Here is a 72,089-nt window from a genome sequence, read left to right on the forward strand (position 1 = left end):
ACACCATCTCCGTACAATCGAAGAAATTGCGCCTTTCGGCGTTTGCGAAAGGCGGGAGCGCAAAGCACAGGAAACAGTTGCGCAACGATATACAGCCGGTGAATGGCTTTCCAGGCGTAACAGTTTTAGGCGATGTCGGTTTCGCTGCGAACATCTATAGGCGGCTGCAGAACGCTCAGCTGTTAATTTCTTCATCCCACGCGGAATGCGAATACTGGTCAACGTTGCCGATAACGAAGGCTTGTCGCATTGCCACAGGCGGAAGTACCATTCGTTGAAGTATAGGGATCTATGCTACTTTAGAAGAGCCTATGCAACATATGATCGGTGAGGGGGATCATTAGGTTTGATCGTCGCTCTCTGTAGTTTAATTAAAATAATACTGATTCATACTACATCGTGGCACTCTGTTTGGTCGTCTTTGACAACTCCGCGCATGCTTGATTTTCGGAGCATATGCTACTTCTTTTTATACTACTTACATTTATTACCGCCATGTGAAAAGCACTAGTCACCGCTACACCAACGGTACTCGATCTCCTTGGGAACGAATGTGTTCTTCGTCGTAGGTCAGCCACCTTCTCTAATTATCCAATCGCATGATTGGCTGAAATTCGCCCTTGTATACGAAGTGCTCTTACGTAAGATATTTTCGCGAATACGTACTCTTATTTCGGGATATGTCCTTTGCATTATCCTCCTGCCCCTCCCCCCCTCACTTCTAATTTCTGTTGAATAGACACATAGTTCAACTCCTCGTCCCTTGAAATATGAGAGTGGGGTGCTCCAGCTAAACGCGAAGGTTCAATAAAAAAAAAAAAAAAACAAAGAGACGAGGAACACTCGAGAATCAAACACATGGCCCGCGGCTCTGCACAGAATAAAAATTTTTGACTTTGCTTAATATTAATAGCTTTATTTTCTCGCATATTGCAATTAACAGAGTATTGCTCGTGTAAGCGACACCGATGGGACGACTAAACTCAAGCAATTTTTTTTTTTAGTGAGGTACCCCATGCGGTCACTGTGAGTTGAAACATCACTGTGGAATGAAAACTATATTTTAAAATCAGCGTACAGATTTTATCCGTTGCGGCAATCAGTATTAATATGAAACGGAAAATTTACAACCATCCGTTTGTAGCACGAAGCCATAAGGAAACGCGTACGGAGTACTGATAAAGAAAAATTTCTAGTGGCCGAAGAATTCGTGCTGGTCCAGGGTTAGAATCCGGCACCAACGCCTATCCGGAGTGGTCGCTCTACTAAGTGAGCTAACCAGGAAGCTATAAATCGGCAGCGCGAGGGCGAATTCATCGACAACATGAAGCACATGGACATAAGTAATTCAAATGAATTCTTCGGAAACCCGCAACTTGGCGGAAGGGTTAAAAAAGAGAAAATGGACAACCACCCGTTTGTTGCACGAAACCACAAGGAAATCTGTATACAGATTTCGCAGAAAGAAAATCTTCTTAGTTGCTGAAAAATTCGTCCTCCATGGTCAGGGGTCGATATGTTTTTTTTTTTTGAAACCTCACATCTTCTCCCCTTCTGACCAAAATATGAGATATAGGAAAGGCGTTCTTTCAAATGGCAAAGAAATCCCCCCCTCCCCCTCGCTCTCACTATCTTCAGAGTCCCGGTCTTTGTGGGACTAAATTTTGTGACTGCAGTCCGCTATAGTTGAGGTGACTTTGAGACACCTGTCATGAACATTTTCTTTAGTATAGATAGTGCAGGCTATACCAATCACAACGTATTGTTTATGCTCAAATTTTTTAGAACACATTTTGTGGTGCTTCAAGTTTTACCAGTGTGGACTTATTCTAGATGATCGAAAATGTGATTGAGACCACATCAGTGGCATTTTATTGGTGACGAAAGGGACTTCACACGCAAGTGTCGTGTCTCTCTTCTCCACTTTATTACAGTCAAAAGTGCGCTACCTCCCCTATATTGTATGAGAATGAGAAAAATAATTTTTCTGGCAAATAAAATGAGTATAGATCCTCTCATCAGCTTTTCAGAAGTCACAACTGTGTTGCGTTAGTTGTTTGGATATTCATTCTAAGAAGCGCAGCTCTCGAAAAGATGCGCACACTCCTCCAGACGTAAACACGAAGTTGTTTTTCACCGCAGCGTCTCGATAGTGCGGTCACACTCATATCGTTGTCGACTTCGGTCACGAATCTCGCTCCGTTCGGCCGCACACAAAAGTCAGGAGTGATTCCTACACGTTTTTCGAGAAGGCTCTGCACGCGAGCTTGTCAGACAAAACTTGCTGACAGTTCACCGAACACGTAGATGTCAATCAGATGTTCACCAATCGCCCCCTCGAAGAAAGTTTGGCGATATGGATGCAATGATGAAACGTTCGCATACTGCAATCAAACACATGTCTGTTTGTTTCGCAGATCGCGGTGATGCTCGTACCGTTGTGAAACAATGCTCTTGACTCAAGCAAGCAGCGGTCAACTCACGCAGAATTTTATTCTTCAGAACAGCCATATTCACCGAACGTGCCAGGTGTGTTTTGACGTTTTGTTGTCCGAAACAGAGAACGTGCAGTCCTTCCACATTTCATGACACTGCGTTTTACCGTTTTAAAAGCAATTTCTACCATTTGCAGCTAGTGAGTGAGTTACCATTTAGTTAATGGTAATTTTCAAGGTTTGGCGGGCCAAGACAATGATATGATCATGAGGCACGGATCAGTAGGGATAATCTGGGAATCTTGAATAACGCGCAACTAAATGTGGGTGCACGGGTGTCCTTGCATTTCGTCCCCATCGGAATGCTCCCACCGAGCCCCGAATCGAGAAACCGGCATATGCTTACAGGCTTTAGTAGAAAACAGTGAAATAGCGTTGCACACATGGTGGTGTGAGTGTTGAGTTGCTTTGGCGCCACTGAAAGCAGCGTCATGTATAAACATGCAGTATAATCACAGCCATTGCCGTAGTAAAACCCTATATATATATATATATATATATATATATATATATATATATATATATATATATATATATATATATATATATATATATGATATTTAACACACAATAATGCCTACGAAAGTATAGGGGAAGTAATTAGACCGAATTGTAAAGTAAATATGAAGAAAGAATAGTGGGTGAAAAGATAACTTACCGGGGGCAGGAACCGAACCAGCGAACTTCGATAAACGCGTTCGATGCTCTACCACTGAGCTACCATGGCAGCTATCCTCGCAGCCACTTTATTTGGTATATAAGTTCCTGCCCATGGCAAGTTATCTTTTCACCCATTTTTTTTTTGTTCACATTTACATTACAATTCGGTCTAATAACTTCCCTTATACTTTTCTTGGCATTATTGTCTGTCAGATCTCATTAATATTGTGTCAAAACACGGAAAAACAAGCCCTTAATTATACACTTCTTTCCGTTATTCATTAACGAGGGTATCGTGCTGGCAGAATTGGTACCGTTAGGTTTTATACGAGGGACTATTGGTCAGCTACCAATTCATAATAAGTTCACGTGCTACGTGACACCTCACAGGCTCATAAAGAGTGTGCCACACTCGCCGCCATGGCTACAGATAGCACTGACTGACACTCCCACGTTTAAATTGCCTTATATACCAAATAAAGTGCCTAGGGGGATAGCCGCGGTGGTAGATCAGTGGTAGAGCATCGAACGCGTTATTCGAAGGTCGCAGGTTCGGTTTTTGCTCATGGCAAGTTTTCTTTTCACCCACTTTTCTTTCTTCATATTTACTTTACAATTCGGTCTAATAACTTCCCCTATACTTTCCTTGGCATTATTGTCTGTTAGATCTCATTATTATTGTGTCAAAACACGAAAAAACGAGCCCTTAAATATACACTTCTTTCCCATATATATATATATATATATATATATATATATATATATATATATATATATATATATATATATATATATGCAGAACAGTGGGCTAACCGGGCAACCTTGACGCACTGCGCGCTCAACGCTCAATTTTAATGGGGGCCCCAATGTCTTGTTCATTGTTAGTTTTCTACTACCATTCCGATATGTTACTGCATGCAACTGTTTTGTGTGTGTGTGTGTGTGTGTGTGTGTGTGTGTGTGTGTGTGTGTGTGTGTGTGTGTGTGCGCGTGCGTGTGTGTGTGTGTGCGTGTGTGTGTGTGTGTGTGTGTGTGCGTGTGTGTGCGTGTGTGTGTGTGTGTGCGCGTGTGTGTGTGTGTGTGTAAAGTAGATTGGCGTATACGTTGATTGGCTTTCTAGTCACGTGCATGACGTGTATTTCCTATTTACACATAACCCGTAACATATATAGGAGTGTATTATGACCGAGCAAAAATTGCCAGTTTTCATCTAGCCAACTCCTTCTCTCTCTCGTTAATACGATTCGTACTCGGAAGAGCCTTTTCCCTCTGTGCACCACGTGCGACAGAGCCTATGTATAGACCATACTATTTAGAGTCCATCGGCACGACCCGTAACTAGTGGGACTCGCTGCATCCACGATAACCGCGCGCAAGAGATGCGGCAGTGCACTTTGGTTACTTTAATTCTCGCAGATACTCGAACTGATGAGTGCAGTGATACACCCGCGGTGTCCCCTTTCTTTTTCCGCGTTGCGCAGAACAAGTTCTTGCTGATTGCAAAGGGACGGAGCTATCGAAGAGAACATGTTACAAGAGCAGTCGCTTTAGCGCGGACCAACGAGCCGTACTAGCTGAAGAAAAGGCGCCGACAAGAGCATCCGCTCGGCACAGGAGGAAGCAAGGCGCATGCATCATCGCCCGTTGTCGTGCCGCCGCGTTTACGGTGCACGGCGAGAGATTGTGTAACCTTCGAATGATGACGTGCTGGACGCACCGCTTCTTCCTTTTCTCTTGGCAAGGGTGGACTCCGCTTGCATGCATTAACCCAAGGGGATGCTGCGCTGAGAAAAGGGTATCAGCGGCGGTCTCGTTTTAGAACGGATGCGCGCTTCGCGACATCGAGTGTACGCATTTGTCCTGCAACTGTCAGCACGGAGACGAGGAAACGAGCGGAGGGCCACCCGAAGCGGTGCGCGCGGGAAGCGATTGAGCCATGCCGCGTCAGTGTCCTCCTGTCGCGACAACTGCGTGTCCTACACTGCGTCTCATCGGGGCGCATGTTTCGATCGTGCACCGTGTTTTCAAGCAGGGCCCGATATGTTCCATACCAGCAGAAGCAAATTAGTGGCTTCCTGGGGCAAGTCAGTGTTTAATATAGGCGGCCAAATGCGGTCTGGACGAGGAAGTCGGTGACACGTGCGAGACGGACTATACAGTTGGTGAAATGCGCGGGAGGCTATATACTATCAGTGTCGGAGCGCTGCCGCTCCATGTGCGTGTGTGTCCTTTCGTGTCCGAACCGTTAATAGGGCAGTGTTTATGGCTTTACGGCCCCGCGTAACGCGCCGTTGAAACTCCATGCATTGGAACTCACGCGTTTTCTGCGAGTGCATACCAAGAATTCTGCCATAGCGCTTCCTGAAGTGGTGTGGCCCCCCGTGGGGTTAAGAAAGCCCCTCTCCACCATAGGGTCAGACCGGAGCCACCTGGCAAGGTAGTTAGCTTCGAGGCACCAACTGGGACGGATCGCGAGGCAGCAGCGGAACGACATGTTACCTTTCATTTTAATAGAAATTGCTTCAACATCTTAAACTTGGATTCTTTCTTTCATTATTCCTCTGACGTAGCGCAGTCGGCTAACTAAAGTCTGTTAAATTAACGGCATTCTGCAATTACGTCATCTGCTGTTGCAATCACTTTTGCCGAAGCCACCGGAAACCCAGTCCAAGCTTAATCAACGATCGCGACGGAGGGCTTGCTTTTGTCCAAAGACAGACAAGCCCTCAGCGAACTCCACTTACCGACGAACTCAAGCAGCGCCGCATTCCTCACACAGGCAGAAAGCCCGATCGTGTCACGAGACTCATCGAGGACAACGAACTTTGACGAACCAGCGGTACGCAGGAGCCTACAACGATGCAACCACCTACCAGCGGCGACGAGCTGGCAAGCATTCGGAGCCTCTCTTGTGCCAGCGCAAAGCTGCACGCCGAAATCGAAGAGCTCAAAAGTCAAGTAAAACTTCTGGCTACTACGAACGACCAACGATACAGCCAACGCGACGGCAGCCATCACGAAAACGACGAGACGTGTGAGTCACGATCAAGTTGATCCGATCATGCACACAATCAAGATGGAAATTCACGACTATTGGAATCAAACGATCTCACTCGATTACCCTCAATCATGGCCGCATCACGAGGACAATTGACAGAGTGTGTTGTCGAAGCCCGAGAACTCATTCAAGTTCATTTGACCAACGACACGTCAGCAGTAATACCATTTTATTACGGTTCAGTTCAATGCGACGTAGACACTGGGATAGCCGAGACCGAAAGAATAACGTCACTGGCTCACCGGTCACCGTCGCTGACACTTGTGAACGCCATCACTCGCTTACGAGGTACTGCATGCGACTGGCGCTTAAGCTATGGAAAACTAATCGCAAATCGGGAATTGTGGAAGCGAGAAATTTCTCAGCGCTTCAAATGAAAAATCACAATGCAAGAATTTCTGGAACTTCAAGCAATATGCACGCTACAGCGGCAAGAATCTATCACTATACAGGAAAAAAATTCAGTATTCGGGGGGTAGTTCTGCATACACTACAATAATCGTCATCTGTCTTGCTTGCGCTTATTTTCTTGAAAACCCGGCGCTGGCCACTTTCCTGTCGGGAATGCTATGTCACACTGATAACGCGCGCGCCGTTCGCGACCGTGAACTACCGGAACCGTTGTGATAGCGCGAGAAAAGTACTCGAAGTAGATGACGAATATTGTTGTGTAGCAAAAACGCTCCCCAAATACTCCATTTTTTAGAGAGTGAGTAAATTTACTCGAAAAACACAATACTGGAAAAGGCGCCATATTACATGGGGACCGAATAACATTTCTCCCTTATATTGGCAGGCATTAAAGAAGATAAATGGGTAAATTCGCTAGCATCTTAGTGTTGCGACTCTGTTCTCGAGCTCATTGACAAAGCTCCAATTCTCGACTGCCAACGATCAATGGCAATGGCGGACGAGACGGAGCCGAGGCACACCGACTTCCAAGCGAAGAAATCGGAACGCAAAATGTGAGGTGCTGCAACGTCTTTCCCATTCAAGAAGCCATCTATGCAGCGATGCCTCAACAATAACGAAAACAGACTCATATCAAGAGATTGTCCGAAGCCGAAAACTAGAGCAACGCAGTGAGCGGAGAAAAAAAGCCGAGAACAATCGAGGAGCTGGGACAACACGACCGAGACTTTCGTCAAGCAGGTGAACTGTTTTATGGAGTCTACTGGTGGAACATTACCTGTTGTCAACGCGCGGCTTCCTCAACGCGTCTTCTCCTGTCAAAGCCTGCATTGAGGCAGGCGCGAACGTCTCGCTAATCTTTCTGCAAGCCCTTCCACCGAAAGCTACACTTACTGCATGGACATCAGGCAACCACATTGAAATTCTGTACCACACGATAAATCCGCAAATGTCCGCCGAAATTGGCATAATGATTGGGACTTTACGAACCAAATGTTGTGGTATGTCCCCTACCGGAACCTATTGATGTCATTCTTGGATCTGACCAGCGAGGAAAAGTAAACGTTCAAGTCATATTCCGCCCTACGAATGACGTAACATTGGTGAACGTGACTAAAGAGGACAGTACCCAAATGCCATCCCTCACTGTACGTGATCAGACGTCAAGCTCAATTGTCAATGGGAAGACTGCTGATATTTTTAATGCCTCGTTCTGCCGTCAGCAACAAAACGACACAACCAAATTTGTGCGTATTCAGCCCACCGGACCCAAACTTGATGCGATTTTGCTAAAGAGGTCGAAAAGTCAGTTTACTCAATGACATCAGACGTGAGCTGCCCGGAAGAGCAAAATATGCTGTGCACGTTATTGCTCAAGAACTGCTTCATATTTGCAACGAAGTCTGACATGCTTGGACTGTGCCCACACGTTGAGCATTCGATTGAGCTCCGAGACAGCATACCTGTCGCCTCACAGCCATAAAGATGCTCGCCTTCCGACCACCAATTCATCAAACGTCAAGTTGATAAGTATACCTGGTGAAGGCCATCGTTCGACCGAATGACAGTGAGTACGCTGAGCCAACAATTGTGATTGACCAGCTGAACCACCCGACAATGCCTCGACGAATGGTGCACGATTAACGAAACTCATCGCAAAGGCGGTAAACTCATCATACCCGATGCTAATCATAGAAGACGTGATATCGAACATCACAAGACACGAGTCGAAGTACTTTACCGTCATGGAGGTCAAGACCACTTTCTTAACAATACGAGTGCAGGAATGCGACATTCATAAAACCGCATTTGTCACGCCAGACAGGAAATACTAATACCTGAGAACGTCCTTCGGTTTTTGCAAAGCGCCACTAACGATGCAAGTGATGCGCCATACATTCGATGGCTTGCCACTAACCGCTACATACATGGACAATGCCGGCCAAGGATCGAGCATCAACAGCTACAGAATCGCTGAGGGTTTTGGAAGAAGCTTTACACAGAGTCAAGCTTAACGGCTTATAATGGACATTTGAAAGTGCCAGTTCATTCGTGACAAGGTGACTTTCCTCGGATACGTGATCACAAATGAAAGTCGAACACCAGATGGCTCACGCATCGCAGCCATCAACAAGCTCGAGCCACAGGACAACCCTAAAAAAAGTTGTACTCATTCTTGCAATTTGTGAATCACTATCGCAAGTTTGTCGCAAACTTCCCGAAAATAACACGTTCATTGAGAGACTTAGTGTCTCAAAAGACGAAAGTTTTAGTGGCCATCAGAACGCCAAGCTATCGCTTACGATCTCAAAAGTATGCCGAAGTCTCCACCTGTTCTGGCAACCTTTCGACCCGAATCCCCAACGCAAGTCGTGGACGCCTGTCAAACCGGACTAGGAGCCGTACTTACGCAAAGACAAGACGGCAAAGAAAAGTTAGGGGATCGAATATGCAAGCCGATCACTCAACGAGCACGACTCAAAGCTTCACTCCAACGTCTTCAATTGCATGGCACTGCACTGGGCAATAATTGAGAAATTTGCTTTCTACCTGTGAGGAGGACTGCGATTCACCATATTCATAGACAACGTTGATTGATATGTGGGGTTTAACGTCCCAAAACCACCATATCATTATGAGAGACGCCGTAGTGAAGGGCTCTGGAGATGTATACCACCTGGGGTTCTTTAACGTGCACCCAGATCTGAGCACACGGGCCTACAATATTTTCGCCTCCATTGAAAATGCAGTCGCCGCAGCCGGGATTCGATCCCGCGACCTGCGGGTCAGCAGCCGAGTACCTTAACCACTAGACCACCATGGCGGAACTTTACAGACAACGTTATCCTAACATATCTCGTGCAGAAGAGAGCGACCAACCACCGCTTTACCCGCAGGACGCTCAACCTCAGCGAGTACACATTTGATGTGCTGCATCGCCCCGGTCAGCTCAACGTAGCAGCAGACGCCCTTTCACGACTGGAAGAGAACGTTAGGAGACGTCCTCAAAATGGAGGATGCGGGTGGGCATGTGCTTCTGCATACAATGACTGTTCGCAATCACGAGAGGCTGAAGCAATTTCAAGCTATGGACGCAGAATGAATGTGCAAGGTTGATGAATGAAAGAACGAAAGACGACAGGTGCTCAGATTTGGGTGCACGTGAAATAACCACAGGTGGTCAAAATTTCCGGAGCCCTCCCCTACGGCGTCTCTCATAATCATATGCTGGTTTTGGGACGTCAAACCCCACATATCAATCAATCAACGAAAGATGACAGCGTCTACTCGACAGACGACGGCCTTCTAGCCACACAGATGACTGAGAAAGGCCGCACAGTTAAGAGAATTGTCGTGCTGGGAGCGCTAAAGACACTTTCATCAAAATATTTCACGACAGCAATGGACACCTTTGCGCTACCAAAACGAAGGAGTTCATCACGCGAAGGTATCGGTGGCGATCAATATCCAAGGATATTAAATCTTACGTTCAGTCATGTCATAATTCACCGGCAATCAATGCTCGCACGAAATGGAGTGAAGGCTGTTTGAATCCCCGAGATGTGCCGTACGAACCCAGCATTGTTATATCATTGGATCACATTGGCCCACTCAACAAAACGGAGATTGAGGGCAATGTGTTGGTCTGTATTGACCACGCCACACGATACATGGATGCTGTCATCGTACCACAGCACCGACGTACTTGAACCGATGAATACCCCGATTCGTTGTTCCCAAGCGATCATTATGGATCAGGCGAGAGTCTTCATGAACAAGAGGGCTTCGCTCCACAGAAGACTTGGAATCGAACACTTGAAAACGCCACCGGCTTGTCCTCAGGCAAATGGTCTCGTATAGCGCATGGTCGCTGCGTTGAAGCAAGTACTGAGAAAGCTACTCAGCCAGCCTCAAAACTGGGAGCACATACTTGCTGATGCCGTCCTCGCCAACACTGTGGCAAAGTATGAGCTAACCACGTATAGCGCATTTTGGCTAATGCACGACTACTAACCGAAGTTGCCGGGTTAACTCAAGCTTGGAGCGATCCACTATGATATCGAAGAGTCCGAACGATAGCGTGGACTGGCAGTAGCGCGGAAAGAAGCAAAGGAAAAGTTGACAACAAGCCAGCGTTACTCGACTTTCCGCTGCGATGCGAGGCATGACGTTCCACGATTAAAAAATGGCGACAAGGTGCTGCGCGCCATCAGGGCTTACCGCTGGACTCTGGACCCCCCTTCGAGGGACCGTATGTGAATGTCGGGTTTCGGGGAGAAGAACATCGTCCTCATTCGACGAACTGCACTGTCAAGGAGCGACGCTGACAGGGCCGTCGACATCGAACAGCTGCGGTTGTACCACAAACTAGCGGACGCCACCGCTTAACTTGCAGACACCAGTATCGGCCTTCAATTGGGCGTTGAGCTGAGGACAGCCCCCGCGGAAACCGAGATTGTGTCAGTGTCGGAGTACTGCCGCTGCACGTGCGTGTGTGTCCTTTTGTGTTCGAACCGTCCGTATGTTTATGGCTTTACGGTCCCGTGCAACGCACTGTCGAAACTCGATACATTCGAAAGCACGCGTTTTCTTCTAGTGCATACCAAGAATTCTGCTATAGCTCTTCCGGCACTGGTTCCCCCCCCCCCCCCTGTGGGGTGAACATACCCCCTCTACACCGTAGGGTCAGACCGGAGCCACCTGGCAAGGTAGTTAGCTTCGTGGCACCAACTGGTATGGATTGCGAGGCAGCAGAAGAACGATATGTTACGTTTCTTTTTAATAGAGCTTGCTTCAACATCTTAAACTTGGATTCTTTTTTTCATGATTCCCCTGGTACTGTGAAAAAGCCAGCTTTCGTTTTGAGCGCGTAAGTTCGTTAGTGTGATTAGCGCGTGCTTCCGTTGTGCACGTTATCTACAATAGTCACAACAAGACGAAGAGAACATTAGCGAAGAATTCATGCAATATGGGCGTTTGTTACTCTCCCCTGTCGAGCCTGGAAATGCGCCACTGGCCGAGGAATGCGCAATCTGAAAAGTTTGGCGGTTTGCCCGTTACAGTTACCATAATAAGCTTAATTTTCAAAGCTGTCGAAGCGAACATTTTCGCTGATAAAAAACGAAGCAAAAGGAAACAAAAACAAACCGCCAAACGAGTAGTGTTTGAAATGTACTATAGCCTTGTGTATATACTTTAACGTGCTGCTCACGTATTCTACGGAACATGCGAGTTCTTCGAGCAAGCAATTTTTTTTCGCGCTGCGTTAGAGCTAATATATTTCCTTTATATATATGCGAGAACGTTTGTCCGTGTCTCTCTCTATCGCAATTGTTATCTCTTTCCGGCGAAGAGTCTAGGACGCGGTATTTCTTTAAGCTTATACTTAAACATGCATGCGCCCGCTGTAATTACAACTCCGACTAGAAGAACGTGAATGGATGTACACGAGCAATTTAGGTTGTAAGCGCACCGTCAACGTACGGGGAATAGCATTCGACTTCAGTCAATAGCTACGTGACTCGAATAAAATGAAAATAGAGCTTAAGGCCTTCCACTATTAACACAGTGCTTCCAGCCGTTCCTGTGGCTCGTAAAGCGGGCGGGCGCTAGAGAAGTGAGAGAGCTCGTCATGTTTGTAGGCTAACCCCGTAACGAAAGTGACTGTTTCTCTGGAGCGTCGTAAAAAAAAAAAAATATGTTCCTAGCGGTATACGGTTTTCACCAGTATATATACTCGTGCGGGCTGTGAATGCTGCAACCGGGCATGTGTGCGCGTGTGCTCCTGCCTCCTCAAAAAGCGCAAGCAGCTCCGCTTAACAATCGCAGTATTTTTTGTTGTTGTTGTTGTTGGCTTGCTGTTCACGGTATCACGTTCACTAAACTCAGAAGTGGGCGGGTCGCGCCAAGCTCAACGCGATGACAAGTCGCCCGGAAGACCGTCCGAGGGCGGGCAGCACCAAAAAACAAAAATAAGAATGCACGTTTCGCGTGGTCCTCGGCAATAAATGGCCGCTGTGAAAATGTGGAGCGCGCATTGTTATCATCTAAGCGCAACGAGCGTACAGTGCGACGTGCTCGAGATGCCGCCAGGAAGTCGTTGGACGGCGTGCTTACGCGAATGAATCAGCTGAAATGTCACCTGTAAATATGTGCTTCGTTAGTTTTGCCAACCGCTCGAGGGCTTGTCTAGCCGTTCCGCCGTTGACCGCCGTCGAGCGGGTCTGGGCGGGGTAACGAAGGGGACACGCTTTGCACCGGTGGCAGCTCAGCCGTCGACTTTGCACCAATTCTCCCTTCATAATCTCACGTAGCGAGGGAGCCATGCGACGAACTTTTGACGCCCCCCCCCCCTCCGAATCAGAACCTGGCCCACACCTACGCGTATCGCTACAAGCAGTTCGTATTTCCTTTTCCTCGCTCTTTCTCCTACCCTTCGCATGCAGGGCCATGAGAGAAATGCACTCCCCATCAGTCACCTCGTTCCCACGCGACAAGCGATGCCTGCGTGGTTGGCGACTTCCACGGCTTCCTCGCTTCGAGGCATCGTCAGTTGTCGGCTCTCCATTGTGTACAAGCCGAGGAACTAGAAAAGAGGTCTATAGAAGTGGAATAAAGGTATAAACACAGACAAATTATATAAGAGCAGGTTATCAGGCCTCAATGAAAGGCTGCATGAATGAGCGAGGAATGGACGATCCACCCTAGCGAGTATACGCTATTCTTGGCAAAATAATTTAACTGATGTCGTGTTCAAACCAGTTCGTTAGAAAAAGAAAAATATTTTCTCATTGTAACACTTTTGCAGGCGGGTTCTTTAAAAATTTTTTGGTCGTAAGTCTACCTAGTCAAAATTAAGGCATAACCACTTATTACCGAGCAAATCTTTGGTCTCATACTACGTAATATGAAATGATACTGCTAAATATAATGCAAAATGTGAAATGACGAGCTTCAACAAGCAACCGAAGAGGATGTGTTGTTGTTTTCTTCTAATCCTGTTTTGCTATGAAGGAAGTGCAATGTAGGACATGCCTTTTACCACGTTGGCACGTGCGCGTAAAGTGCTCCTGAACGTTTTAGCAAATGTCATACCACGACGACAAATCGCTCATAACGATAAAATAAAACAGCATCAATTACGACGTCCTGCCTTTATCTTTAAAACGGCTATGCGTTTTCTCAAACTCTCTGCCTTTCATTCAATAACATGTCTCTCTGTTAAACGCAACTATATCCCTGGTGAGAACAAGTCTCTTCTTGTTTTTGTTTTTTGAGTTTGGAATGTATAGGGAACCTATGTCACCATATATGCAGAATTAATACGACTCTACTTTAATAACTGCTACCAGTAACGATCCTGAGAATATGGAACTTTGTCCTATCCTTGCATACAGGTAAATTCTAAAGCATATCATTTCTGACATCGAAGAATGAAACGTTTATTTTGTGCAGACTAGTAGGCTCTCCTCAATAATTGTAACTTCAGTTTACTAAACGTAAAATGAGCCTGCTGCAATGATGCTCGAACTGTGTGCGCATGAGTAATGGCCCGCTATAGCTGCAAATTATGGCATTCTTGGTTTAGCTCATAGTTAAAACAAACAATCTAACTGTAAGGCCACATGGTTGCGTTACATCGGTATAGCATATGCAACGCAAGCGTGAGTCTGTAGTTCTACTCATTAAACAAGTGATGCTGCACGCGCAATTGATCATGTGTCGATAAATAATTTTCGGTGGACTTATGGGGGTATGGCAGGGTAAATGTTGTATGTCAGTTTCAACATAAAATGCTAGAAACGGCTGCAAGTTATATTATAAAACTTTACGTGCGCACAAAAGATACCACCGGGTAACAAGTGATACTTTTCTTTATCCCTAGGTAGCCCATCCTTACAATGGCCAACTCTGAAATTTTTAAGTGGGTTCCCTCATTCAATGTTCTTTTTCTCTGCAACCACCGAAAGGAATGCAATGATATTTAGCCATGTTATTGTAGTAATTCGTAAGTTACATCTGAACGAAAAAATATATTACATTGTTTATGATGATTTTGCAGAAAAACATAAAATTACTTCATGCACAAAGCCACAGAGGTTGCGTATTGTTGTGTAACTTCTTTCAGCTTCAATTTTTATGAAATCATCAATATTTTAGTTCAGATTCTTTCCAACTTGTTGCAGATCACACATACAAAGTGTCATTGAAATCGATTGAATACTTATGAGAAATGGTACATTGAAGATGTAAAGTTCATAAAAAAACGCAATTTGAGATAAATGAAGTTTTACGTGCGCATAGTGCTTACGCCACAGGGCACGCGGTGCACATCGGCGCGGCATTTAAACCGAATGGAGTGGCCGCTCGACGTCAGACTTCCACAGGTTTGGTCCTTAAAGTGCATTGGATTGTTTCGTGTGAAAATTGCAAATTAAATTTTTGGATTCAATATCAAAACATTTTATATTTGTATATTTATTACATTGGATCATGCTAAACATGCCAACATAAAGTGTCACTCAAGCTTTACATCACGAGAAATGTAACCACCAGTATTTTTTTTTCGGCAGTTGATTTTATTATAAAATGGGTAAGGAAGAGGAAAAAAGAACGGAAGGCAGGAAGGTTAACCAATCGCGCATCTGGTTTGCTATCCTACACCGGGGGAAGGGGGAATGAGTGATTAAAATACAGGGAGATAGAAAGAAGAGAGCATACAAAAAACACTGCTGCGCTCTGTGGTAGTGAACTCAGGATGTCGGCCACATCATGTTGCACTGTAGATAGTTGAGTAATAGTGCTTACGGAAGACTTGCAAGTACTAGAGACAGACTATCGAGCACTTGTTGCACGGGCTTACGGTATGGTGACTTGGGCTTGCCGATGAACATGCGAAGTGAATCTAGGAGGGACCGAAGAACTATGAAGACTGTTCTGTCTTCAGACAACTAGACAGTCGCTTATTCAGTGTTCGCTGTTACCAAGGTGCCGTGTGACTCAGCACGTCGCTGCGACTTCCGCAACGAAGGTCAAGCTGCGTCACATGTGTCCACGTCTCTCTTGGTTTCGTCGTTTACGCCGGCTGTCACCCATCCGTGGGACTGTGGATTCAGAAATGTAGGCCAATTAGAATCCGCACCAACCGTGAAGGGTCCGCTTGACGATGAAGTCAGTAAATCCCGGCATTCGAGGGTAATGTACACAATGTGTCAGTAGCCTTATTACGAGTCGGTATGATATTATAATGACGTATTTATTAAAATATGATATCCAGACTGGTGTTGAAAAACATTTTATTTACTTTGCACAACTGCACGCGCATGACGTGATAAAAATTGAAACTAGGAACCGGTATTAGCGCAGTCAAACTGATCGCATGCTAGGATAGCATTCATTGGAAACTTATCGCAAGCATCGCTTCGATTTCTTCGGCAGCCTATCGCAACACATTAACTCTGCTGGGCATCCAGCTTGTTCTATGCTGACTTCACACATGCATACGTATGTTTGTGTACACTGCCGATGAAATCGATGAAATTGTCATAGCAATTCTAACAATCTGAAAGCTGCTTGTTCTCGTTAGAAATAGCGTTCACAGACACTTGAGTCACATGTACACTTCGGAATCCCTGATGCGGTTTTTAGTCAAGTGCTCAGTGAGTCGGTGTTCTCCGCAGAGGTCATCACAGTTCGGGGCTTCACCACGAGCCATCGTATCCCCCGTAGCCGCTGTGGTATCCGAAGCCGTGGTAGCCGAAATAATGGTGATGGTCCGTATGCAGATGGTGAACGCTGCGTGTTTCAACAATGTTTCACGATGACGTCATATGAACTTAACTTACAAAAGGGCATGACATTCACACCTGTCAAATGCTTTCACATAGATTGAGGAACACATTTCAATAGCCTTGTGCTTACTTGTTTGCTCGCATTTTTTGAAAATTGCAAACTTCCGCCGGAGGGGAATGGGTAACACGAGTTCTGGGAATAGTATCACAGTGCGTGCAGGCGGGGACAGACATCCTCCACTGAAGTTAATGTAATCTGATGACGTATAACTCGAACAAGTAAGGAAGCATGGATATACCACACTTACCACGCCCAGAAAGATTCCGTCAATGCAAAGTTTAAACACACACGGAGTCGTTAAAGACTCGCCGCCGTGGTCAAATGGTTATAGTGTTCGACTGCTCACCCGAAGGTCGCGCCATTGAATCCCAGTCGTCGCAGCCATATTTTCAATAGACGCCAAAATGCTTGAAAGCGGTTTTCTTAAATTCAAGCCTTGCACGTTAAATGACTCCAGGTGGTCGAAACAACCGTAGCCCTCCACTACGGCGTCCCTCACAATAATATCATGGTTTTGGGACGTTAACCCCCAACAATTATTAGTCATCAAAGCAACATTAGTGATAAATTTGTTTATTTATACACGCTGCCTATCATCTTCAGTGTATTAGCATACACCACTTTTGTTACAATACAAAAGAAAATACCACTAGATGTGTTAATAATAATAATAATAATAATAATAATAATAATAATAATAATAATAATAATAATAATAATAATAATAATAATAATGCAATGGCGTTATTATGCTTAATTGCATTCTACCTGTGCAAAGAGAGCAAACAATGAATTATTGATCTCCCGACTAAGGTATTTCCTTCTTATAAAAAGAAAGAAAATAAGAGAAATCAGGGCAGTTCGACAAGCCGCAGCGTCACCATCGGCTTCGTCGACAAAAATGTTGGCGTCAAGACTATGCTTTTAATAAACAAAAATGCGCTAATTAATGAAAGAAAACATAAACAGAAACATTTTTTCGTGATGAAGATTTGTGTACTCAACAAAATAAATGTTAAGCATGACCCCACTTTTGCTGGTGAATTAAGTAGCACATCCAAAAATGCTATCAGGATTGCTGCAGTAGAAAGATATGTAAAGCAAAAAAGAGGCTACTTACGAAGCATGAAGAGTATTTGAAGCAGTGGTATTAGTATCCTATGAAACACAAGTACATGTTAACAAGAGAGGGGAAAAAAGTAAAACAGAAAACTTAGAAACATATAGTACTTTTAAAAGGTAATGTCGTGCGTACTTTTCTGAAACATACAAGAATTTTTTTTTGTAAGGCGGGGGGAGGGTAGGACGTTGAGGAGTCCGACATTGTGTGGTAAATATTATTACGTGAGGTATTTCAAGTGCAAGCTTCTTGATGATATAATTTGTCCCTATAGTCTGTCTGGCATATAATAGTATGAGCTTGTGATGTATATCTAAAAAAGTAAGCAGGTGTAATCTTCCTAGGTCTAGAACTGCCAAGTTTGGTAATACTATATCTTCTCTCCTGTGTGAGCCACTTGAGCACCTGCCACGCCACCCACCTAAATGACCTTTTCTTAATCAAATAGAACATTCTCTTTAAGTAAAGATTTAAGCTTTGGAACCGGGGCAAGTTTGATCAAGTAGAATTACCCATCAATTTCCGCAGCATGTTCGTGGTTTTCCCCAGAAGAAAGCGGCTCAGTATCCTAAGCTCTCACTTCTATCTAGATGATGTGTCCCTAAAACAGTCAGCAAACGAATACGAAACTCCGAGACAAAATTCAGAGAAGTAATGTGTAGTCATATGTCTTACGGTGAAAATATTCAACACATGGTCTCGTTCGACGACAATAAGATGAATGCTGAAACCTAGAAATGTTCATTGAAGCTTATAAAAGCCATATTCACATATATAGTGTATGAAAGAGGTGCGCGTGGCTAAAAATATCGGATTTCCTTGTCTAATCAATTGAGCAAAAATTTAATAGAGATAGGAAAAGGAAGGCTGCAGGTTAACCAGTCTTCCTTGGCGCATAAAAAGGCTTGTTGATGTGCAAATAAACTCAGTTGTAAGTCAGCGCTCATCTGTGTTCGGTGTATCTCCTTTCTCTTTGTCAATTTCGCACTGTTAACCAGTTATTAGCATCCGGTTTGCTACCCACCATTAGGGTGGGAAAATATGGGCAAGAAAGAGAGTGTATGAAAAAAGAAAAAAGAAGAAAAAGCTCATACACACAGGATAAAAAAGTAGCAAGGATGTTGTGTTTAGAGTAGTTAAGAGAGACCGGTCGATTGCAAGAAGCGCAGAAAAGGGTGCACGCAAGCCTCCTGGTCTTTCCATTGTAAAATGTTCCTGTTCGTTAAAACTGGGCCGCGGAGCGGGTACGCAGTATGCCTGATGCTGGACCAAAACAACGTTAAGTATCTGAGTGAGTTGCACACGCAATCACTTTGTTAAGAGCTTGTGATCACATTTTGAATTTAGATGAAACTCCACACTCTTAGGTTAGTATGTTTCGGGTCATCCTTGTAAAGAACATTGACCAGCCTTTACACATTGTACTCTATTTGCAAATGAGTTCTGTGGAAGCCCGCTGGCAATTGCTAGATTCCTGGTTAGCTCAATTGGCAGAGTGACCGCCCCGGATAGGTGTTGGTCCCGGGTTCGAACACCGGACCAGGACAAATTTTTCGGCAACTAAGAGGTTTTTCTTTACAAGAAATCCGTTCGGATTTTCTTGTGGCTTCGTGCCACGTATGGATGGTTGCCTGCTTTCCCTTCCTTAACTGTACTATATTTTTGTTATGAATATTAAATTGATTGATTGATATATCTTTTAGTTGCTCTCAGATGCCCTTTACCTCCGAGCATCATAGCCACTGCAAAGGCCTCCAGAAACTTGGACGAAATTAGACTATCACACCATTGGATTGTAGGCTGCATCATGCTTCAGAGATTTCAATACTAAACAAACGTGGCTGATCCCCCTTTCTAGAAATTTGTATAACACAAAAGTGAAACGTGTCTTCACAGTGGTAGTTGAGCGTTTATTGTGCATTGTTTTGCCACAAGGGCGGAGGAATGAATGCTATAGCAACAACTTCCAAAGTCACGCGAAGAACGGCAAGCAGCTCGAAACTTGCAGCGCGCTACTCAAGCAGAAAACACGCACGAAATGGGCCCACACAGGACGAGCACGAACTAGGAACTGTCCCAGCTCGCCACCTAAAGCGCGCTGTTCAAACAGAAAGAAATACGATAGTTATAGCGCGAGAACAAAACGACGACACAAAAACAAGAAGGACACGAAGGACAAGGTCCTTCTTGTCTCTGTGTCGTCGTTTTGTTCTCGCGCTATAACTATCGTCATGTCATACCAACTAGCCCAAGCTGTCACACTTCTAAGAAAGAAAGACAGATGAAACGAACGCACAAGTATACACCGGACAACAATCACAATCCTCACCTCGTGTGTGAGCAGCGTGCTTTTTTCGTAAATGCGGCCTGCGGCAGCGAGCGGAGTGACCTTTGTGTTATCCTGTATGACGAGTCTGATAAGTGCACAAGCTTGACCTTGCTGATAATACCTTGCTCCGTGGAAGTGGCGCTCATCGAAACACGACAGGCATGGAGAAAGGAAGCGACGACCTTCAGAGCGCGCCCTATACAAACTTGTCGCGCCATCTTGATACTGATGACGAAAATGCACTCAAGTTGCGAAGCTCTGAGCACCACCAAACGATATGTATACATATACATATAAATTGTATACATATAAATTGGCTTGCCGCTAACAGTCTCGACAACGTGCGCTCCGTGTCTTATAGTGGTTAGCGCCGCGCGCTGCGCATTGAGAGGTCATTGGTTCTACGCCCCGCAACAGAACTTTTCCTTCACGTTTTTCACTTTGGTATTTGGTAGTATATATTTTACAATGTGAAATTTGTGACGGAAATACGTCAGTGGACCCTGGCATAAAACATTTTCGTGTAACGCTTTCTTTCTAATCAATGAATCGCATATTTCGAAAGACTGATGGACGAATGGAAACCCTGCTGGAATATAATAAATAGCTCACCGTGAATATAGTCTTATAGAAGTGTCACTCCGGCTCAATGACTCAAGCAGCTGACTCGACGAGGCAGCCGATGTTTGGTTCTATGATTGACGGCAGTGGTGGACTCTTCGTTAACATACGAAGGTGGCGAAAATTGCCTTCGCGCCGTGCTTCCGTTCCGCAATGAACGAAACACATGATTTCACTGAAGTTGTCCCAAGGGAGTTTAGAAGGGATCGAATATTTTTACGGAGACACGCTAGAATTGAGGAAAATTTAGACCCACAGGAAAGTGGCATTTCAAAGCAAAGGTTCTGTAAGAGTTCAGGATGTGAACTGCATTTGATTGTGTGCTCATTGAACAGCGATCGAAGCCGGTGCACTGCGCACTTTGATAACTTTACAGAATGCCAAAACAGAAATTGCGAGCTAGCCTCGATTTCGCTCTCATCTCCCCCTACGTGCTCTATCACAATCTGAAGCAGTCTTAAATATAACCAACATTCAGTCAAGTACAAATATTTGTCGTCCTAACTAAAATTTATGGCAACGAGAAGGTCCGACTGGATAACCACCAAATGCTGGTCAGTTTGCGTCAAGCCTAACTGACCTCTAATGTGAATATTAATAAACGCGACTCACGAAACAAAAGTTATGGATTAATTTAACATACGTACATTACCATAATAATATTCGGGGTGTAATGCCCCAAAACCACCATATTGCCACGCTCCTTCCTCAAGTTTTATTATCACCCCGTTACGCTGTACACGATTTTCAGCGCAAACCGCGCCTACAGTATTCGAGAAGCTTCAGGGCTACCGTAGATCATTTTGCTGAGATTACGCCCACATCGTGAGCATTTCAGATCATTTTGGAGTGTACGTCACTGCTTGCGATAACGCTAGAATTTCCAATGACGAGTGTATAAATGCCATCACGCTTTGCCGCTTGTCAGTTGATCGACGACCGATGCTCAGTTCGCCGATATCAGTGCCAGTGTCTTGCTGTAATCTCAATTTCCTTTTTCGTGGCCACAAGTTCGGCTGAATAAAAAGTTTGATCTTCAACCCACTGTCAGTTCCCTTCGTCTTTGCCACGACCCCGTGACATCTGGTGGAGGTGCTTCCTGATCCATGTACTGCATGCTCCCTTCCAGCCGTTAACGAAGTCCACGTCGTAGAGAAGACACTGACGCCAATCACGAGCAGGTAGTAAGCCATAGGCAGCAAGGTCTACCACCGGAGTACGGTCGTTTAACCAACAAGACTCGCACGTCTACCATGATGACCACTGCTGCAACGATGGCTGCCGCTGCGCCACAGCCTGTGGCTATTGTGATGAGCCCACGCCGAGAGCTACCAAGCTTCGATGGAGCACCCAATGAAGACCCGGAAACCTGTTTCGAGACATACAACCAAGTCACCTTCTTAAACAGCTGGGACAACGAAGAAAAACTACACCGTGCATACTTCTACCTAGAAGATGCCGCAAAGACGTGGTTCGAGAACCGGGAGTCTACGCTGCGAAGCTGGGATGTATTTCGGACGACGTTTCTCCGCACGTTCATGAGCGTCGTCTGCAAGAAACGTGCTGCGACCATGTGTGCAACTCCCCAACGAGAATGTCCGAATCTTCGTCGAGGAGATGACCCGGTTGTTCCGCCACGCTGGCTTCGCCATGGCCGAGGACAAGGAGGTCCGACTCCTTATGTGAGGCCTTAAAGAAGAGTTGTTTGCGGGGCTTGTGCGCAACCCACTGAAGACGGTCGATGTGGTAGCCTCACCGAGGCTACCACAATCGAGAAGGCACTGGGAATGCGTACAAGGCAGTATGACCACCGCTCCTCAGCAGTGCACTACTCCGAGACTCATGCCCTCAGCAGCGACGACTTGCACGAGACAATCCGAGCAATTGTACGGGAAGAGCTGCGCAAGCTATTACTTTCGCCGCAGCCTCAAGTTAATTCGATCGCCAGCATTGGGCATGAAGAAGTTCGGCAATCGCTTGGAATGTCCGAAGCTCCGCAGTCTCAGCCGCAAGCGATGAGCTACGATGCTGCAACCCGACGCTACGCTCCCCCTTCACGTCCACGTCAAGAGGCCGCACCGTCGCAGTTTTGCCACCAGCCACTGCCGCCACCGACGCCATACCACCCATCCGCCAGTCAGCGCAACGCTCCGAAGAAAACCGACGTGTGGTGTGCCCCCGACCTCTCTGCTACCATTGCGAAAAAGCTGGCCAAACCTACTGCCGCTGCCAGTACCGTCAGATGGGACTGCGTGGTTTTGCCGTAGATGCGCCACGTCCACAGCGGACGGGGGGGGGGGGGGGTGGGGGGGAAGACCCCGCGACATCGCCGACTACCTTGCAGCCGCACAGTAGACACCCCGAGGATCTTCTCGTTCGCCATCACCTGGCTAGCTCAACCCGGTTGACCAATACCTCTTGATCAACCGCGAAATTTGCGTCGCAAGAGGAATAGCCAAGCTGCGAGGAGGAAACGCAAGAGGGATGCTCACGAACTTTAGCAATGAGTACAAGCACGTGAGCAAAGGCACGACGGTTGCCTACATCGAAGAGATACTGGAAGCCAACAAGGCTTTCGCCCTCACCGATACCGCCGAATCTACTGCGACGACTGAAACCCTTCAACCAGCATTCGACGTTAATCCGATCCTTTCGTCGCATAAACAAGAGCAGCTCGAAAATTCGCTCCTAAAATACAAGAGCTGCTTCTCGTCGTCATCAATAATTCCACAGACCCCTGTCGCGAAACATCGAATCGTAATAGAAAAAAATGCCAGGCCACTCCGTCAAAGTCCATACAGAGTTTCGACGTGAGAACGTGAGCCAAAAAAGAAACAAGTCGACGAAATGCTCTACGACGACATTATCTATCCTTCAAAAAGTCCATGGGAGTCAGCGGTCGTGTTAGTGAAGAAAAAGGATGGAACACTACTATGCTTCTGCGTTGACTATCGCTGACTCAACAAGATAACTAAGGACGCATACCCTCTCCCCCGAATACACGCTGCCCTTGATCGACTCCGCAGCACCAAATACTTTTCATCGATGGACCTCAAGACAGGCTATTGGCAAATCAATGTAGACGAGAGAGGCCCAGAAAAGACTGCGTTTATTACACCAGACGGCCTTTTCGAGTTCAAGGTCATGCCCTTCGGTCTTTGCTCAGCACCTGCGACTTTTCAACGCGTTATGGACACAGTGGTGGCAGGATTGAAGGGGCAGACTTGTCTCGTTTACTTGGACGACGTCGTCCTGTTTTCCTCAAGCTTCGATGAGCATCTTCGGCGCCTTGAAGCTGTGCTTCAAGCCATGATGACTTCCGGACTCACCCTGAAGCCATAATAGTGCCGCTTCGCGTACGAGGAACTTTTGTTCTTGGGCCACGTGATAAGCAAGTCCGGAGTAAGACCTGATCCGCAGAAGACAGCCGCCATCGCTTCATTTCCGCCGCCCGCCGACGAGGAGGCCGTGCGTCGATTTCTCGGCCTGTGCACCTATTACAGGCGCTTTGTCGAAAACTTTGCCCGCATCGCCGAGCCACTCACTAAACTGACGAGGACTGACGTCGAGTTCAAGTGGGAAACCCTACAGGAGAAAGCATTTGGGGAACTAAAACGATGCCTGCAGATGCCTCGGATACTCGCACATTTTGACGAAAACGCCGAAACAGAAGTGCACACTGAGGCAAGCAGCGTAGGACTCGGCGCCGCCCGCCCCGCTGCGGTGGTCTAGTGGCTAAGGTACTCGGCTGCTGACCCGCAGGTCGCGGGTTTGAATCCTGGCTGCGGCGGCTGAGTTTCCGATGGAGGCGGAAATGTCGTAGGCCCGTGTGCTCAGACTTGGGTGCACGTTAAAGAACCCCAGGTGGTCAAAATTTCCGAAGCCCTCCACTACGGCGTCTCTCATAATCATATGGTGGTTTTGGGACGTTAAACCGCACAAATCAATCAATCAATTGGCGCCGTCCTTGTGCAGAGAACTGATGGACTGGAAATGGTTATTAGAGACGCTAGCTGGTCGCTATCTAAGGCAGAAAGCAATTATTCCACAACAGAAAAAGAGTGCCTTGCCATCATCTGGGTGACGCTAAAGTTTCATCCTTACCTCTACGCCAGGCCCTTCAAAGTTGTGAGCGACCACCACGCCTTGTGTTGGCAAGCTAACTTGAAGGACCCCTCAGGTCGCCTTGCCATATGGAGCCTGAGACTTCAAGAATACGACATTGCCGTCATTTACCAGTCCGGCAGAAAACACTCCGATGCCGACTGCCTGTCGCGAGCCCCCGTCGACCCACCACTGCCCGAAAACCTGAATGACGACTGCTTCTTGGGAACGATAACTGCCGATGATTTTGCTGAACGCCAGCGGGCTGACCTGGAACTTGGGAGCCTAATCGATTACCTCGAGAGCAGGACCTCCGTTGTTCCGAAGGTATTCAAACGGGCACTTACGTCGTTTTCGCTGCGAAACGGTCTTCCTCAAAAGAAGAACTTCTCGCCGCTTCGAGTCAAGTACCTTCTTGTAGTACCTTCAGCTCTGCGGCCAGAACTCCTCCATGCCCTGCATGATGATCCAACGGCAGGACACCTTGGTGTTTCCCGCACGCTCACGAGGATACAAGAAAGGTACTACTGGCCGCGCCTTGCCGCCGACGTCGCTCATTACGTGTACGAGGACATGCCGAGACAGTCAGCGACGCAAGACACTGCCGACAAGGCCAGCAGGCTTTCTTCAGCCGATGGAACCACCTCGCCGACCGTTCCAACAAATCAGGATGGACCTACTGGGGCAGTGTCCAACGTCGAATTCGGGAAACGAATGGATCGTCGTAGCTGCTGACTACCTCACCCACTACGCAGAAACAAGGCCCTACACAAAGGTAGCGCCAAAGAGGTATATAGCCAAGTTCTTCGTTGAGAACATCGTCCTTCGTCGTGGCGCCATAGGTTGTCATCACCAATAGAGGTACTACCTTTACTGCTGATTTGACTCAAGTGATCTTGAGACATAGCCTTACAAGCCACCGCCGCATGACCGCCTACCACCCACCGACAAATTGTCTCACCGAGCGGCTAAACAAGATAATCGCCGACATGCTGACCATTTACGCGGAACACAAGACGTGGGACGCCATCCTTTCGTACGTGACCTTCGCATACAACACGGCCTTGCAAGAGATGACGCAGATGCAACCGTACCTGTTGATCTACGGAATGAACTCGGTAACGACGCTCGACACAATGCTGCTTAACGTCGCTGATGAAGAAAACCTCGACGTCACCCTCTATCTTTAGCGCGCTGACGAAGCTCGTCAACTCGCCCGCCTGCGCATCACGAATCAGCAGACGACCGACCGCCGCTGTTACAATCTTCGGTGACGCTTCGTGGAATACCAGCCCGGTGAACATGTTTGGGTATGGATGCCGATACACCGACGTGGACTCAGTGAAAAACTTTTGCGACGGTACTTCGGACCATACAGGGTAGTACGACGCCCCGGCCCACTCGACTACCAGGTTGTCCCCGACGACATTACGAACTCTCAACGGCGCCGATCGCGACCTAAAGTCGTCCATGTCGCGCGCCTAAAGCCATTTCGTGAACTGCGTTAACGAACTGAAAGAGTTTATTTTATTGCTGTTATTATTATTGCTGTATTGTACTTATTATTTGTACTTTATTACATTATTATTGCACTTTCATTTTTTGTTAAAGCATCGGGACGATGCCTTTTTCAGAGGGGGGCAATGCCACGCTCCTTCCTCAAGTTTTCTTATCACTCCGTTACGCTGTACACGATTCTCAGCGCAAACCACGCCAACAATATTCGAGAAGCTTCAGGGCTGCCGTAGATCATTTTATTGAGATTACGCCCACGTCGAGAGCATTTCAGATTGTTCTGGATTCTACGTCACGGCTAGCGATAACGCCAGAATGTTCGATGGCGAGTGTATAAATGCCAACACGCTTCGCCACTTGGCAGTTCATCGACGACCGACGCTCAGTTCGCCGATATTTGTGCCAGTGTCTCGCTGTAATCTCAATTTCCTTTATCGTGGCTACAAGTTCGGCGGAATAAACAGTTTGATCTTCGACCCACCGCCTGCTCCCTTCGTCGTTATCACGACCCCGTGACGATATGATTATGAGAGACGCCGTAGTGGAAGGCTCTGGAAAGCTTGACCACCGGGGGTTATTTAGCGTGCACCTGAATCTAAGCACACGGGCCTCAAGCATATTCGCCACCATCGAAAATCCGGCCACCACGGTTGGCATTCGATCTAGCGACCTGCGGGTGAGCAGTCCAGTACCATAAGCACTAGACCACGAGTATACGCACAATCAAGTGCCATATGGCATAGACATGATAACTTTTGTTCGTTATGACGTGACTGTAATGCATCCGTGATGACTTCAGTACAAGTGATGGATACACGTGATACTAACTGTACTTGTACTGGAACCGGCACCGGAACGGCGTATGGTACGTGGTGCTCGTAGTGGTGATCATGGTGATGCCCATAATTGTGGTTGTAGAGACCATGAAAGCCATGCAGCAGGCCTAGGCCACCCAAGAAGTGTCCGCCGGCGCCGATTCCGTAGGCGCCAGCCAGCGCAGCAACCTTGTGCAACTTCGTGGCCTTGCACGTGGGGACCGCAGTGAGCAGCGCGAGCAGCAGCAACAGCGGCATCGGTACGCGACGCCGGCGGCTCGAGGAACGGCTAGCGCTCATCTTCAAGAAGCTTCTGCGGAAGGGCTGCGAATGGAAAGGTACACACATTTTAAAGCGTTTCTCCGTGTGTCCGTGGCACTGTGCCATTCGCGAATCGGAACAAGGCCCGTGCTGGGCTAATGTTCTGAACAAAATTAGACAGTTTTGCACTGTGCCAAGCCTGAAAAAACAGCGTAGCTGGGCGACCTTTCTTAGTATAACAGCCAAGCATATAGCCAAGAGATAGCCCGTAAAACTTCGGTATAAATACGTTAGCATAGAGAGGGGCAATTAATCCTGGGAAAGCCAAGTTAGGCTCTCTCTCACTATTTATTTATCTCGCTTTGGTTCTTTTTTTATCTCCTTTTATTCTTGTCTCTGTGTTTTTTTATCTCCTATTTTCGATAATTTCACGTTCTCTCGCCCGTAGTAACGCTGTCATATGGTTCCCATAAATGCTTGTCGTGTTATAGCATGCCTGGATAGTCGAGTTGTTACAACGCTTCCTTTACGATTAAAGGTACTCGGATTTGAATCCCACCTCGCGAAGAAATTTTTTTGTCTCGCTAAACTCTCCTCCTCCTGCTGCCTCCTCCCCCCCTCCCAGACGAGTTGCGTTCGGCGAGGTTTTTCTGCGCACAACAAACGTTCTAACCTCCCTTCGGCTTGAACACTTTCGCTGTTAAACAAACTTCTCTGACGTAGCGCTGCCCCTGATTAGACATCACTGTGATGATAGCCCTGTAATCTCACCTATTGCTATATCTTGAATAGCGAGTGCCACAACACAGACCAACGGGGAAATGCTACCCACAAAACATCAGGGAATGCGTACCCTATATCTAAAAGAGGTGATATGAATACGGGCCCGTAGCTCGTCTTTGCTGGAAAACGTTGATTTGGGTGAGCTGGTTCATACAATGCAATGTTTTGAGTCATATCATGACTCGGAACGCAACTGGTCTAAACGCGAGCCAATAAGAAAACGTCAAGTAGAAGCATTGATACTAAGGGCTTGTACGAACAGGTAGCGTATGAAAACGACATGGTGAACGCCAGCCGCCCGCATTCCCGGTTTGTGCTCTTGAAATGCCCGTATGTGGCAGCCTATCACGACAATGAACATGGTGTTTTAAGGTGACTGGTGAGTTACAAATAGCTTTCACTGATTATAAATGCTCTCAAATTTCGGCTCGCGAACAATGCATAATTATCATTGTTTTTTTAATTAGTGCATGAGCCAATGTATGGTGCTTTATTACCATATTTTGAGGAATGGAGATTAGCGCCGCCGTGGTGGTCTAGTGTCTAAGGTACTCGGCTGCTTACCCGCAGGTCGCGCGATTAAATCCCAGCACCGCCAGCTGTATTTTCGATAGAGGCGAAAATGCTGTAGGCCCGTGTGCTCAGATTGGTGTGCACGTTAAAAAACCGCAGGTGGTCGAAGTTTCCGGAGCCCTCCACTACGGCGTCTCTCATAATCATATAGTGGTTTTGGGACGTTAAACCCCACATGTAAATCACTTAAATCAGCAATGGAGATTAATATTTATAGTATCTGGGGATTTATCTCCTAGAACCTTACAATTATGTGGCACCCCGTAGTGAATGACTTCTGAAATTTCGACCATGTGGTGCTCTTTAACGGGCACTGGCACAGCACAGTACGTGGGCCACGAGCGTTCGGCCTCCAACGAAAGCGACCCCCGCGTTCAGCAACGCAGATTGACAGATATATCTTAGAAGGACCTCTCGTTAAGCCAGTTGGTGCATGTCTTATCGTAAAATATGCGCGCGAAGATCGGACGAACACAGGAAAAACGAAGTTGACAGGAAGTGTGCAAACTATCGGCTGGTTCATTCGTTTTTGAAACAGCTTACATAAGGTACTTCAAGCGTCACAGGGAAATGTGTTAAGCAAGATTCATGCACACCTCATGTCAAGCAAATCCTGCGCAGGAAATTTCCTTTTGTCTTATATGGATTGACCGGAGTGCTACTTACGCAATAATCACCCTTCTCTTTAATGATAAAAGCTTTCATGAGTTCCCGCGCCACTTTCGTGCTGCTCTTTCCTAAAATCTTTATCTTTTTTTTTTTGAGCGAAGGCTTGCACGTGGAGCACGCATACCAAATGAGCGGGCTGGTGGTGGTGGTGGTGGTGGTGGTGGTGGTGGTGGTGGTGGTGGTGGTGGTGGTGGTGGTGGTGGTGAAAAACTTTATTCGTAATAAGGCCAAAAAGGCCTATATAATATATATTATTCGTCATAAGGCCTATATAAAAAATAAAGAGCAGTGTTGTGGGCGGCTTTCCGGCTGCCGGTTGTGCCGTCCAGGCAGTGCCTAGCCGCGACGTCCTCCGCCCGAGTCACCAGCCGAAGTTGCAGGTCTGGTCTGGTGCTGGACAAAGCAGCCTCCCACTGTTGTGGACTTCTGAGGTGCCAAGAGGCAGAGGACAAGTGTGCCGGACAGGAGTAAAATATGTGCTCATAGTTGGCGATTGAGCTGCCACACAAGCGGCAGGCCGGCGAGTACGTTCCGGGGATGCGCTCCTTGTCTACTTACAACTGACAAGGCGTGCTTCTTGGCGCGCTCATTAACGCGGCGCCCGTTTGTCCCACGTAGGACCTTCCACATTTTAGCGGCATCTCATATACCGTTTTCGGGGCGCATTTGACGATGCTTGATTCCACAACTATTGCGTATGGATTCCTTTGCACCTATCCTAGAGCATAATCCGGAAAGGTTTCTAGGTGCCGTAAAGACCACATGAACGCCATGTCTATTTGCCACTTTTTTTATATTATGGTCAACCTTGTGCATATACGGCGCAAAAATGGGCTTCTTACACAGCAGGTATTCGGTACATGCCACCACGTTTTCCTTCATTGTTGATCTTCTGAAGAAGACTGTCAGCCACTGCTGGGGACATGCGTCCACTAAAGGCCTGCTAACTTAATTATCAAAACTGTCGTGCCGTGCACGCGGACACAATTTAGTTGTCGCGGAATGAAGGCATAAACTAGCAACCCTTTTCACAATATTTGATTGCACAGAAACAAATGGCGTAAGCCCTTTCTGCGTTCGTGGTGCATATTTTTTGCAGCATGCAGGCCCGCTGGACTCCGATTTGCAAGGTAACATGTAAAAGTTACGACGAACCATTGGAAGAGATCTCATGTATCTCATGTGCAAATTTTAAACCTCTCTCATGAAGCCACGAGAGGCTTAGAGTACTGCTGACTGAGTTCATGCAGGGCACGTGGCTCTGTCGGGATAAAAGAATTAACAAAAATTAAAGTGATGCATTTTAGAATAAATGGGAACTTAGAACTTCGGATACGTCGACGTTTTTTTTTTTCAATACTGTTATCCCGACAAAGCGGTTGAAGGCGTCGTTCCCGGGGGGCGATTACGCTATTGCATTCTATTCTTGGAAGGTGAACCACAACCATCCTCCAACATTTTCAGTGCGATAGCGTTAAAGAAGAGCTTGTTTCGCAGAAATTCCAGCGTCACTGGTTGTGAGCAAAATATTGAGCATTTTTGTGTGACCACAAAATGGATAAAGATGGAAATGAAAAAAATCCTGGGTGCCAGTGGGGGTCGAACCCAGATTGTTCGGGTCCGACTGAGGATGGAACCCGGGTCGTTTGCGTAGCAAGTACAAGTTCCACCAGAGAGCCATGGCTCTTTTTTTTTTTTCTTCACTTCTGGTTGAACTTCACACAAGGGGGGACAAGATCAATATATTACAATACACAACAAGCATGAAAGAACAATTACTTTCTTTAAAACACTGTCTTGCTAGTCTCCTGTTAGGATCGCCGTGAAACCCAGCCATTCGAGAACACCATATACTCTGCAAAAAAGTCATCGTGTATAAATCAAAAGGTAATCCATCATCATTCTCAATTGCAAAATACCTAATTTCGGGAGCGGTGAACGGAAATTCTTCTTTAATTGTCCTCTGTGAAACATCCGCAAAGTATACCTCTTCCCAACAGTGTATGAAAACGTGGTAAATTGTTTCTGGTTGGTTACAAATTTGATAGGCATATAAAAACCATGGCATATAAAAACCACGTTGCTCTAGGAAGGCTCTTAGAGGAAGTGTTCCGGTGTCTAATTTAAAAGGAAACGTTTTCTTTTTTTAATTTGGAGCTACCTGCATTATTTTAACTTGTTTAAGCACAATCTCACCCTTACATGCTGTGTATAGCACTCTGTACATGGGGAGCACAGTGTGACACAAATCTTCGTAACGTTTTTTTTTTTCTCCTTTCCAACAGACCACAGGTAGTCGGTCGAAAAACGGGCACACAAAAACCACACGCTGACCACAACTTTCTTCGTGTAGCCTTGCACTGCCCTTATGAAAATGAATTTTGAGTCTAATGTGCAGCTAATGCACACCTAATGAGTCACTAGATTGACATTAGACCTGCAAAGCCTAATGTCTCTTAGCATCAGGTGTGAAATAGAGACTAAGATGACAACATGCGCCAGGATTTCTGATGATCAAAGTACGCAGACTTTCCACTGCGTGTCCTAATGTCAAAACACATCACAATGAAAAAAATTTTCGTTAATCTTTTAGAGCCAACAAAAACTCAATTTCTTACTACTATATATAATAATCGCGAGAATTCTAGATCCCAAAACCACTATATGATAATAAAGAACGCCGTAGCAGAGTGCTTCAGAAATTTCGACGATTTGTGATTTCTTAACGTGCCCCTAAGTCTAATTCAATTGCTGATCTCGACATTCACGTACATGTTGTCTTTCGGAAATGTAAAACACTAAACAGTTTGTATTCCCATAGATTTTTCGACCATATTTCAGTAAATATAACATCGACATGAAGGGAATGTCTTCGTACACATGCTTAATTGTAAATCAGCTAGACCATTAGAGCAACAAATAATAATAATAATAATAATAATAATAATAATAATAATAATAATAATAATAATAATAATAATAATAATCTAGGGTCTCTTATGCATGAATTCACGTAAGACAACTCGAAGGCGATAGCCATCTCTTTCTTTTTTCCAATCAGTTGATGTGTTCATCCTGCCGCCCTTCGAAAACTTTCTGCAACTAATGTGGTTATGCATTGCCTCCACGGTTATAATGACACCGTTTTGCGTAGCCAATCAGCCAGCCTGCAGCCTTTGGACAAGCTATGATGGGATTGTGTGCGATGTAATGACTTTATCATGTGGCGCTATAATGACACGTCATCTCGTGGTGATTACTTTTTGCATGCATCCATCGTTCCGTATACATTGCAGGATGCGAGACGCTGCCAACGGTCAAATTTTACATTTAATGAGGCATCCAAGGCTTGCGATTTGATTAGTAATCAATGATTTATTATGTACTTATTCATGTAGCACGCCCAGAAACAATTATAAGGTTGTACATGTGCATCTCAAAAACAACAATAACAATTATTATTATTATTATTACTATTATTATTATTATTATTGATGATGATGATGGGATATTCATGCCAGAAGCGCGATGTGGAGGCAAACTTTACTGGGGCATTCAGGGGTGCTTTCCACCACCTTGCGCGCATAAATTTTGAATATGTATTTAAATCTAACAAGCATAGCGTCGATCGCTTACGCTGAAGCGGTATCCCAAACAGTTGCATAGACGAGCCAATTTGCCATTTGCATGGAGGGGGATGGTTCCATAAGCCGATCAGAGGACACCGATGATTGATTGATTTGTGGGGTTTAACGTCCCAAAACCACGTTATGATTACGAGAGACGCCGTAGTGGAGGGCTCCGGAAATTTCGACCACCTGGGGTTCTTTAACCAAATCTGAGCACACGGGCCTACAACATTTCCGCCTCCATCGAAAATGAAGCCGCCGCTGCCGGGATTCGATCCCGCGACCTGCGGGTTTGCAGCCGAGTACCTTAGCCTCTAGACTACCATGGTGGGGCTCAGTGGACACCGAGGGCAGCACAGGAGATAAACTGATCGTATCGTTTTAGTGAGCATATGAAAGCGTATTTAAATATCAGTCATACTTTTACAACAAAAATATGGCTGGGAGCGGCAGCTGCCAAATGTGTGCCCCCCTCCCAGCCACTGGTAGGTGGCGGAGAGCGAAGGCGTGATGGAGAGGAAGAGGGAAGTTTTAATGCGCATTCATGCCTCTCACTCCGCCACTATTTTGCTGTCACAACGCTAGCTGTCACGTAGACACAGCGGCGTAGATTAAAAAAAAACAAGGGAGGGTAAGGAAAGGAATCCCTCGTTGATCTCGGGGAATGGCGAGGGGGGGGGGGAGCACGCGAATAGTCATTTTGCTCTATGTATACCACGCCAAAAAAAAAAAAATCACCCGAAAGGCGCGGGGAGGGGGGAGGGCAGAAAGGGGTAACGGACTCAGTGTGCCAACCCCTAGCTACGCCATCACAGAACACCACTGCGTAGAGACTTAGAGGAACGGACACCCGGTCAGATACCTTTCTTCTCTGTAGAGCAGGAATGCATGCCATTCATTCTTTTCTGCACACGAACAAAGCCGCTGCTGCAAAAGCATTGCCCTCGAGATCTGTACTTATTGGCATTATGTTGCAGAGACTCAGAGACGGCCAGTGCTGTTGACATGAGTTGTGAAACCTTTTTTTTTCTTTATGCAAAACAAAATACAAAAAACTACATAAATACTCATATTGCAAACTCATAATCAAGAAGGCTTCATTTGCCTTGAAAAGTTATAAATACACTTTATTGTTATTTTTAAAATATTTATATAATAACTTGTTAGTTCTGCCACTTGCATACTTATTTTAGTTAAGCTTGTAAATTAGTAGTTGCAACAGGCCTCGTTGTACTGCGGGCTCATCACCAGCTTCACGCAAAAACATGTGCAGCAAGTCCGCGGTTACATAATTGCCGTGTTGATAGATATTGCGTGAATTGTATACTGATCCTCCTTTGGAATTCGTCTACATGATAGTTTCCGCGTGTCGGGAAGTTCTGCTGCTTTGATCGAGTGGCGGTCGATGACTCGCGTACGTTGCCTGCTCCAGCCACATCGGACGCGCGCCTTCGTGTTCGCTCTGAAAAGTGATTTCTTCCTCCATTTATCGATTACTCGTGTTGTTCGCGTGATTCAATGTCGAGTGTGCTTCCGAATACAATGCTCGACCCCTGGTGTGACAAGCAGTGACTGATGTTATGCGAGAGCGTGAGCTTTTTGACGGGCGACTGAAGAGTGCACAGCCTATGCCAAAACTTCGGTAAGTTGAAGAAAGTCGCTGAACTACGTAACTGGGTTACTTCATTGCGTGACAAATGGTATGCAGGAAGTGATGGCCCGGCCAGCTTGTTGGCACAGCGGGGATGACGACCCAGAGACCCGATAGGCAGGTATGTTTTGAGGTGGCTTATTTTATATCACCGTAAGAAACAGTCGCTGTGTGCGTTGGTTGCATGTTTTAGATTCGCGTTGCGCTACGTGAGCTATCGTTAGGTCATGCAAGCCTCTTGTCGTGCTGTCATTCCTTGGCTGTTTACTGCACGTGATTATCCTTTGATCGCTTGTAGCCCTGTAGAAGTGTCTGCTTTTAAGCCCAAACCACATAAGCGCGAAAATGCACGCGACAGCGACGAGCGACGCTATGAGCGACGAAACAGGGCGTTCGCGCGACGTGTCGCGTGCTCGTTTTCGCGCGATCGCTCGGTTCTCCAGATTTGGAAACCGTCGCTCATCGCCCGGAAGTGCTGGGCTCAAGCAGCCAATAGCGAAAAACCGGAAAAAGACAAAGACTACGTAGGTGCACGTAACCCTGCCCGAGTTACGTATGCGCAACAAGAAATAACGCAATGTTTATTACGCATGTGCATATAAAAAGTGCTTCAATGCAATAATAAACACTTTCCGTTTTATTACACAACAATATATCTTATTTTTAAATTTCATACCGCTCGCTACGCGGTTTTCTTGGAACGAGTTGACGGCCTCATGCCAGCAACAGTGGAATTCGCTCGCCGAAGCCGTCGCGTGAATGAGGTTTGCCTGCGCTAGCGACTGATCGCGCGACGACGATCTACGTCGCGTCGCTCGTCGCTGTCGCGTGCATTTTCGCGCTTATGTGGTTTGGGCTTTAAACATACTGGTGTCGCGAGAGCAGTTCACGTTCACCCAACTCGATAGTTTGTGCGTTTTTACACGCAAAACAATCGCACGACTGGGCACGTAGATAGAAAAACGCACAGCCTTGTCAAACACACACGAATGATGTTTTCGTGGCTGCGCTCCAAATCCTTGTGCCAGAAATCCATGCAATTTCTCTATGGTTAGAATTTCACCCTAGCTGCCTCATAAATATTTCAAGGGAGCTAAATTGAAGTATACGTATTTCAGTAATCTACACTACTTGCTGAAACTAAGAGTACACTCCTACCGCTGCATTGAAGATATGTTGATATCGAGTGTTAGTAGAAGAATATGAGAATTCAATTTAGTTAATTAAGCTAACACATGACACCCTTTGTCGCAATGTTTGTGTAAACTTTTGTTAGCTATATAAATCTTCATTTTCTCCTTGAAGCATACTAGGTGCTTCAAGTTGTATTTCCGTGCTTTCTTTTTTTACATCAGTGTTGTACTGATATCGCCTACTTGCTTGTGTGACAAGGATGTATAACTTATGTGTAGTATTCAGGGATTTAGTAATTATTTTGTTTTGTCAGGCAGTAAATTAGAAGCAAAAAGATCTTATTCCTATGTTTCCAGATGTTGACAGAGAGTTTCAGAATATTAATATTTTTGGGAAGGGCTTATGTAATAAAAGAAATCCTACAGATAGCTTATGTGAACAAAAGTCAAACTACATGGTAATTTGCTTCAGAGTACCAACAGTTTGTTTTCTGAATAGCTTACATTTATGATGTAATACAATATATATGGCTTGTTCTTGCACACGCTGTGTGTCCATAAACCATCACTCTTTGCAAATATTGTTTTTATCATTTAGATCACCCACACACATGTGCATGCTCTGCATAGTGTTATTACATAGTTTTGTGAATGCGAAACATTCATTGGCACTCTGTCAATTGTCAGCAAGAAGGGGCTAGTCCAATATCGCCTGTTTTGATTGTGCCATGATCCCTTTATTCAAGGATTTACCCTTCAATGTATCAGTATACTGGGTCCCGCGCAATGGGTTGAGAGTCCTCCAGGCAGAGTAAGCTTCACCACTGGGGCGACGCGTCACAGCCCCTCGAAGCCCGCCTGTACCCTGTTTAGCTACCGGTGGGTAGCCGGCTGGCACTGGGGATTGAACCCCGCACCTCCCGTAGCTGAAGCGGACGCGTACGTGCAATGCCGCAGATACGGTTAATGTATCAGTATACACTTTGCTAAGACATGTTTGGTACTCGCTATCTGTATGTGATATAACGTTTGTTGTGTATGGAAGTAATATTTTGTGGTATCTTTTATAGATGTATCAGCGATGGCAGCTCTTCATGGTCCCGACACAGAGCACAGGTTGCAGTGTGCGATTGGAACAGTCTTCCTGCAAGCCCTAACGGGCCTTATTAAGCGGTAGGCATTTCTTTTTGTTGCCACAGAGTGATATTTCGGACACATAGCACCTAATGAGGTATAGCATACACTGTCTTTTAGCTTAGGTGTGGGAAGCCTATATCCTGCACTTCAGTGCAGTATTCCTTGGACATGGAACATGCATCATATGGTTTGTAATCCTTGAACATGGAATGTTTCTGGAGCCAACGTTGTGACACTTGGAGGCGTCTTGATAATGGGAACAGCTGTTCCTTGTCACTGCTGTCTTGAGCAAGGCAAGAGTTCTTGTTAAAGGGTTGCACAAGGAAAAACATTCAGCTGTTCACAAGGAAAAACATTCACAAGGAAAAACATTCGGTTGTTGTTTCAGCTCGTTATCGAATTTTCACGTGTATGAGCAGATTTGTGGTATTTTTTTAAGTTGTAGTGCAATCTTGTTTTAAGCAACATCGTGCAACATGAAAGTACTTATTCCTTTCTAACAAAGCCTTCTCAGATAATCCTTATGTCTGAGAGTTTGATCATCTGAATTAGGGACAGCTTTTCTTGGAAGGCAGCACATACTCATGTTTCATTGCTTTGTTTGGAACATGTTCCCACTACAATCTATGACAATACCATGAATGTGTTTATGTAACACATCTCACAAGACATAGAGGCTTATCATACAGAGAAGTGTAATCTGTGTGATAGTGCCTTGAATAGCCTTGTTAGACTGCAAAGTTAAATTGTTGAATGAATTCATGCTCTTTTGGAAGTACAGTACTCACGGATTGAAACAGGACACTCGGAGCGTGTGGCGAACGGTACATGTGCCGCGGCTCGTGAGTGCGCGCAAAACCAATGTGTTGCGTTGTGGTATAGGGCGATACGGGGGAGACCTATGGAGCATGGCTACTCCTTCCGATTGCCAAATTGTCGGCCTGTAGTTCTTCACGTGTACACTGCCAGGGCAGCGCTGCAAGGCTCGCGAACATTCGCATGTCTATCAAACTGGCTCGCCGCTGCGCACCACTTTTATTGCCACGCCAGCAGACGACCCTCTCGTTCTGCGTGCTTAGGCAATGCAATACGCATGCTGTGCAAGTAAGACGCAAGATTCAGTTAGTAGATTGTGCCTTGTGTGCGTTTGTAGACATGATAAACATCTGCACAAAAGCATGAAAAGTTTACTTCGTGGTTTCAGTCTCGAAAAGAAAGAAAATATGTGGCATGCTTTCCTTCATGCAACATGGAAATAATATCATGTATTAGTGTCGTAAAAGCAAACTGCGGCCTATTCTTGAATAAAAATGCGAGAAGCTCGCTCGTTCTTCTATTGCCAACAGCTCTACAAATGCTTGCCACGCAAAATAGCCGCACTATTCACTGCTTGGGGTGAGACAAGAAAGTACTTAGTTATTGTTTTATTGCTGCACGGAAGCAGGCCCGTGGCTGGTGCTTTTCTTTTTTGTTGTGACAAAAAGCTTGAAAAACTTTTCATGCTTTTGTGCAGCTATTTATTATGTCAACGAGCGCATTTCAGGCGCAACATCTTAGCGGTATCCAATTACTTACTTGCGCAGCCTACGTGCCCCATCGTCGAAGGGCGCCGATCGAAAGCATTGTCTGCTAGCGCCACAATATAAATGGTTCGCACAGTCCCCATAGATTCGGGCTGCATGCCTGCGAAAATGCGCGAGCCTTGCAGCGTCACGCTGGCAGTGTGCACTTTGTGAACTAAATGCCAACTCTTTAGCGACCAGAAGGAGTAAGCCTGCACAACAATGCAACATCCTGGTTCCGCGAGCACCCATGAGCAGCGGCACATGCATTGGCGGCCACGCGCTACTAATGTCCTGTTTCAATCCGCGAGTACTGTACATTCATGTTGACCATACTGGGCATGTTGGTACGTACTTGGGAGGAAACAGGAGTGCAAGCAAATACATGGACTGCTGCATCCATTATTCTTTCTGTGTCGGCGTCTTAGCTCATGATGCTGTTCACTCCTGAGTGTACATTTTATTTCCACGCTGAGCTTCTACATACACTCTAAATTGTATTATCTCTGTGACGTAAGGGTTCAGGCAATATTTTGGGCATCTGCATCGTCTAAAATAGTCATGAGTTTAACGCTGTGCTGTGCTATTTTTTTAAAATACTTGAGTAACGCAAGTGTTTGGTCGGGTTGGTAATTCATCGCCTAGAAACTTTTGCAAGGTACGGCAAATTATCAACAGAGAAAAGGGAGAGGACACAAAGTAGTGCTAGCTCGTGTTGTTGCCCTTTTGATTGTGCATGTTTTTTCTGCTGTTGAAAGTTTTCTTCAAAAAGAGTTCCTATCCTTGTCCTATCGAGACGTTGAGTGTACACACCCCAGTGTAGATTCTTGTGCTTATTAAAGACCAACAATCAATTTCATAGTTTTCAGTATTGCCTAGTGAACATGGGCAACTGTGCACTCTGAAGCATGGAGCTAGGTAAAAATATTTCCCTTTTTATAAAGCTTTTGTCACCTCTTCAAGGTACCTAAATAATGTATCTTTAGCTATTGAATAGTATGCAAAAATAAAGGGTACAAAAATGTTTTACTTGCTTCCTCCAATCTGTTGCTAGTAGAAAGATGTGTACAAACGACCTGTAACATGTTACAACATGCATATCTGTGTAATATACTGTAGGTTACAAAAAGCACAATTTTTTAATTGTTTTCACTAGAGTTGTGTAGCTGTATCACCTAGACGTAGCTCTACATTTCATGTGCCTGTTTGTTGCTCAATTTCATCTTGCACATAGGCGTGCGCATAAGAGTGGGGGCAGCCCCCCTCTCCCTCAACTTGTTAACTAAGACGGGGGCTTCAAAATTGGAAGCTTACTTAACTAAGTAAGGGGGAGTGCCGTGGTGAACCTCCCTGCCACCCAAGTGTAGGAAAACCCTGCACACGCCTAAGACTTTGCACCTCTGAGCATGAGCCCTCAATGTAGTTCTCAGTTAAAGAAGAGGGATTTTAATGTGGAAGCTTTGTGTAAAACAAAGTTGTGGAATATAGACCCACTGTTGCATGCTGTAGTCATACATTGGGTGCCATTGGAATCGTGAAAGGAGGTTATTCTGCAATATTGCCTTAGAGAAGCTGACTCAGCTGATTCCTCTGTTCGTGATAGCTGGCTTCTCTCCAATTACTGATCAATCGGCAGCCCTCTGAACTGATGTATAGTGGTTAGTTTTTTTTTTCAACGCAGCATGAAGTCAAGGCTATGTGGTTCGACATTGAATTCAGAGGGATTATTTAATATAACTGATAATTGTATATCACTATTTAAAAAAAGGCATAACTCATCAATTGTAATGTCTATTCATGTGCTGCGCTAAAATGTATGCTTCAGCGCCTTCTAAGTTTTTATGTTCTCTCTTGCAGGTTTTAAATACAGCAGCGGTGCCACCACGACGTTGCTATAAAAGACCCTATCATCAGTGCAAAGTCGAAAATTAAAAACAAATGCAGTTATTCCTGGAAATGTCTCATTTGGTGTTTCTTTGTTTGTACTTATAAAACAGGACTTTCGCAAGAATTGTAAACAAGGGCGAACTAGCTCCATTTATTTTCCTATCCGAACTGAATTGCTTGACAATGTAATGCAAGTTTCCAAATTCAGGCATTATATACTTGCAGCATTATTTATCAGCTTCGAAAGATTCTGATGTGTAAAAAACTATGATCTGTTCATTGGTGGAAGTGGTTTGATGGTATTTCCTTTACAATCCTGTAATTTGTGGACACTTTCATGTTAATTATAGAGCGATTTATTGGTCTGCTTTTCAGCAAATGTTCTCTTGATGGCATAGGACCTTAGTCTACAACGCGACATTTGATGTCAACCTAATGCATATGGTCGATAGCACTTAACTAGTTAACGGCCATCAGAAACTCGGATTGTCAGGACTCTATAGACTAACGCTAGCCAATGGTCATCAGAAACTCTCATGTCGGGCCTCTATAAACTTACGCTAGACTATAGTCATCAGAAACTCTAATGTCATAACTCTATAGAGTTACACTAGACTATAGTCATCAGAAACACGAATGTCATAGCTCTATAGACTAACGGTGGCCAATTACTACTAGACTCACATTAGGTACGCATTTGGAAAGCACATTAGATTGACATTAGACAGTTTAAAGATTGTGATGTTGAATGACATTAGCCTGTTTATAAAATTACATTAAATTTTTTCATAAGGGCATGCACCTTTCATAACACGAGTGCTTACGACAAACTCGGGCAACAGTCTACCTAGTCTTATTTGACGCACTGTTAGCAGGAAAGAACCTCTTGTCTCACGAAAAAAAAATCTTTTTACTAACTGCTTGGTGAACAGATGTGCTAGCCCAGGGCCTTCACCTATCCCCCGTCTAAACAAATTCGTACGACAATACCGTTCCCAGTTAGGCTCCCACACAAATACGGCAAACAACCGATGTAATTTTTGCCCATTGACCCGAGAACAGTACAGTACTTGCATCACATACCATAGCTTAGACACACGCGCACACACGCACACGCGCGCACGCACACACAAAAAACAGCTGCATGCAGTAACATATCGGAATGGTAGTACAAAACTAAGAATGAACAAAACATTGGGGCCAGCATTAAAATTGAGCGCTCTGTGCGTCAAGGTTGCCCTGTTAGCCGGCTGTTTTGAATCTACATTCAAGTATTATGTCTGTCGATACTGCAGTATGATGTAATTAGTGGGTTTATATTACATTGCTTTAAAGTCAAACTACTCGTGTATGCTGACGATGTTGCGATATGTAATACTGTCTATGAACGTATTGAAAAAAATCACTACAAGTTTCTAAATCTATCATCGAAGTTACAGGAAGCCACATAAACTGCGGTAAATGCTTTGGCTTTTGGCATACATCCTGGCCTTCAAACCCTGAATTTCTTGCAGCCATTAAATAGACAAAACGCAAATTAAATATCTTGAAGTTCCACGTCGAGTCATATGAAAGGACCGATGATTATTGGAAACAGCAAGCAAAAGAAATAAAAAAAGAAAGCGAATAGGTGGAAAGCAACTTATCTCTTTGTTATACAGTCATGCCTCTGCTTGTGAATACAGTCGAAATAACTTCCTCTGCTTAAATATGCAGTGAAAGTTATTTTCATGATCTACAAACACACGCGTCCTAGATACATGCGTAAAAATACAACATGAAATATTGCCGTAGTAATGCGTGGTAAAAGCATACATTGCCATGGGGCGACATGACAAGGAATTATCTTAATGACTTCATAGTTTATAGCCAGTTACCCACTACAAAAGGCATACATGCTACTGCACCATCAAGGCCACGTAGTCGAAAAGATTTCATACAATAAGTCTTTGAAGTTTGCACTATAAGGACAGACTCCGCTATGACCTTCAACTCTTAAAAGCGAAGCTTAAGAGTCCCCCAATTTTTCTAAAGCCTGCCCCGATGGTAGCAGCAGTGATTTCCGTGAACCAATAGCAAGTGGCAAAAAACGCGCTGAAATAACCATTGAGAGATGCGCACTCCGTAGGCCTATATTTTTCAGCCTTTCTCAATGAAACGTTCGTTTCGTTGTCATTCCTATACACCTTCCGACATTTTTGACCTCTACCTGGCTCAAATGGTTCATATTCATGATGCGTACAACTTCAGTAGATTTTCACTTCTTTTATGGTTTTGTTGGGGAATGTAATGCCCTACACTACCGGAAATAATCGAACTCTTTCGTGTTTTGGATTGCAAGCCAAGTCATCATCAAGAAGGCTTCATTGTATAAACAATCTCGACATCATTTACTTTGCTTCCGTTGTCCTAGTCATCATACTTTAAGCACGTGCCCTCAAATAACAGCAGCTTAGTCGTCGAGTCTCGCAAAGTGTTTGCACGAAACTGTCTGGAACATTTACACATATGTACTGGATCAGTAACCTCCTCACTGGAAACGTCCAATTGTGGCATACATATTGTGTGCAATATATAGTCTTGCAGCAAACTCAGGGTATGCTAAACAAGTCCTTGCGCACATGTATCTTTGGCTTGCGAAAACATGTATAGTGTCATCGCCTTAATGTCGGTAAGGAGGATCATCAGAGCGACAGTAGGTTTTACCGCGACGCACTGCATTCATTGCTTGCTCATGCGGAATAGCCAGCGTGCCTTTTCACCCGGTGCCTACAGCGCCTTCTTCGAATTCAACATTCCGCGTTCTGCTAAGCTTGTTCCTCATTTTCAGGGTTGCAACGCACATCGTCCCACCCTGATTGCTGCGAACGTGTAATAAAAAAAAAGCGGGTCGAAAACGTAGGGCACAGGAACACGTTTCGCCCCTGAAACCTGGTCAGTTCGCAGCGTCTTCTTGTGTGTATGCCTACTTGTTCACCGTGGTGCGACCGTGTTGTGGACACAGAGAAACTAGAAGGCTAGACAATGTGTTGCCGCTGCCAGCAGGTGGCTTCGAGAAAAAAAATAAAGAAGGAATTCGCGCACGGCAACGGGACCCGGTGACCACAAGCCGTGGGTTAGCGGGACGCTTCCTCCGGCACCGTGGAGACCCGCTGTGACCTCGATATCGACTCGAGGAGTCGTTGCGGCGGCGGCGTGCCCTTCCCACGGAAGCGCTGTTCCGTCTTGTAGAGAGATACTGATATGATGGCCTGCCTTCTGAGCAGCGAGCGTGAAAGTGGTACTAAGTGCGAAATTACCGGCGTGAATCTTTGTGCTCAGCCGACCGCGCGCCAGGGAAACCGTGAGCCGATCTTCTGCCGCGCGACTCCCTCCGGCTGGCTAGTGTGGGACGTTGCGCCCTTTTTTTTCTTTTTTTTCACGATAAACGGTAACCGGAAGCGTGTGAGCTACGTGACGCCAATCGTGGGCGGTCGCGTCGATGACTTCCGGGGCGCGTAACATTTTGTCGCCCGCGCAGAGGGGGGGGGGGGGGAGGGGAACGCCCAGCCTTGTTGGCGCGTGCTGCTGTTTTGCATGAAATCAGTGCGTTTGTGCGCGTGCTATATAGCGGGAATAGAAAGTGCACCACCGGGGAGCCGGCGCACAGGGTGATTCTCATCGTGCTCTGCGCCGGCCAGGTATGCGGCCGCCCCGTTTCCACGCCGAATGAAATGTCCCTGAATGAGACTACACAAACTTGCGCGTTCATATATTATTCAATCCCAGGAAGTGCGAAGTCACCTGAAGCACTTAGAGATAATAATAATAATAATAATAATAATAATAATAATAATAATAATAATAATAATAATAATAATAATAATAATAATAATAATAATAATAATAATAATAATAATAATAATAATAATGATACTTTATTGTACACATCAATAAGAAATACTAAGAAGAGGGCCTGTCTAATCCTACGAACTTGTGCGACTAGGCCCGGCAGAGCCGGTTACAGCGATCTGGATACAAGGTAACAAAAGCTACTATTGCTTTTTTGCCAACAAACAGACAAATGATTCACATCATTGCTTTTTACAGGCAGTAAATGAAAAAGAACAACAAAGGAGGGACCCAGAGCATACGTGACATACAAGTAGACCATGTGATTTTACAGCTCAGCGAGTAATTTCTTAAATTGTTTTTTTAACTGGCTGAAAAAAAAAAACTCTTTAGGTAGTTCTCTGAAGATTTTTGGAATATATACACTTCTACAAGCTTCTCCATATCTGGTAGAAAACCGGGATACTATAAAACGCTTTTTTTTTCTCTCAGGGGTTGACGCGTTATATATGGCACTTTAATGTCCCCACACCAATTGTATCTCGGCACAACTGTTTTAGTGAACAAATCCTGGAACACACAAAAACTCAAATCCCGAAAAATAGCACTGGCTTCAACTTACTCCCAAAACCACCATATGTCCCAAACGTCCAAAATGTCCCAAAACCACCATATGTTTACGAGAGACGCCGTAGTGGAGGGCTCCGGAAATTTCGGCCTCCTGGGGTTCTTTAACGTGCACCCAAATCTAAGCACACGTGCCTACAACATTTCCGCTTCCATCGGAAATGCAGCCGCCGCAGCCGGGATACGAAACAATAATAATAATAATAATAATAATAATAATAATAATAATAATAATAATAATAATAATAATAATAATAATAATAATACCAAACATCGAGCTTGTCTTCATTACGAATAACCACAGCGTAGAAAAACTCTTAGAAGGAAAAAGAAAACAAGAGCTTATATTTCACTGGTTATTATGGTCAAAAATCTTTACGCACTCATCTGCAACAGCTGGGAACTATAGCCACTATAAGTATGCACGTAAGTGGACAGAGTGGCAACAGCAAAATGACAGACCAGCGTCTCTATTATTTTTTTTTCATCAATGGGACAACGCCAGCGGCGAGCACCTTCAATCCTATAAAAGCGAGAATTGTGGAAACGCCAGTCCATTCTTACAGCTTCCCTAAGGGCGGCGACGCAGTCAAGTGTGTGCAGGGGCGAGATTGGATCTGTAAACACGAAATTGATCTACCTTGAGATGTGTGACCGCCGAGCTGAGAGAGATCCCATCAAGCCTGTAGGCAGACGATATCAGACGCACGTTCGAGACAGCATAAACAGCTAGCCCGCGAGACCGTGGCCGCGATGCAAAGAGGAAAACAAACAAGTTCGCCCACGTTATCAACCGTCCCTATATAGATAACGAGTAGAACGTTGCGACGGTGGAGAAAAACTAAATCGATAATTGAGTTGTTCTCGGTTACATCTCGCATGGCAGCCTGACCCGTGGGAAATAAGCGACCGGTGTATACCGGCGCTGATTCGAGCGGCGTGGAGACGAGTATGAAGAGGATACGGCATGATGTCGGCCGCGCACAAATCAGTGTTCTTTAGTACATGTTGCGATGGCCCGATTCTTATAGTTTTCTTTAGTGGACCGTAGATGCTACTTTCCACTGGATCTATGTCGTTTCTGGTTTTATAAACGGCACTGAACACTCTGTCCTCCTCCGCTTTTGGAAGGAATGCCGCATCGGCCCTCGAATGAAGCGCTTACTGCCCTTCAGCAATGTGACTACAGAAGGGCTCGCAGTCAAACGAGAGTGCCTCTGAGTAAAGTGCAAAATTATTGGAAATATTGGACCCCTGAATAATGCACGAAAAAAAAACGATTTAGGGCACAGGAATGGATGCTTTTGAAACACTTAACTATTTGCTGAACTATTTTAGCATAGTTTCCTGCGGCCACGGCGACAGTTGACATTTTCCTCGATAAAAGTAGTCTCTTTTTATCTGCTGAGACCGTTTTTGTACCTTATTTTTATGTGCCATTCATGGCAGCTGTATTTTTGCTTTTCGTGCAGGGGAATCTTGTAGACGCTTACGGTGGCCACTAGTGTGCGGTGACCTCACATGTCGCGCTCCAGACTCTTCAAACCAGGATAAACACGCCCTCGGATGTAAATAATTGCTGCCATGGACAAACCATATGTTGTACGCTCCGTTCTGCCACCCTTTAGTAATTGCGGAAGCTAAGGTCCCCAGATTGTTCGTCGGACAGTGGCGTAGCCCGGGGGGGGGGGGGGGGGGGGGGATGGTCCAAACTCCCCGAATTAAAAAAAATCTCATCTGTATATAGATACGCACCCATACAAACACATGCACGAAAATACATAAAAGATAAAGAATCCCCCCCCTCCCACACACATAAAAAAAGTTCTGGCTGCGCTATTGGCGCCGGATATTGAAGTTTATGGATGAAACTTTGCTGAAGAAGAATAATCCTATATTCAATGTCTTGCACTGTATTCCGTAGACTCGGGCTTTGACTAACTACACACCTAAACATGAAAGATAATGATGCTTGAGGACCTAAGAGGATAAGTCCTAGAGCTGTTTGGTATGCAAACTTGCGTACCTATTTAAAATTGTTGCAGAAGTTCGTAAGACCATGTGCTGAATCTGCACATACACACTCGGCATAGACTAGGCCTTTGTTGTGGACTAGTTCGAGCGTCCATGTACAGACTGGGCGTGTCACTTAACCTCCCCTTCGATACGAGATTTTGTTGATCCGTGCTAAATAGTGTTTGTTACTTTCCTCAATATTATTTTTCGCCTATAAAATTTCCATTCCTGCATGTGTATAACGGCAAGCCGTCGATGCGTATCCAGATTGCTGCCTATAGGAAACTGAAATAAAGCTGCGCAGGGGACGGGTAGAAAAAAACAGGACGACTTGTGTTCCGTCTCCTGCACAGTTTTGTTTTAGTTTTTAAGGTTCTACCCACTAACTCTCCAATGCACTTTCCGCGTCTATAGGAAAAAGTAAAAACACGGCGAAAACAGATTCATAAAGGAACAATCACCCTCAATTTCGCACGATTTGTTATATAGCCGCTATATATCCTGCTCTATGAGTACTATGCAAAGAACGTATACATTAAGGCTTGCAGTCTCACTGCGTGTCAATGCAGCAGCGTGCCCTGGGATGATCTGCGGCGAATCTTACACGCAAAAAAAAACTGTACTTCAACAGCGCAGTGCCTACGAAAGAAACACAAACTTTCAGTTAGTATATACACGAACGCCGCTCATAACACATGCTGCTGGTACACAAGGTCCTCTATTGCGTGTGTTCAACTGTTTGCGTCCTTTACATTCTCACAATGCGATTATAGAAACACAGTTATCTTCAGCGAGCCGAACCCTCGCGTGGTCGAGTCAGCGGGCACGTATACCGCGTGGAACAAGAGTTGGAATTGTTTGATGGTTTCGTCGCACCCATTTCGGCCCCGCTGCCTTGGTTACACGGCGTTGCGGCAGAAGAACCATTTTGCTGAAGAACGTATGGTCGAGCCGCCATCTCTGCATGTACATCGAGACGGGCCCGTGTGTGTTTAAAGAGCCTCCGCGGAGGCGCGCGTTGGTTGCGACTTCGGGGAGATAATAAAGACGTGGGGCACAGCTGGCATGGCACGGAAGGCAGAATTTGCTATGTATTGGGAGCGGAGGCAATTTGCGGTTTTGCGAGAAATGTTGGTGTGACGGCGGCCCAGTTTCATGTAAATTGGTGAACGACAAGAGAATGCTCGTTTCGCCGGGGGTGGACAGGCATTGAAGTGGCCGGTGGCATCGTTTAATGAGGGAAAGCCCGAATGCCGACAAGGAGCACCCCTCGGCGGCACGCATCTATGGCTTCAAAAAGACAACGGTGAGGAGAAATCTCGTTTAGCCTTTGTGTAGGGCGAAGCTACCTAGCTCGAAGTTGGTGACATCCTAGCCAGCTGAGGGGCTCATGAGTGATATAACCGCGCTTGACCGACTTCACGGAAACTAAAGCAAGTTGTAAACAAAGGACTTTGGGACACTGCTGTAGAGGGCGGGCTCGAAAGGGGGCGGTGACGATGTAGACTGAAATAGCCCCACCTCTTTTTTTTAGTATTGTGAATCGATGCACTCATTGGTCGAAATAAGGCGAGGGATTCGAACAATGGTTTCACCCCGTATCATGACTGTTTATAAACGAGGTGTATACGGAAATGAGAAAAAGCGCGAGCCGGGAATCGGCCGCCGCTGGAAAGTAATCTGTGTTGACCTAATATGACTTTACTTTTGACTTTTGCTTTTATTAAATAGTTTTGTTCTGGAAGTTCGCCTCTCTTGTTGCAAGGCGTCTGTAGACGATGAGGAACCGAGGTATAGTGGTTAAACGCTGTTTAACTTGGACGCGCTACTAAATGCCAAGAATTATGTAAACATGAAGGTTACATGCTCTTTAAGATTAGACGGAATCGTGCATAAAGCTGCAGTTATGTAATAGTTTTAGGGATGTACCAAAATTTGGGCACAGCTCACTATACTCACATACAACTTTAAAAGGCAATTAGGCCTCGCTAACTTCCATAGCGAGGCAGCCGATTCCCACTGCGACTAAAGAAGTAGCCTCGCTCACGTGCATGCTCATGTTCTCCAGTGGCGGGGCCACTGATCATCCGGTTCTTGACGTCAGTCGAGTGCGCCCTCACTGGTGCAAGCTAGTGTACATTCGCCGCAGTATGTTACCACTGTTGTCTAATATAGTACCCAACTATAGTGCGTCACACTTGAGCATTCTGTTCACTTATCTGTGAGAGAATAAATCAGTAAACTCAGGGTGGACACTTCTTGGTGACGTGGAATGAGCGACACGCTTATAGGAAGTCACTTCCGGCTTAGGTTGCCCGAGGATATAAGCCCGGCTTCAAAAATACCGCTATACTATCTTCCGGCCTATACTTAAGGTATCGCGTATGCAAACCTTGTATATCATCTGCCTGCGAGAAGATTATCGGAATTGATGAAGACATTTCGACAGTATATTAAAACCGCCAGCGTGAGACGCACTTAAATAAGGATAAAGAGGCGTTCGAGCTTTACACTATTCAGCCTCGCGGAGAGATACTCGAGAACAATATGCACTTCGGCCTTCGGTGCATGCCTTCGAAAACTTGTCAGTATATTCCACACACACTTTAGAAGATTGACGTTGCTACATTTATTTTGGTAGTTTACGCATTCCTTACCATTTGAGAAGTGAAATCCCCCAAGTTTCATGCGCACCATAATTTATACACTGAGCTCGTTAGGTTACTTCGACCTCCAGATGCATTCTTTTGTCGTGAGATACATATATGTGACTCTCAATAGCTTGTACGAAAGTATATGTACGTTTCAGCCTCATCAAAACGCTGTTCACAGTAGCGACGAGGCTTTACAATCACACGTGGTCAGTTATCCTATATTGAAATAATAATTTTGTTAGAACCCTCCTTGGTTCTCAATGTACCGAATGAAATAATTTATCTTCACAGTGGGATCGCTTTTTACCGTTCATTGCGTGCACAAGTGCTTCAAAACACACACACACACACACACACACACACACACACACACACACACACACACACACACACACACACACACACACACACACACACACACACACACACACACACACACACACACACACACACACACACACACACACACACACACACACACACACACACACACACACACACACACACACACACACACACACACACACACACACACACACACACACACACACACACACACACACACACACACACACACACACACACACACACACACACACACACACACACACACACACACACACACACACACACACACACACACACACACACACACACACACACACACACACACACACACACACACACATACACACATACATACATACATACATACATACATACATACATACATACATATATATATATATATATAAAGCCCAATAGGTTTTATAACAAATCGGGCGTACCCGTGCAAAACGACGATTGAAGGTATTCTATAGTGCTACATGCATGCGTGGCATTTCATTCGCAGCTGTCTCCTTACCGGCAGGAAGCAATTGATGCGTATCTTTCCAGGACGTACACGGGTGGGCTTATAGTAGCCTCGTATTTTTAGTGGGTGTGCGACTATAGTTAGACGCGTTACGTGGATGTTGAGGGCCGCAAGAAGGAACAAATCGTTAAGTCTTCCTCCGCAGTCGAACGAGCGGCCTGAGCTACGGCGCAACTGTGTTCCTCTTATTTTTTCTCCTTTTCGCTTCATCCTTACCTCGCCAGCCTATAAATCTGGCCCCTTCGAAGCTCTCGCCCCTCTCTTGCTGCCACTTGGCTTTCCTTTTGCCGAGGGAAGGAAGTATTTCAGCGTGTGGCGTGTGGACGTGTTTCCTCGCGTTGAAGGAAGTTTTCGCACGACATGGGCCATTCATTTGGCGCCGCACGATGACATGTGCGCAGAGCTGGCGGTGATCCGGCAGGACGGGTGGGAACGTATTTAGCCTTGCAGCTATGAAAATCAATGAATGCGTATTATTCCGTGCGTCCTGCCAAACTGACATAGATGTTTTCAAGTGAAGAATCTTTCCGTGTTCTAACTCAACAGCGTCAAACGTCACCTAATACTTAGCTTTAAAGATTACTCGTGCTTATGATTACATGGTCGTAATGGCAGTGTCTATATCTATGACCTGCTGGGGAAACTTTGTTTTCAGTTCACGCCATCACACGAGCGCTATCACGTGTACAATGCACTTCAAGTGTGTGGAAAAGATTTCCATCATTACGATGTCTCTCAAAGTTCAGCCGAATTCGGGAAAGCGACTGCCCACTTCTTGACAAGCCAACACAAAACCCTTGGTCACAAACCCCAAACCGTTCGGTCAATTTAATGTTCACATTGCAACAGGTGCATCTCACACGTATACCTTTTGACTTGTAGAGCCTGGCTAACGCACCAAAGTGCTCCTAATCTTTTTTCTTTTTTTTTGGTAAAGAAAGAAGAGCCAAGTCAGTGCTTTTTATGAGTCATTCTAAGATTACTAAAGGCTCGAATTGTGAATATTCCACTGGGGCTGGTAGAATGTGATTTGATGGAATGTGAATTTTATACAGCATTACGGCCACCGATACAACTCTCCGAGACAGCACGGGATTCATGTCTGTATTAGGGACTATGCATCACTCTACTAATGTATTAGAGCTGTTGCAAAGTGCGAGAAAAGAAAGATGCAGCGGAATCTCAAAGTTGGTGGCATGACACACACACACACACACACACACACACACACACACACACACACACACACACACACACACACACACACACACACACACACACACACACACACACACACACACACACACACACACATACGCACGCGCACGCGCACGCGCACACGCACACGCACACGCACGCACACGCGCACGCACACGCACACGCATACGCACACGCACACGCACACACACACACTTCATTGGTTCAGATCCCACCGACGGGAAGGGTGACTTCTGGTCTACTCTTTACTCTTCATTTACGTCAACATCATAACACTAGACCTGAAAAAATCAACAAATAATGCGACCTACGCTTTCCTCACCTTAATTGTTTTTTTTTGTTTATTTCTTCTGTGTTACGAAGAAATGGGCTCCTCGAACAATTCCTCTTCCTTCACACACATGCACAATCGGAACATTTGGATTGGGTCCCCCCCCCCTTTTTTTTTTGGTCAATGCAAACAGCTGCATAGTTTTTATACAATAGACCTCTCCCTGTTTGCAAACAGCGTGACATCACTGCGAGCACCCCGATCATCACCCTCTCCCTTGGTGCAGGTACTAGCAAGAAGTTGCGCCGGCAGGATCTTTCTGCATAGCAGCGCTGCGTGCGTCGACATTCATTCGACAGAAATTTCTCTGAATTGCTACTTTTTGAAGCCACAGCTTTTCAAAAGAAGGGTCACTGCATATAATGCACGATTCTGTTCAATTAGGATGTGGCGATTTGCTTGTCCTAAATGGCAGCCACAAAAAAAATAATAAATTTTATTCTGTTCGAAAGTCAACGTCCTGCATGTTCACGCTTAGTGAAGCTTTGAGGAATATTTGCATGGCATGAATGGGAACATGCTCAATTTCCGTCGTGACATGCTCACTGCAGTTTAAAACTAGGTACAAAAATGGTGGCAGCATGGTTTTGAGCTGCTGTGCGCGAGGTCACGGGTAAGATTCTCACTCACTACGAAACGTTCTCATCTGAGACTGATGAAAAAAAGAAAGAAAAACATGAAGCACATTAACAAGGTGCTTGATTGGGCTGGTTGATGCTGCATGGTAGACGAAGAAAGTGCTTAACAGCGTAAACGACAGGAGGGGATAGAAGAGACGACAACAGAGCGCTGATTTTTTTTTTTTTTGCACCTGCAGGAACAGCAACGTCTCCAAGGATGTCGACTTCTTATCCTGGTGGGGTGCGTCGGCCTCTCTTTTTTGGCAGCCAAGGTAGAAGCTGCCCCATAAAAAACTCAGCTGATTGACGAGTCAAGTGTCGAAATATCTGGATCCCTCCGCTACGGCGTTTTTCTGTTCTCGTCTCTTCTATCCCCTGCTGTCGTTTGCACTGTTAAGCACTTTCTTTGTCAACAAGAAACACAGTTTGCTGTGCGTTGAGTGGAGGTTAACGAATATCCCTGCAAATTAAAGCGAAATTCTGCCCTACGGCATTCCTCATAACCACAGGTCGGTGAAATCACTCATTGGTCGACTCACATCGACTCACTCAGACTCAGATTGAGCCGTGAGTCTGAGTCCGAGTGAGTCCGGTTTGAGTGAGTCCGGTTCAGGGAAATTTTCGTCAGTGTGAGTGCAAGTGAGTGCGGCTCAAGAAAATTTTCGTGATCGTGAGCTCAAGTGAGTTCGGCTCAGGAACATTTTCGTGAGTATGAGTCCGAGTAAGTCCAGAGCGCAAGATACATTTATTGAGTGAGTGTGAGTTAATTCCACTTTCTTTTTGCCGACCCAAGGTCCTTTCTAGTCATCTTCGGCATTACTATCATCCTTGCCTAGATTCACGTTTATGCTCACGTCTACTCACAGGGATTCCAAAGCAGCGTCGTTTATACGCTTTTTCAGTATTAATTAATTGGAAGCGTGAATTACGTAGGGGCGGGTGACTTCGCCCCCCAACTCTCCCAGGGAATTTCTTGATTATTATATCTTACGCTTTAATCTGTTCCAAGAAAAATGACGTTACTGCATTGGAAGCACCCAGAACTCATTTACGAAGGCATTCACCGTATGCATGTGCCATCTTACTTCGTCAGCTGCAACGAGCTATTTTCATAGCGGGAATACAGTATAAGGCAAGCAACTTCTCTCTACGAGACCAAAAAAACAAAAAACTTTCGACAGTTCCGGTTCACTGAAAATTAAGGGACATCTATGCTGAGGCTCTTGGATAGAAACCTAGCAGTCATGTGCGTGTGTTATAAGACACAGACTGCGTTCAATCAGAGTATTGAACTCGGCCAGCCATCGAAAGCGAGACCACCCACTACGACAGTCCACTTCACACGCTGCGTAGTATTTTAGGCGTCTGTCTGCATTAAGGCGAGACACCGCGTCTGCTCCACTAACAACTCCCACCGACCCCCGCCGTGGTGGTCTAGTGGCTAAGGTACTCGGCTGCTGACCCGCAGGTCGCGGGTTCAAATCCCGGCTGCGGCGGCTGCATTTCCGATGGAGGCGGAAATGTCGAGGCCCGTGTGCTCAGATTTGGGTGCACGTTAAAGAACCCCAGGTGGTCAAAATTTCCGTAGCCCTCCACTACGGCGTCTCTCATAATCATATAGTGGTTTGGAACGTTAAACCCCACAAATCAATCAATCAATCAACTCCCACCGACCGTTCGCAAGTCCCCACTCGACAAACAAGCATAGGCCTCTTGCCTTGAACGACGCTTTCAGCAGTTACCCCAGACTTACAATGTAAATTACATGCATTACCTGGAGAAAATGACTAGGATAGAGCTCTCACACAAGAACTTCGTTTATTCCAGGTCGGGGCGCAGGCAGAATTGTTTTTCCGAGGGTTGAGGGGGGGGGGGGCACTTCCTTGATTTCAAGTACGTGTCATGATAAAAAAAAAATCGGGAAGCACGTGATCGGTGTGCCCCCTTGTTGCTAGGCCGCTAATTACGGGACGTGGAAATTTTCGTAATACTCAAAACACACGTAAAGCTGAAGGCGATTGAAATAAGCATGCACCGACCACGGAGTATAGGGCGCATGATGGCAAACCATTTCAGCTTTCACTCTAGGCAACCGTGTGAAACATCTTGCTTTATGTTGCTCTTATTCGTTGTCAGTGCTTATTTTAATTGTCTTCATGTCCTTTTCAGACCATGTTGGTTTCCCTCCAACTCTCAACCTCACGTACATAAAGGGGGCAGAATCGCATCGCAACAGTTATTGGTAAGCACAAAAACGTTGTACATACCAATTCGAAATTATTATAGTTACAAAATTGGCTCGCGGAGCCGCTGGAGTACTGAGAAAGCTTACGCAACTTGTTCCAACAGCCCCGCCGCGGTTGTCTGACGGTTATGGCACCCTACTTCTCACCCGAAGGTCGCGGGTTCGAATCCCGGCTGCAGTGCCTGCATTTTCAATGGAGGCGAAAATGTTTGAGATCATACCTAGATTCAGGTACACGTTAAAGAGCCCCAAGTGTCGAAATTTCTGGATCCCTCCGCTACGGCGTTTTTCATAATACATTGCGATCTTGGGACGTTAAACCTCACGTATCAAATCAATCAATATCAATGACATTGTATAAATTTGTTACAAGAAACAATTTCTGATATATCAAGTGTAGCCAAGAGGAGATGACACCTATCGGAGTGAAAGCGACATTTTAGACGCTACCAGTTTTCTACATGGTCGTTTTGCTAGTGAAAAGCATCAGGTTTATATGGCATTCAGCGTTTCTTTAGTTACCCAAAGTCAAATAGTTACCCAAAGTCAAGTGTGGCTTCCTTTGAGAGGCGATCGCTCACAGGTGCGGCCGCCTCACAAGCACTTTTTCGCAACAGATATTTCTGTGGTACATACACTACGCACGACTCACGTACCTCTACCCGAGGAATGCACCGCAACAGTCCGAGAACACTTGCAGGACACTGCCGAGTCCGACTAGGCGGCCTTGCTGCCACCGTCACACAGTCAACGCCCACGCGGATCTAGCATTGGAGAGCGATGCTCGCCATTTTATGTCTGGTCACGGTTATGTTGCGTGGTCAGCAGAGCGTTTTGCCACGCCACCAAAATGAATGGGCTGTCTCGAATCCGGGATGCTGCCTTTACGGCAAATATTAATTCTCTGCATATTCGGCTTATGTTCTTTCGTTGCAGGTTTACACGCTCGACGATGCACGCGCTCAGCCAGGGAAGGTAGGAAGTGGGAAGGATGTCGACGCATAACAGACAAATCAGTGAAAATTCATTCCTTTTTGCTCTCTCTCTCTCTTTCTCTCTCTCTCTCTCTCTCTCTGTTCCTCCTGCCGCCACCTCAGCCCGAGCATGTGCTCGACGAGCGTTTGCATCTTGCCACTGCGCGCAACCAATGCCGCGCCTCGCAAGTGAAGAAGAGCTGGCGACGCGTGGAACAAAGAGTATCTCCCGATCAGCTCACCGGCCCGTTAAGGTGGCCTCGGAACGCTTTAAAACCGAGCCGCTCGCGTGTTGCACCAACGGGTTGCCTAAAGCTGCCCGCCACGCGTTCGCCAGTATGCTTGCGCCACAAGGAAAGGGTTACATCGTTCGTTATGGAGTCCACGCATGTGGCCGAGTCCGGAATTCGATCTGCTTGAGCTGCACCTGCGCTATAGATAGTCGCGGGATAAAGTATATACTCGAGGTCCGCTCCAGTGACCACACGGCCAGCGTGGCGCATGGAGGAAGCGGACGTTCGCGGGCTCTTGTAATCGCCGCCGCGGCAATCCTTTCAACGTTTGCGCAGCTAATGCGTCGCTTTGCAGCAGCTGCGAACGCCGCCACCACTTCCTGAGCGCGCGGCACGCATTCCTGCGTGCACGATGGCGGTGCAGAAAGGGTACATGTTTACCGCAAACCCAAACGTGACCGTCGGGGCGACCGCCTGCACCCTTCCTTCCGGAGTGCGCCCCCATCAGCGGAGATTTTAGTTTATATCGCCCTTCGTTCGACCGGAAGAGATGCCCTATGAGGCTCATCGTCCTCTATATACGTGTGCCCTCTGACCATCCCCCTTATGGTGGACTCTGGGCGCACCCTTACTCATTCTCTCCATGAGGCGAGCGGCTCTGTCATCATCCATCACGTAGGCCCGCCGTTACCTCACGTCAGGCTGCAGAAGGACTACACGAAGGCAGTCATGAATAGAGCGGACGCTAGCGACTTCATTTTGCGCCGTCCGAAACAAACGTGGGCACATGACGAAACAAAAACAAGACAAGCTAGAACTGCAAACTTATTGGCTGCTTCTACTGAGAAACTGGTCGCATAATCATTCCTCATGCGCATAAAACAACCGCACAAAGGGTTGCATGTTATGAGCATTGTGCACTTTATTATTCAAGAAATTGAAACAATGGTACGTCTGATGCGCACAATGTACGTTTGAGATTCGCACAAGTAGTAACCAAGACTAAAGGTTACTTCTAATGCAATCACAATAACAAGATATCCTTGCACATTTTCGCACACTGCGTGGAGAAAATGTCAACCCAAACACCAGAAAAAGAATAAAAAATAAGCAATATAAAGACAGGTTACAAACAATGAACTGAATACTTCTTTAGCTCACAAAATTTCTGCAACGGGCTTTTCTCATTTCGGCTCATTGCTAAGCCTTTGGTGGTAATTACACCATTGTTGATATTGTTGTTCTAAGTGTCAAGGGTTTCTTAACGAATTAATGATATCTTAACCGCTTCTGTGTGTCTTGGCCGTCTGTACGCCATTTCATACATCAGGTTAAAGCTGTGGAGCCTACAAAAAATTCAGACAGCAAAATATATGTATCCGCGTTCCATACCTTTAAATTTCGTCGTTCTAAACAAGATCTCCTGCTCTGGCTGCGTGCTACCGGAACGGATCGCGAAGGCCATGATACGGAATCAGAAACGCTAAGCGATCGGAAACAACCTATTACCAGTATGAATAATTATGTTTATTTCAAGACACAAATCATATGCACTTATTACTCAGTCTAACATTAAAAAAAAGATAGGGTGGTAAAACCATTTAAATATTTTCTTAACTGGCTTCCCTACCGTTGCACCTGATGTATGAAACGAAGTAGAACTCTCGGTGCTCTTGCAGTGACTCCTTATCTTGCTACGTACTCTAATAGGCATAAGAAGACAGTGTATACGGTGAACATGGTTCACAGGTCTTGGCATGAATAAGATGACTTGCCTGCAACGTGTGTAATGAAATTTTCTCCATCAGTAACGTGTGCACATACCCGCATTACGCGGACCGTGATGGTAGGGGGTATGATTGATTGATTAATATGTGGGGTTTAACGTCCCAAAACCAGCATATGATTATGAGAGACGCCATAGTGGAGGGCTCCGGAAATTTCGACCACCTGGGGTTCTTTAACGTGCACCCAAATCTGAGCACATGGGATGGTAGGGGGTATGCGTCTGAGGTGACTCACCGTATATGGTATCAACCCAGGAAGTATAAGAATAGACTTTGAAAATCTTAAGGTAAAAGCGTTAAAGAGCTCATGTCGCAGAAAATCCAGTGCCGGCATTGACGGCGTTATCAATGAGCGAGAAGTCTCGATGGAAGGAAATAATAAGAATCACAGCTCCAGCCGGAATCAAACCCAGACATTCTGCATGGCACCACGCCAGTGCTGCACAGTTGTTAGAAAAGAAAAAGACCCCACACAAGTAGCACCTCGGGGCAATGCCTGCTGTTTTTGCAGTGTTGACTATCCGCTTTTATAACAATGTAATAAACATTGACATGCATGCTAAAGTCAAACGTTGCTAGAACACGCCGACCATCACTACTTATATGTGTACGTGCATCATCAGACCATATAGCATGCACTTTGTTACGATAAAACTTGCATCTCTCCTCTCCAAGCGAGTGTCGATGGTATACGTCGAACCATGAGCTACCCTCTGGTGTAGTTGACGCACCTGGCAAGCCCATGATATGTGTGACACTTTATGATGACGCAAATCCACGTCGTAACGCTTGAAGCAAAGCGAAAAATTAACGCATCTCCACGAAGTGAATGATTACGAGTGGGCGAAGCTAGATGCTATGGTCCATAAAGTCTACGTTGAAGTCACCGACTAGTATGAAGGGTTTGAGTTCATAGGTGTTTTATATTTTTCTGTCACAACTGGAAGTGATTCTCTTGTGGAACACATCTTGCGGTCTGTGCTGTTTTTTTTTTGCGTTCCACAGCGCAACAGGGGGGTCTCCAGCCCCCTACATCACGGTCATGGATGTACAATCCCCGGAGATCCCGCCCAGTACCAGTTCATCCACGGGCATTGCTTCAAGAAAGCGTGGTAATCCATCTAGTGAGAGCGAGGACACCGAGCTGTACTCTGCATCAGACTACGAGTCCTCGGAAGACGACTTCGAACCTGTGCTCTACCGCAAGGCCAAACGAAGAATCATGAACGCATCATCGGCATCAAGTACAGCCACTGTGAGGACAGCGCCTCAGCGATGGCCTCACTCCATTCTGTTTGTGCCGCAGACTACTACTGCCAATCTACGCTTCCTCAACAGGCAAGCACTGTCCTTGTACCTTGAAAACATTGTGCCTAACCAGATTAAGGACATCAGGATAAACACGAGGAAGAATATTTTGGCAATCGACGTGAGGAACCCGAGTGCACTGAACACACATGTGTCAGAGCTGGGAAACATCAAAGTCCGATCCATCATACCAGCGAATGGTGACACCGTAACAGGAGTTATCTATGACATAGACACTGAAATCGCCAATGAAGATCTTCCATGTGTCAGAGCTGGGAAACATCAAAGTCCGATCCATCATACCAGCGAATGGTGACACCGTAACAGGAGTTATCTATGACATAGACACTGAAATCGCCAATGAAGATCTTCCTGTACTGATAAAACCAGTGAGTGAAAACAACGTCATTGTGCATGCACGTCGCCTAGGCAACTCTCGTTGTGTGCGACTAACATTCAAGGGTGACTGTCTTCCCTCTTACGTGAAGGTTGGCCATTTCCGTCACCAGGTTCGCCCATTTATTCCGAAGCCTATGCAGTGTTTCAAGTGCCAGAAGATTGGCCACGTGAAGGGCGTTTGCAGAAATTCCGAAGTGTGCCCCCGATGCGCTGAACACCACTCAGAAGACAACTGTAATGCAACTACGTTGAAATGCTCTAACTGCCAAGGAGCTCACAGTGCTTCCTCCAAGGACTGTCCTCAGATTAAGAAAGAGATTTATATTTTGAGGTAAATGGTGCGACACAACTCGACTCACAGAGAGGCTGCGCAAAAAGTAAGGCGAAGGCGCCGTCATCGTCGAAGGTCCTCACGAAGGACAGTGCAAAATCTGACGAGAAAGTCAGAAACTCAAGTGAAATCGACAAGCGCGGCTCCTAGCACGGCAAACATCTGCGCAGGAAGAGAAGATGCTGGAAGGTCTCTCTCTCCAAAGGAATGGCCATCCCTTCAGCCTAGACGATCTGTTGAGCCTCAACAGAAGCCGCCTACACGACCTGTTGAGCCTCAACAGAAGCCGCCTCAAGAACAAGCACAAAATGCTGCAACGGCCGGGAAGCCAGATCATCGCGTGATGGTGATGCTAAGATCATTAGTGGACACCATTCGCATGTTGTTAAGCAAAATGAATACACCGTCAGCCAAAAGTGCCCTTCAAGTACTGGACGTGCTTAGTCCAGTGCTAGCAGCCCTAGAGTAGACCATGGCTAGCCCACCACTGTCTTTCAGGGATGAGGTTCGTAAAGCAGCAATACTGCAGTGGAATGCCAGGGGACTGAGATCGTGCATTGGTGACTTTCGTCGATTTGTGTACGTCAATATGTTTCCCGTAATCGTCATTTGTGAGCCAAACTTATCGAGTGCAATACGACTCTCGGGATACGAACCTTTTATGTCGTCTACTGTTACTGAAAGCAGCAAGGTTCTGGTGTACATTCACCGAGACCTCACTTACATCCTTCAACCTGTACCACCTCATGACGGAAACCAATACGTATGCTTAAGAGTGAAAAAGAGGAGGCTCAACATCACTGTGGTTGGCGCATACCTATCACCATCAAGCCGTTTCGATCAAAAAAGACTACGAGACATCATAGCGTTAACTCCTGACCCGTGTGTTATCATTGGGGATTTTAACGCTCATCATACATTATGGGGAAGTCAGAATACCAACATGAAGGGCAGAAGCTTGGTGTCTTTTGCCTCCGACAACCAACTTTGGTTACTGAACGATGGCAGTCCTACATTTTTGCGTGGCTCCACATACAGTAGCTGTCTCGACTTGGCTTTTGTTTCGCGAAGCCTAGTGAAACATACTGAATGGTTCACGGATATAGAAACGCACGGGAGTGATCACATTCCAACATACGTCAAGATCAGAGGATTGTCGCCTCCTAAAGTGCGCGACATGGTTAAAAGAGTGGACTGGAAAAAATTTCAGTCTCGTATGGAAGACCAATGCCAAGAACACATATCCGATTTACAATAGGCCATCAAGAGCACTGTAAAAGAGACTGTGTGTACGATCCCATGCCCTGTAAGAATCACGGACATCGACATAGAGCTGCAGCGGCTTCGAGCCTTGCGACGATGAGCTGAAAGAAGGTACCGGCGCACGAAGGACATAGAAGATTTACGGACTGCTAGACGTATGCAGAAGAAGATCAAACGTCGGTTGGACAAGCTATAATTCCAACGCTGGATTACTTTCGGCGAGTCACTCGACCCTCGTAAGCCTTTATCGCAGATATGGAGGACGGTTAGAGGTTTGCGGTCATCGCCCATTGAGAAGTCACCATTCAAGGCCTTAGCCCTTCACCAAAATCGACCAGATGTGGACGTTGCTGAAGAGTTCTGTGCCGGATTGTCAGGGTAAACTCCAGCCATCAGCAGCTCACCACTTTCGAGCAGTTGTCCGCCACCACCTGACTCCTGTATGGACGTCCCGTTCACCATTCAGGAGCTCAAAGCAGCACTCGCTTCATGCAAACGGACCTCCGCACCAGGACCTGATGGAATCTCCTACAGAGCCCTGTGTCATCTGGGTGAGCGCGCGAGAATAGCTCTACTTCAGCTAGATTGTTGGCTAGAGGGCACTGTCCCCTTAAGTTGGAAAACTAGTCGTCTAGTACCATTACTAAAACCTGGCAAATCACCATTGGAACTCTCCTCCTATCACCCGATCGCATTGGCTAGTTGCGTGGGTAAAGTGATGGAGAGAATGATTCTCGGCCGACTCGAGTGGTACTTGGAGTATCATGAGATCTACCCAAATGTGATGGCTGGCTTTCGACGTGGTCGATCATCGATCGATAGCGTCATCGACCTAATCACGTACGTTGAACACGAGAAAGGTCATAAGCGTCTTTGAGCCTCTCTGTTCTTTGACGTCAAAGGAGCCTATGATAACGTTACACATGAAGCCGTCCTTACCGCACTAGAAGAGATTGGAGTGGGTGGCCGAATGTTTAAGTGGATACGCAGTTATCTCCAAATGCGATTCTATTTTGTGAGTACAGAGACCGGGAACACGTCTACACATTTCGGTTGTCGTGGCGTCCCTCAGGGTCGTGTACTGAGCCCCGTGCTATTCAATATAACACTAATCGCTCTCAATACGCACCTACCAAACAATATTTATCTATCAACATACGCTGATGACATCTGCATCTGGACATCTGCGGTAACTCGCCTGCAGTTACGAGCGAGAATACAGAGAGCTGCTACTGCAACTACTTTGTATCTACGCAATCGAGGCCTGGAAATTTCCTCCGGAAAGTGCGCTCTTCTGGCATTTACGCGCAAACCCATGTCGAATTACAGAGTGTCAATTAACGGTCAAAATATACCATATCGTCTATCTCACAAATTTCTGGGTGTCATAGTCGACAGAGACATATCATGGAGCCCTCATGTGTCGTATTTGAAAAAAGCGATTGACAGGCATATGCCATCTTTTCAAGTTTCTTGCTGGAAAGACTTGGGGAATGCAGCCTAATGCTATGTTACGACTGTACAGGGTGCTTTTCCTTGGCTTTTTACGATACAGTCTGCCTGCATTATCAAACGCCAGCAAAACAAGTCGACGCATGATACAAAGCGTTCAGGCACAGGCGCTTCGAATATGTCTAGGTCTTCCTCAGGGTGCCTCAACAATGGCGACTATAGCTATAGCCAAAGACCACCTCGTGCAGGCCCATATTGAAATTGAAGCTTTGAGGACGCACATAAGGCATGTGGGCCGGACTCCCCATCACCACCTAGCCTCTTTACCAGTGGATAGACCTCATACTTCCTTTTGTCGAACAATAACTACACATGGTGACTCCCTACCAACTGGTTTTATGCCCGCGGCGAGACCTTCAATTCCTCCATGGTGCCTCAAACAGCCAGTCATCAACCTGACAATACCAGGCATCCAGAAAAAACGAGATTTCTCAATACTAGCCCTCAAGCAGCTGGCCTTACTTCCGCTGTACGAGAAGTACCAAAACTACACCCACGTCTACACTGACGGCTCCATCCTGCCAAACAGCTCAACAGCGGCGGTCGTTATTCCAACGCACACCACAACCATCTAATTCAGGACAGCTCATGCAACCACAACAACGGCAGCAGAGCTTGCAGCGCTTGGCGCTGTGCTGCGTTTCATTAACGACCAAAGCACGCAACGGTGGACGATTTTCTGCGACTGCAAGGCGGCACTGCAGTCTCTTCTGTCAAATCTACGCCGTGGTCCACACGAGCAGTTGGTATTCGAAACAGCAGAAATGCTACACCATATAACAGAGAAAGGGCACCACGTTATATTTCAGTGGTTTGCAAGCCACTGTGGAATTATCGGTAACGAACGAGCTGATCAAGCTGCCCGTTCAGCCCATACAGAAGACAACGACCAGTCAATACCTCTCTCAAGGACGGACGCTGCTAGGAGGCTCCGAATTCTTGCTCGCCAACGCTCCATGGCTCTTTGGAATGAGCCTCTCTTTACGCATGCAAGATTACGATCCCTTGATCCAACGTTAAGCATGCAGCTTCCAACAAAAATTCGACGAGGCGACGCTACTGCTCTGTGCAGACTATGGTTGGGAGTCGCGTTTACCCGTGCGTACGCGTTCCGTATAGGTATGGCCGACAGCGCCGACTGTGCACACTGCGGAGATGAAGAAACAATTCGACATATCCTGTGTGACTGCCCAAAATACAACCTGGAAAGACAACACCTTTCTAATAAACTAAACAGGTTAGATGACCAGCCGCTGTCAGAAGAAAGTATACTGCGCCATCGTCATGACTCATCGTCACAGAAGAAAGCCGTGCAAGCGCTACTGGGCTTCTTACGAACTACTGGCCTGTCGGAACGCCTCTGAGTGGACTGATTTTGTGTGTGCGTGTGTGTCGGTATTTTTCTCTTATTTATTTTTTAACTCTCCCTTTCTCTTTCAACCCCCTATTCCCCAACCCCAGTGTAGGGTAGCATACCGGATACTAGCATCTGGTTAACCTCCCTGCCTTCCTTTTTTCTCGTTTCTCTCTCTCTCTCTCTCTGTCACAACTATGCCGATATCAGTTTATGGTTAGACATTTTTGGCGTCTCACCTCTCACATGCATACGTCAATTCACTCACAGCCCTCAGTACCCAGGGGCTGCGAAGCAAATGACCATGGCGACGCTCGGATGTGCAATGCAGAAGAGGGTGCTCAGAATCTCTAGGTCTGGACAGGCCACCATTGGAACTTGAACTTGGCAACATTTAACGCTAGAACCTTATCTAGTGAGGCAAGTTTAGCTGTACTATTCGAGGAGTTAGAGGGTGTTAAGTGTGATGTAATAGGGCTCAGTGAGGTTAGGAGGACAGATGAGGCCTATAGAGTGCTACAAAATGGGCACGTCCTTTGCTATCGTTGCTTGTCTGACAGAAGAGAACTGGGCGTGGAGTTCCTCATCCACAAAAATATAGCTGGTAACTTAGAGGGGTACTATAGCATTAATGAAAAGGTGGTAGGTATCGTAATTAAACTCAACGAGAGATACAAGATGAAGGTGGTACAGGCTTACGCGCCTACATTCAGCCATGATGACACATTAGTTGAAAGGTTCTAAGAAGACGTGGAATCACCAATTAGTATAAAGTAAAAACACAATATACTATATTGATAGGCGACTTCAATGCCAAGGTACGGAAGAAGCAGGCTGGTCACCAAGCCGTTGGATATTATGGCACTGGTACTAGAAATGCCAGAGGGGAGCTATTAGTCAAATTAGCAGAACACAATAACTTATGGATTTTAAATACCTTCTACCGAAAACGATAGAACTGTAAGTGGACATGGAGGAGCCCTGATGGCGAAAGTAATAACGAAATACACTTTATACTGAGTGTACACCCAGGCATCGTGCAGGATGTGGAAGTGCTTGGCAAGATACAATGCAGTGACCATAGAATGGTACGGTCTCGAGTTCGCCTGGATTTGGAAGAAGGAACAACAGAAACTGATGCGCGAGAAGCCAATCAATAAGCTAGCACTGAGAGGGAAAGTACATGAACTTTGAGTCTCCCTTCAAAACAGGTACTCGGTATCGAGCTAATCAGCCTTAGCGTTGACGCAATGAATGATAATCTGATGAGTATCATTGCAGAGTGGGCAGTGAAAGTTGAAGGTACGGTACTGAGACAAGACATTGGCAAGCTGTGCCAAGAGACGAAGGACATGATCAAGAAGTGTCGAAGAATGAAAACCTCAAATGCCGCTGACAAAATAGAATTGGCAGAGCTTTTGAAGTTGACTAATTAGCGTAAGGTACCCGATGTAAGAAGGCATACCATGGAGAAAATTGAACACGCTCTGAAGAACGGAGGAAGGGTCAAAGCAGTGAAGAGGAAACTTGGGATAGGCAAAAATCAGATGTATGCTCTAAGGGACAAAGAAGGCAAAGTAACTACCAATATGGATAGGATAGTTCAAATAGCGGAGGAGTTTTACAGAGATCTGCACAGTAGCCGGGACAACCACGACTTTAATACTATAAGAACTAGCAGTAACCCAGAGGACACCCCACCAGTAATGATAGAAGAAGTCAGAAAAGCTTTGGAGAGCATGCAAAGAGGCAAAGCTGCTGGTGAGGATCAGGTAACATCATATCTGCTGAAAGATGGAGGACAGATTGTGTTAGAAAAACTAGCCACCCTGTTTACGAACTGCTTCCTGACGGGAAAGGTACCATAATCATGGAAAGATGCTAACATCATCTCAATACATAGAAAGGAGATGACAAGGACTTGAAAAAATACAGGCCAATCAACTTGCTCTCCGTCACATGCAAGCCATTTACAGAGGTAATTGCTAAAATAATTAAGACATTAAATTTCTATCAACCGAAAAAACAAGCAGGATTTTGAACAGGCTACTCAACAATATACCACATTCATACTATCAATCAGATACAAGAAAAATGCTCATAATGCAGCCACCCGCTATACACAACCTTCATAGATGACGAGAAGGCGCTCGATTCAGTAAAAATGTCAGCAGTCATGCAGACAATGCAAAATCAGGGCGTCGACGAAGCATATATAAACATTCTGGAAGAAATCTACAGACGATTAACTGCCACAATTGTGCTCTATTAAAAAAGCGACAGAATACCAATCAAGAAGGGTGTAAGACAGGGGGATTCAATCTCTCCAATGCTTATTACGTCGTGCTTACAGGGGTTTTCCGAAGCCTAGAATGGGAAGAAATAAGGGTTAATAGAGAATACCTTAGTAACCAGCGCTTCGCTGATGATATTGCATTGCTTAGTAACTCAGGGGACAAACTGAAACTCATGACAGTTACTGAGTTAGACAAAGAGAGCAGAAAGGTAGGTCTTAAAATTAATCTGCAGAAAACTAAAGCTATGTACAGCAACCTAGGAAGAAAACAGCGTTTCGTGATAGGTAATAGTGCACTTGAAGTTGTAAAAGACTACGTCAACTTGGGACACGTGATAACCGTGGAGCTGAACCACAACATCGAATTAACTAGAAGAATGAGAATTGGGTGGAGCACATTTGGTAAGGGCTCTCGAATCACGACTGGTAGATTGCCACTATCCCTCAAGAGGAAGGTATATAACAGCTGCATCTTTCCGGTACTTACCTACGGAGCAGAAGTCTGGAGACTTACAAAGAGGGTCCAGTTTATGTTGAGGACGACGCAGCGAGCAATGGAAAGAAAAATGGTAGGTGTAACCTTAAGAAACAAGAAGATAGCAGAGTGGATCAGGGAACAAACTGGGGTTAAGGATATCATAATTTAAATGAAGAAGAGGAAATGCACATGGGCCGGGCATGTAGCGAGTAGGCAGGATAACCGCTGGTCATTAAGGGTAACTGACTGGATTCCCAGAGAAGGCAAGTGAGTTAGGGAGAGACCAAAAATTAAGTGGGCAGATGATATTAAGTGGTTTGCGGGTACATAGTGGCAGCAGCAAGCGCAGGACCGAGTTGACTGGTGGAACATAGAAGAGGCATTTGTCCTGCAGTAGACGTAGTCAGGCTGATGATGATGATAATGATGATGATTATGATGATGATGTGTTACCCGAGCGTCGCCCCATATAATGTAAATTGAGTGACATAAAGTGACATAAATGATCGTCGACAAAGCTATGTCCTAAGGACCATATAGTCTACGTTTAAGTCACCGACTGGTATAAATGTTTTGTGCTCGTAGGTGTTCTATGTTGTTCCTTCAAAATTACAATTGTTGTTCGTCTACTGTGAATTTTTTATTCACATACACACATTTCTGGACCATAGCGATAATTTTATAACCATCATGCCAGCGTTCAGTGAGCTTTTACCGCAACACTAGGTCCTAAGGTCCGTAAAGCCTGCGTTGAAGTCACGAACCAGTGTAAAGGGTTTGGTATTTTATATTGTTCCTTCAAAATTAGAATTGTTGTTCGTCTATTTTAAAGTTTTTTTATTCACATACAGACATGCCTGGACCATAGCAATGGTTTTGTAACCACCATGACAGCGGAAAGTGCTTCCACGACAAAGCTAGGTCCTAAGGTCCATAACGTCTACGTTGAAGTCGCCGACTAGATTGAAGGGTTTGTGCTTTAGGTGCTTTATATTGTTCTGTCACAATTATGATTTATATTAGTATATTGTTAAACTTTGTGTGTGTGTGTGTCTCACATCCACGAATCTTTCCGTGACGGACGCAGATGACCACAAGTTAGGCCCCAACTTTTTCATCACCACGTCTATTCAAGTCGATCGTCGGTGATTTACGCTTTTAATAATCGTTCTCCGCATTTTGAATTTGTTAGGCTTGCACCTGGCACCTCCTAGTAGTTAGTCCATCCACTTACCTTCGATTATCAGTTTGAATTTGCCCGATCTGACTACATAGTGATTTTCGACAGACATTTTAGTGAACCAATGTGTGTGTGCAGTTGGTAAGTGCGATTGGCTGACGCACTTGAGAGAAATTGCATGCCGCTTGTGGCTGCGCTGCAATAACACCTTAACTCTGTAATCTAAAGAATCTCAGCAAGTCAAATGTCAAATTATGGCATCTGCTTCACAATCTGACAGTGAGTGTTGAGCCATAACAATGGCCTCAATTTTATGCCAGCTATTTACTAGAGAGATGTTGTTTTTATATAGACATTATTCACATCACATGTGTCAGTCTATACATAAATACCAGCAGGCTATTCTCGTAAAAAAAAAACTAAAAAGTATGTGAAAAGTATACGAGTGCACCTGTGCCTCAGGAAAAACCACGAAATGCTTTACCGCATGGCATGAGCAATGAAGCAGTACCTTGGTTCAGGTTTCTTTTGTCTATGTTAATAGGAACATTTTGTACCATATTTATCATTTTTATGCTATTTTAGGGTCATTTATCTTCAAAATGCATATTCTGAATTTGCTTTTGTTTATGCATATATTATGTTTTCTTTTATTCTCTGTTTGTCGGCTGGCAACGAAAATAACGCACTTTTCGAAGTTTTATACAATTCGCAGTAATTTTGTTAAGCTACAACCTATACTTTTTTTTGGAAAGAGTGTTTCATTATTCAGAATTCGGTACGCTGCAATGTGTTCTGCAGAGTTTTGCTAACAGGCAAAAAACTTTCTTCTCTTGACATGTGAAAAGTAGTCATTTTCTCGCGGTAACAAAAGATTTGAGCAGCTTCATCCCTAAAATCTGGCATAGGTTAACTACTCGCTGACTTCTTCGATGTCCACTACACCTAGGATCTGCCCCGCCGCGATGGCATAGTGGCTAAGGTACTCGGCTGCTGACCCGCAAGTCGCGGGATCGAATTCCGACAGCGGTGCCTGCATTTTTGATGGAGGCTAAAATGCTGCAGGTCCACGTGCTCAGATTTGGGTGCACGTTAAAGAACCCCAGGTGATCGAAATTTCCCGAGCCCTCCACTACGGTGTCTCTCATAATCGTATGGTGGTTTTGGGGCGTTAAACCCCACATATCAATTATATGCCTGGGACTTCCGGAATTATTCTTGTTATTATCGTAGTCGTTTTTTTTTTTGTGTGTGGACATCTTCGTGTCGTGGTCATACGTCTTTTCCACGATCAGGTTTATCATGCGGCCAATATGAGCGCTGTATATTGCGTTGAACTTGAGATGAAATTTAGAAGAAAAAAAATCCCGAGCAGCTTTTGCCGTGCAAGAGTGATATTCAAACTTCCACGTCAACATAAATAAAACAAACTAAAAATGTCTCACTTCATTAGCATTAAAACATCCAAACTTACACATAAACTCAGTAATCGAAAAGCGTGATACTTAACTGGCTCTCAAACAACACAGAACTGGAATTTGATGGTATGCGATGGCAGTTCCATACAAAGACGCGAAAGGTCCTTGCGTGCTTCTTTTTATCAGGCCACAACCATCGTCTAAACACTCGGCGCGTTCATTGACGACCTACAATATACAACAGCAGTAAAGGCAGCAGCAACAACAGCAGCAGCAGCAGCAGAGCGTCGTTATTGCTGTTGCTAAAACTATAAAACGCAGGAACGACTGCCGCTTTTAACGCATGCTTTCTCATTTAGTTATCGAGCTAGTGAGTTCAATGTCTCGTTTAACAAGACCAGCCCCACTTGAAGTATGCCTATATCGCGGCGCGCGAGCACGTCTTCAGGAACCGCGCTGTTTAGCCGACACCGAGACGCCCATGACTGGGCGAGGCGCGCGACCCGCTCGAATAGCACCGAATGCAGGCAAACCTTCCCAGGTCGCGCCGAGTTCAAGGGCTACGGACGCCGCTATCGGACGCGACTGTAACGCGCTGCGTAGCAGGGGATGAAAAACATAAAAAAAGTTCGCGCGGTTACAGCCATGTTATACCCAGTCCAGTATAGAGACAACGGGAAGCTTTTTATCGCAGCTCGGACCTTTCCTGGATGGTTACGTCTGCCGTGTATGTACGTATACACGCAATAGGCCCGTCTAGACAGGAACCAGATCAAGCGTTTTCCGTGACGCGGAGGAGGGCTGGCCAGATTCGCACTTTTCCTGGACGAGATTTTCCTCTTGGCAGAATTTCGCTGCCCCCTTTCTTGCCGTTGCATGCGGCGCAGGGAGGCGGGGTGCGGGCACGGCCGGACGAAAGGGACCACTCTTCTCCGGAAGCCGCTTGCCGCGCGTCGCGTTGGCATCCGCCGAAATTACGGCACGCGGCGAATCGATGTTTACACGCGTTTGCCGCCGCACTGCGGATGTCCCACGGAAGGCTGCTGTGCGCGAGCAAAGTATACGTGCCCGGCGCCTCCGGGAACAATTCACTCTGCAACAGCTGAGCGGCGGGGTGGAGACACTCGTGCCCCAGAAGCACTTACACAAATGGTGCCGTCGGGAAGACGCCAGCGCGAGTGGAGACAATGCACTGGCGGACCCATCGTGATAGCCAGAATGCGGCAGGCAATGCTGCCAATACGATAGCAACAAAGTGATACTGCAGCGAGACACAAGGGGAAGAGTGCTACATAAAACCTAGTTCGGTCTCTCAATCGCAGCCTGCGAGGGCAGTCAGCTCGATCTTAGTGCACATACTCTACATGCGTTGGTCTGTAAGGCAAGAACCAGCAATTAGCCATCAATAACCCTCACGCCATTATCGTATCATCACCATTACTAGCAGCCAGATATACATATATCCTTAACTCGGGGTACTGAGGCATTTCCTCGTACATTAACTCGATCCAAGCAATGACTAAGGCATCTGTCAGATTCTTAGTGTACAGACAGCGACTTCCAGAGTAAGAAACATGCGCCTTACATAGACAGAACTAACTTAATCTTCAGGTGTATTTTTTTAAAATAATCAGCTTGTTTATCTTGCGCCTTCGCGTACTAACGAAAACCTTTTTCGACGCACTCCTTCACGCCTATATTGAGCAGACACTCAATATCAAAGCTTTGCTATCTTTTTTAAGTAGGCCTGCGTATTTGAGGTTTAATCCATGCAAACCTAATTTGTCAATGCTCGCATGGCATGAACTGTATTAGATTTGCCTTTGTATGTTATCGGGCGATCATTTTGTCGCTGAATGCTCAAATAAAAATGTCCTAAAATTTCCGTTGCATCAAGAAAAATATCATGTTCTCTTCGTAGAGAGCATCGCAACAATACTATGGTAAGCTAATGCATCCCGGATTCTCAATGCAGTTAATTCTTTGCAACTAATAAAGCTTTAGTTAATCACCCTGTTCCTATATACGTATATGATGATGCAAACATTCAGCTTTTCTAAAAAATGGATCTGGCTGAACGCTAACAGTGCAAAAGAAAACAAATCTAATGAACTGGAACGCCGGCCCCTTGCTTTAACGCAAACATGTAGTGATACTTATATACCATTCTTTTGTCGCAAATGAGACACTGAAACGCCAGTGTACTGTAATTAGGAATGCATCAGCGCGTGTGTCATGGTATACATCGCCACGGTGGGTGCGTTCCCGAGTGAACTCTTGCAGTCTTATAGCCCTCACGATGCATATATCGCAGCTTCCTGAGAGAGTGAAAATTGACCTATGAACTCAGTATTTTCACTCCGTGGCCTCTGAGTGTAGTATACGCATGACAAATAAGTGATGCGCTATCCAGGCATAAGTGGACGACATTAACCAGTGGAACTATGGGTTGCAGTCACATCCGCTGAGTGATTTACAACTTTCTGAAGCGTCTTACTCGTAGTCCCTCAAGCTTCTAAATTTGACAGTTTACCTGTCATCGAGTAGCTGTACTGAAGTACTCTAGCGGGCTGAAAAGTACAGTTACAAGCAAGAGAATATGGGTTGATCATGCTAGTTTGGCGGTACGCTTTGGCTCAGCCATTGTATACAACGGCACGTAGGAGAGGTAAAAATATGGTGTGAACTTTCTGGTGGAGATATGTCAATGTCAGATACTCCGTCAGCATTATTAGTAATGTAATCAATTAACCACTGCATGGCAACACTAGCCGGCATCAGCCATCATTTAAGCATCACTTTCTAGCATTATCCGTCACTAAGCCAATACTGAACGACGTTAGCCATCGATAGGCAGCAGAAACCTACGTTGACC

The 72,089-nt window shown here is 45.7% G+C and overlaps 1 protein-coding gene across 1 annotated transcript; it reads right to left on the bottom strand.

Annotated features, from left to right (window-relative positions):
- Positions 1–15,903: 15,903 nt before the first annotated feature.
- LOC119175437 (uncharacterized) lies at positions 15,904–55,503 on the bottom strand. The gene is made up of 3 exons (XM_075881232.1): positions 55,338–55,503; positions 26,994–27,304; positions 15,904–16,419 (listed from the first exon to the last, which is right to left on the bottom strand). The coding sequence occupies exons 2-3, from the start codon at positions 27,278–27,280 to the stop codon at positions 16,326–16,328; spliced, it is 381 nt and encodes a 126-aa protein (XP_075737347.1). The 5' UTR covers positions 27,281–27,304; positions 55,338–55,503; the 3' UTR covers positions 15,904–16,325.
- Positions 55,504–72,089: the final 16,586 nt, after the last annotated feature.

Source organism: Rhipicephalus microplus, chromosome X (assembly GCF_043290135.1).
Source record: "Rhipicephalus microplus isolate Deutch F79 chromosome X, USDA_Rmic, whole genome shotgun sequence".
NCBI lineage: Eukaryota > Metazoa > Arthropoda > Arachnida > Ixodida > Ixodidae > Rhipicephalus > Rhipicephalus microplus.

Excerpts from the sequence above, each read along its gene's own strand:
- LOC119175437 (XM_075881232.1), bottom strand. The coding sequence starts at position 27,280 with ATGAGCGCTAGCCGTTCCTCGAGCCGCCGGCGTCGCGTACCGATGCCG. Across the intron at positions 16,420-26,993 it reads CCGGTTCCAGTACAAGTACA|CGTTCACCATCTGCATACGG; the intron begins GTTAGTATCACG and ends TGAAACACGCAG.